The sequence below is a fragment of the Castanea sativa genome, chromosome 4 (genome assembly GCF_040712315.1).
Source record: "Castanea sativa cultivar Marrone di Chiusa Pesio chromosome 4, ASM4071231v1".
NCBI classification, from domain to species: Eukaryota; Viridiplantae; Streptophyta; class Magnoliopsida; order Fagales; family Fagaceae; genus Castanea; species Castanea sativa.
Window position 1 is genome coordinate 13,097,631 of NC_134016.1, and position 72,089 is coordinate 13,169,719.

The 72,089-nt window shown below is 34.1% G+C and overlaps 4 protein-coding genes and 1 pseudogene across 4 annotated transcripts in view; 1 reads left to right on the top strand and 4 right to left on the bottom strand.

Moving 5' to 3' along the window:
- Positions 1-103, bottom strand: part of LOC142632465 (putative lipid-transfer protein DIR1) — a 321-nt gene extending 218 nt beyond the window's left edge. The window contains exon 1 of the mRNA XM_075806861.1: positions 1-103. This exon is cut by the window's left edge and continues 218 nt beyond it. Within this exon, the coding sequence (XP_075662976.1) occupies positions 1-103 (103 nt within the window).
- Positions 104-26,973: 26,870 nt separating this feature from the next.
- On the bottom strand, positions 26,974-28,854 carry LOC142632467 (protein FAR1-RELATED SEQUENCE 5-like; annotated as a pseudogene).
- Positions 28,855-29,123: 269 nt separating this feature from the next.
- On the bottom strand, positions 29,124-32,641 carry LOC142633174 (UDP-glycosyltransferase 92A1-like). The gene is made up of 2 exons (XM_075807450.1): positions 30,905-32,641; positions 29,124-29,465 (listed from the first exon to the last, which is right to left on the bottom strand). The coding sequence occupies exon 1, from the start codon at positions 32,450-32,452 to the stop codon at positions 30,911-30,913; it is 1,542 nt and encodes a 513-aa protein (XP_075663565.1). The 5' UTR covers positions 32,453-32,641; the 3' UTR covers positions 29,124-29,465; positions 30,905-30,910.
- A 10,214-nt stretch (positions 32,642-42,855) lies between these two features.
- On the top strand, positions 42,856-43,407 carry LOC142632468 (uncharacterized). Its single transcript, XM_075806863.1, has one exon. The coding sequence runs from the start codon at positions 42,856-42,858 to the stop codon at positions 43,405-43,407; it is 552 nt and encodes a 183-aa protein (XP_075662978.1).
- A 22,529-nt stretch (positions 43,408-65,936) lies between these two features.
- On the bottom strand, positions 65,937-67,872 carry LOC142630468 (UDP-glycosyltransferase 92A1-like). The gene has a single exon (XM_075804468.1). The coding sequence runs from the start codon at positions 67,652-67,654 to the stop codon at positions 66,143-66,145; it is 1,512 nt and encodes a 503-aa protein (XP_075660583.1). The 5' UTR covers positions 67,655-67,872; the 3' UTR covers positions 65,937-66,142.
- Positions 67,873-72,089: the final 4,217 nt, after the last annotated feature.

Here is a 72,089-nt window from a genome sequence, read left to right on the forward strand (position 1 = left end):
TGCATATGGTTTGGGCATTGGAAATTTGAAGCACACCATTGCTGGAAATAGCAACAAGTAGCACAGCCACAACAACAAAGAGCTTGATCTTGAATGCCTCCATGAAAACCAAATAGCTAGCTTGCAAAAGGTGGTCTCTTTCTTTCTTTGGATTGGTGTTTTGGTATTGGGAGCTTTATGTTTGCTGCTTTTTAAAGGGAAGAATGATGGAAAAATGTAAGAGAAGCCCGTGAATATACATTGGCGTGTTCCCAGGCACATATACTGTGCTGTCACGGGCTTTTGCACTTGTGGCTCAGAGATGCCTTCAAATGTACTTCGATTATCGTGCCTAGATGTGTGGGCCTAGTACAAGTTGGTAATGATTGATTAGTTTTGCTGTTTATCTTGGTTTTTTTTTTATTTAATTTTTTAATTTTTATGTTTTGTTTTGTGCTTAATTGTTGTTTATACTTTATATTGGTTGGTTATCTCATGTCAAGCACCCAGCAATAAGTTCATGTACACGAATAATTTCACAAAAAATTCTGTTCTTGACAAGTTATTAATAGTAAATGAAAATATAATGCCAATAATGGGTCCAAAATGAGATATAATTTAAGTTTGTTAATTCATTTGTTATGAAAATTATTATGTTTGTAGCGTTACTTATAGCACCAAGTGATTTCCTCCGAACACTTGCCAAAGTTTTATGGGTAATGCCTAACAAACAAGTCTGGTCGTTCAGAGTCAAATGTAGTACCAATATATTCGGATCAGAACAGAAAAGATTTGGATAAAAAATGGCTTGTTCTAAAGGATTGCAAAACTTACACCCTTCCTCAAGGTTGTTTGATAATTTTGTTTTAATAACGTTATTTATAATTTTTGAAAATATGTGTATGTAAAAAAGTATGTAAAAATATGTGTAATGTTATTATTTAAATACTGAAAACTGTTATTTAAACAACAGTAACAAACGGACGCTGAATTTTTAAAAAATTGTAAAACTTACTATGAGCCAAAGTTTTTTTGCATGACAATTTTATTTTTATAATATATATATATATGTCTTCATTTCAATATAAACAAAATAAATAAATAAATAAATAAATAAAAATTCAAAAATAAAAATTAAATAGTCTATAAAATTTTAAGTTAACACAGTTTAAGGTTTACTAAATTGAAATGTTCGAACCTCAATCTTGTGAAGAAAGAATTGTTTGTGAGCACATATAGAAGAACCTAGAAAATAATATATAGAAAGGAAATGGTCACCATCTTCTAAGACACACGTAAGCCACCCAACTTGCCAAAAAGAATGATAGGAAATTAGTAATCAAGTATCACGGTTTCTTCAGCGATGTGACTGATTAGTAAAGAAAGAATTAGAGTAGGAAGATCGGTAAGAATAAGGAAAAAAAGGCCATTCACGTAACCTACCCAAGCAACTTCCATAGACTCGATCTCCACTAAATCTAAACCACCCAAGAGACAAACAGGGAAATGCATAAAATTAATAGGGACATTGCCATTCTAGTGACTGGTTTAAGATTATTGAATTATAAATGAACATGCTAGGAACCAAGGCGATGTTAAAAATGATAAAAGGAAGATATATTTTAAGAAATTGCTTAACTATAGAAGGGGGCAATTAAAATAGTAGAGTCAAAAGAAACCACCTCACTTTACTCCTTTCCAAGTGAACTATTGGTCATCTATTCCAATCAAGAGTCATGATTCTCCTTCGAAGAGTCCCACTGAATTAAAATGTACAAATCATCTCTTTCAAGGAAATAGAAGAACAAAGTGAGATTGGGAACTTGACCACAAGAATGATAGGGGTGACATGAAGTAAAGAAGCACTGCTACATCCTAAAATTGGAAGGAATAATAAATAAATTTGGTCCCCAGTAATACAGACATTTAGAGAATGCAAAATGTTTTAGGAATATGATCATGTAACATGTTGATCTAGCTCAAACACCCTTGTTAAAGAATAAAATAGTCAACATCTTCTAAAACATATTTAGGCCATCTTACTTCTCAAAAAACAAGTTATTGGAGTCATGTCTCATGATTTCGCCAATGTTGTGGTTACGAGAGAATAAGAAGTCATAATGAGAGGGAAAAAAAAAAAACATTGACTTCATCTTATCAAGGTTCAAATCTCCCTTTCCAATTGTAACTATTGAATTTACCCCAAAAAGAAAATCCACATTGTAAGTTTTCAAAAACCCAATCGAGCTATTCCAATAGGCCCCACTATGCGGGAACAACTCTACACCTCCCGGAAGAGAAAAATGAGAAACAGGGAAACCCACCGAACAGTTACAATGATTAGTTGATTACCCCTTGCAAAAATGGTATCCGAAAAATTTCATGGAACTAATGGTGGAACTCTAGGGACAAATTATTGGTCCATATTTGTCAAAGAAAAGAATATTTCATCATAATCGAACATGTTAGGAACTAATTAAGGCGATATTACAATTTTTTTTTTTTTTGGGTTGAAAAAAAGGCGATATTACAAATGTAAAAGGAAGATTTTTAGAAATGGGTAAGCTTTAGAACGATGCTATTAACAATAATAGAAAGAGAAGGAACCACATGATCCACATCACTCTATTCCTTTCGAAGTGAACTAATTTTCATATATTACAACCAAGAGTCGTGGGTCCCCCTTCAAGATTCAAATGGAATTACAATGTATAAGTCATGCCATCCTTTGCAATAACAGAAGAAGAAAGCAAACTTGGGGAACTTGACTTAATGCCAGGGATGTCTTGGAGTGAGAGTTATTCACCTCTAAATAAGTTGAATATATTGAAGGAAAGAAGCATTTCTAGGAACCTCAAAGCAATTGGTTACGGAACAATAAGCCATTGATTGAGCTCAAAATTATGCAAAGAAGTGAGCTTGACAAGTTCAGACAATTGAGAGAGTGTTTAATATATGCACTTAAAAAATGAAAACATGTATTTGAAAATATGTGTAGAAATATGTGTGGGTGAAAAAGTGTGTAGAAATACGTATAATATTATTTAAAAATTGAAAACATGTGTTTGATTAGATATACCAAACAAGACCTGAATATGTGATTAGTACTTTACTATCTTCAAAAATTCATAGGAATGTCATTAAGGATAAGAAATTATTTTTTCTATTTTAGCTAACTACTTTTCCTTTTCACTCATGTCATATTTCATATTCTAAATTCTATTTCATTTAAATATTATTTCATTATTCATTTTTTATTATTTCTTTAACTTTTCAAAACACTCATTTTTCTTTATCAGAGTTACCAAAATACAAAAAATAATAAACAAATAAAACACGGAATGAACAGTACTCTCTAAATATAGGGAGGAGCTATAACAAAACTTCAAAACAGAAAAGAGATAGGTAAGCTGATATGGGAAGTTTTTGAATTTCCTTCCCTATTTTGCTTCCTTAACCTATTCTAGGGAATGAACACTACTCTCTAAATATATGGAGGAGCTATAACAAAACTTCAAAATAGAAAAGAGATAGGTAAGCTGATTTGGGGAGTTTTTGAATTTCCTTCCCTATTTTGCTTCCTCACCCTATTCTAGGAAATTTGTTTCCAATGCTCTAAGGCCATTGAATCCTTATCCATGTTTTGTGATTATCTCAAGGAAAGAGAGGGGACAAATGGGATCTATTAAATTAATAGTGCTATAGGTCGATGATGAAGTTACACAAATGACAAGACAACTCCAATATTGTTTCAAATTGATCGTCCTTTAACTAACACAAAGTGACATGCGCAAGTGGTCTAATTTATCTCAAGTGTCATTATCACTAGAAGCGAAAATCAAATTGAACTACTTTCGTTTGAATGTATTCATGGGGTGCCTAACACCTTTCTGAAAAGTAATTGAACTCCTAAAGTCACGTTTCAGCTTAGAGACATGATTTAATGTAATTTAGCTTAAAGGACCCTAAGATGCTTAAAACATCATTATAGATTAAAACTGATCAATTGTTAGTGGCTAATCGCACCTTAAAAATCGAAACACTTATGGGTGACTTCATTCATTCTATTTCATTGCTTACAAATATGATCGCCAGCTTGCGAGGACAAATAGCACAATCAAAAGTGATTAAACACTTTCACACGCAATAGGGAGAGCACACACTGAGTGGTCAGTTGAGACCTAGTATCGAATAACTCTCCAATAGAATGTAACTTTATTTAGGTGAAGTTTTATCATGTAACATATTCCTTCCTTTAGTTGATTTGACTAGAAGTCATTGATTATACCAAGGGCTTATAGCTCAATTTATTGGCATCTCCTGATGTTTTCAACAGAAACATTCTAAGTTCAAATCTCTTTGCTCCCAATTATCAATGTATCAAAAAAATAATAATAATAAGGAAGTTAGTGATTGTAAGTGATCAAGCCAATTTATTTATTTGGTTTCAAATTAAATTTTTGTTGAGGGCCAAAATTTCACAAGAAAGTCCATCCATGAAAAGTAAGGAAAGACCATAGACTTTAACAAAAGAATGCCTAATTCATGAAGGTAAGAAGGACCATGAAGGCCCAAAATCCCAAAAAGAAGAAAAAATAAAGAAAAAATAATAATAATAAAAAGAAAAAAAAGAAGAGGATCTTGGACAAGGATCTCGACCAGAGGACATGCAGCAAAGATCTCGATCAGACCAGAGGACATGCAACAAGGAAAATCAACATCAAGGCCTTATGTATGTTCAGATTTCCAGCAATGAATAAGCCATTAAAAATCCAGCAAAAAACCAGGTATTATCTTTATAACCCATGGTCCAAGCCCGTGGGATCTCGAGTGGATAGTAAGGGAGGAATGGTTTGGTCGGTAGGAGAGTGATTTTTGGTGAAAGGAGGACCCCAAAGCTTTCCCTTGGTTCATATATTTGCTTGGAATGCATGAACCAATGGAAAACTCAGTTCCCCCATGTGCATGACACCTTCTCACAATTTCCTCTCAATTGTCATTTCAACAAAGCTATCACGATACACTGAGCAGCCCAGACATTCCATTTAAATTTCCAAGAAGAAATCTTGCATTTATAGCTAAAGTCAAACACCCATTTTGAGTTATAATTGCCTAAATAAGCTAAACCTCTACCAAGTGCACATTTTCAGGTCACAAATGACGTAATTTTACCCAGCAGACCTCTCTGGGTACCAGACTAGGTTTGCTATGTCATTTTCAACAAAGCTGTGGCAATACATTGAGCAGCCCACCCGTTCCTTTGACTTTTGCAGAGGGAATCTTGCATTTATAGCTAAAGCCAAATGCCCCTTTTGAGTTATAATTGCCTAAATAAGCTAAACCTCTGCCCAATGCACATTTTTAGGTCACAGAGGACATAGTTTTACCCAGAAAACTTGGCACGTCCTCTCCCGGGGTCCCAGACCAGATCTGTTATAAAAAGAACACAACGCATAGCAGAAAAGGGAATTCGGATGAGAGAAAAATGGGTATTCAGGGGAAAAGTTTAGAGGTTTAAAACACATATTCTTAGAGCTCTAAAAGCCCAGCAAGGAAGAGAAAGAAGAAAACAAAAGAGAGAGCCAAGGAGTAGAAATTTGTCCCATTTCCTTGAGATTATTCGAAATATCACTTAGCCTCCAAAGAAATATAAGCCAAAAATATGCACACATTAGATATCACTCTCTCTCACAAAAATCCTCCTCACCTAACTATCTTAGATGGCAATACCAAGCAAAGCCACTTGGACTTGAGTTCCAGATCCCACAAGTCTTGTGCAAAAGCACTAAGCCTGTGAGAATTGGGGCCAGGATCCTCGTGGCTGAATTATTCTCATAAAATTCATTTACATATATGTATATTTATTAAAATGCATTATCCTAATCTAAGAAACTTACAATTATTTGGAGATATGTGTATTGTGTAGTGTATTCTTATGCAGGACCTATGAAGGTAAAAGGAAAAGAAAAATACTCCATTGCATGACAAGAAGGAAATAAGACAGAATCATTAAGAAAAAGCTCTGTAAAATTCAAAGAAAACAGGGGAATATCTCCCGGTATCCCAGAAACAGCCATTATAGTACACACTTGGATTTAAAAGAATTCAAACTTTGCAAGTCTTAGAGACTTAAATAGTCATCTAAGTCTGTAATTTTTAAGCTTATTTAGACCTTCTATTATGTCTTAGCGAGCGCATTTGTAATCCATAACTAAGAAAAATTAATGGATTAGTTCTTATTGATTTGAGGATCCCGAACAATTACTCTGTGTTTTATTGTTATAATCTTGTCTTCCTTTGCTGTTTTCTTGTTGCTCAATACATATTCTCGCTTGTTAGTGTGTACATATTGCAGGAGTCTTGCCCTGTGCACCACTTGGTTTTGTAAACAACCCATTTAGCTGCGGTGAACCAAGCCCAGTCCCTTCAAGCTACAACAAGAGGGCCCGGCATCCTTGCTTAAACTTGGGCCTAGACACCTTCCAAAAATTGACCCTCACATTTTGGTGACTCCATTGGGGACTGGGAAAAGGAGAGGGAAGAAGCAATCCTTTCGCAAGCATGGCTCCAAAGCAGGGAAACACCAGGAGGAAGAAAAGTTCTTCTTAAAGTGTGGGTTTCTCCAAAGAACGTCCCACCAAGAGACTCTGTATGGAATTTTGGGGAACTTCCCAACACAAGATAAGTCATTATTTTTCTCCATTTTACAATTTGAACATAATGGATCGTTGCCCTACTCTCTTAAAAAAAAAAAAAGGGTCATGTTGTGATATTCAAAATCATAACATTGTCTCATCGCTGAAAAAAAAAATGGAGAAGTGAGCAAATAAAAAAAAAAAAAATATATATATATATATATATAGAGAGAGAGAGAGAGAGAGAGAGAGAGAGAGAGAGATTGATGAATGAAGATTGTATGAGTTGCATAATGAAGCAATGACCCCACATTTGGAGGGCTAATGTATTTTCTTTATAAAAAAAATTCATGATATTGTTTCATTTGTTTAAAAAAAAGAGAGAGAAGTAAGCGAATCAAAGAAGCTTGATGGAATGTAAATTACATAGCAAAGCAATTGCCTCATGTTGTGGGGCTAAAGAATTTTTGTAACAACTTGATAATAATATCATATGGTGCAGGTTAGCAAAATGGACAAGTTCCTTGGCTCCGCCCATGGATTTAGCAAAATGGAGTAGTTCCATAATCCCAGCAAAGTCTAGGAGATCCTTGACTCTAGGACGCATAGCCTAGGAGATCCTTGACTCCAGGAAGTAAATCCTAGGAGATCTTTGATCCCAGCGAAGCATAGGAGATCCTTAGTCCCAACAAAGCTAAGGAGGTCCTTTATTTCAACAAGGCTGGGTACATCCTTAATTCCAACAAAGCTGAGGAGATCCTTTATTCCAGCAAAGCTGAGGAGATCTTTTATTCTAACAAAGCTGAGTACACTCTTAATTCTAGCAAAGCTTGAGAGAGAAGATCCTTGATTCCAAAGGAGATCCTAGATTCTAGTGAAATAAAATTTTCCTAGTTCCAACCATGGTTACAGTAAAATGGAGTAGTTCCTTGGTTCCAAAAAAAAAAAAAAAATTCGAGTTATTCCTTGATGGAATAGTTTTTTGATTCTAGCAAAGTGGAATAGTTCTTTGGTTCCAACAAAGTTGAAGTACTTCCATGGATCCAGCAAAGTAAAAAAAAAAAAAGAGACATCCGGAAAATGGATAGAAGTTCCACAATAGCATCAAGAGAAGATAGATTAAGCATGATTCAATAACAGCCCATGTCCTGGGAGCTAAAGCCTATTGTGCGACGGACCTTGAATATAGTTTGAAGAAAATCAATAGAAATATTATATTGCAAGTCAGCAACAAAATCAACATTATTGAAAGCTCAACAACTGTACGGTGCATCCACCATTTATTGCAACCCAACAATTGGGCTCACCCACAGAAATAACAAGATTTGGAGAAGCTATAGAGTTCACAGAAGGACACATACAACTAGCTCTAAAGGCCGACCATGGCATCATAAATATCGCTTAATCCTCTCAATATACCATTGGTACATGAAATAGGGACCGAATAGGGAGCCCACAAAAATTGTTGCCAATCCTAGTCCCTTCATCTAGCACGAAGTAAACTTTGTGAAAAACATATTCTATGATGAGTCAGCTCCAGCTGAAGAACATCGCATTGTTAGGATCCTAGGGGGCTTCCATCTCTAGGATCCCGGGCGTTCCTATCCCAGAAGAAGAAGAAACTTGGAGGGAAGGTAGAACATTGCTTATGAAGGCATGCGAGACCTGAATGTAGCCTACAAGAGGATCTCGAACCACCATCTTACATGATAGCCCAGGAAGAGATCTTGGAGGAATCTAGGGATACAATGAGTCAAAATATCTCCTCTCTAAGATTCGGAGGGCTCCTATCCCAGAAGAAGAAGAAACCTGGAGGGAAGGCTAATATACTGCTTATAAAGACCTTGGAGAAACCTACGGATATGGAAAGGAAGACATAGATCCTATAAAAGGAGGAACTTGAAGAAATGAACCTAGGGGCTGACCCAAGGAACCCGGGGTCTATCCTAATCAGCAGTCAGTTATCAGTGCAAAAAAATAGAGAAATCGGTGGAACAATTGAAAAAAAAATGAAGATTTATTGGCATGTACTCCCTCAAATTAAAGAAGGCGCATCCAAAGGATAAATTTCCCTTGCCTACCATCGATCTTCTCATAGATCCCATTAAGGCAACAACAATATCAACCATGAAGAGGCATACCACGGTCAAGAAATTCAAGAGCTTCTTGGAAAGAATTTCTTACATTAGGAAGTTCACACCAAGGCCAGCCTTGGTCACTAGTGGACTATCCAAACTGTTGAAGAAAGAGAATGTTTTCATATGGGGAGCAGAGCAACCGAATGTCTTTCATAAAATTTCAACAGATCATGGGTCATCTACCTCCCATATGGGAACTAGTCCATTGCAAAATCATTATTGTTGTACCTGGGATCTTGATCCCAAGCATACAGAGCATTAAAGGATACCAGAATGAGATATCCCAACATAGAAAGGGCGTACTTGGCAGTCATGCATCTCAACAACTGAATCATTACTTTCATTCCACCAAATCCTATTAGTGATGAGCTCTCATCCAATAAAAGCCCTCCTCCATCAGCCCTTGTGATCTTAAAGAGTGGTCTAGGGGCTAATATTAATTTTCCAATACAATATGGGTCTAAAGGGTCCCAGAGCTGTCAAGAGCTAAGCTGTTGCAAACTTACTAGTCCAATTCCCCAAAGAAGATGAGTACCTATTGAGTGAGAAAATCTCTAAAAAAGTAGTAGCGGTAGAGATCCTTGTAAAGAAATAGACTATGAGGTTTGTGAAGACAACCTCTAACGAGCATGCCTAGAGAAGGCATTCCTTCTGAAGGATCCCCATAAGAGGATTCCCCACCTGGAAAAAAAAAATGGCAGAATCATCTTGGTAAAGCTCCTTTTAGCCATCAGTTCACTAGTGAAAGCAACCTTAGATGACTCATAAAAGAGTATTTCCGTGAAAGATTTGTTCACAGCCAAGAGAGGATATTTTAGAAAATCCTTGGAGAAGGAAACAAATCCTCAACCCTTGGAAGAAAAGAAAAGAAATCAGTTCAGTGACCCTACTTGAGAATAGGAGGCTATGAAGGAACTTTTCTTGGAAATTGAAAAATTCAATGGCCATAAGCAAATTTTCAAGTGGCATGGCCTAGGACTTGGGAAAGAGCAAATTTTCCATGTACCTAGCCCAGGATTTGATCAAAACATAAATTTTTCAAGTGACATAGCCTAGAACTTGGGAGAAGCAAACTTTCCATGTACCTAGCCTAGGACTTGGCTAAAACAAATTTTCCAAGTGACATAGCCCAGGACTTGGGAAAGATTAAATTTTCTATGTACCTAGTCCAGGACTTGATCAGAACAAAAATTTTCCAAGTGACATGGTGCAGGACTTGGAACAAGCAAGTTTTCCATGCACATAGCCTAGGACTTGGCTAGAACAAGTTTTCCAAGTGGCATGGCCTAGGACTTGGGAAAGAGTAAATTTTCCATGTACCTAGCCCAGAACTTGATCAAAACAAAATTTTTTCCAAGTGACATGGCGCAGGGCTTGGAATAGAGCAAGTCTCCTATATACTTGGCCCAGGACTTGGCCTAACAAATTTTCTAAATACATGGCTTAGAAATTGGCCAAGAGCAAAAGTTTCCAAGTACAACCAGGAAACTAGCCAAAAGCAAAAGTTTATGGATACAAGCCATAGCACGTCCCAATAATGGTTGCAGATTTTAAGCATATCCCAGTAATGGCTACCACATGTACCACATACCAGCAATGGCTACAATCTATAACATGTACCAGCAATGGCTACAATCTATAACATGTACCAGCAATGGGTACAAGCTATAGCACGTACCAGTAATAGGTACAAGCTGTAGCATGTCCTAGCAAATGGTGCAAATTGTAAGCAGGACCCAAGGAGGGGTACAAAGAGAAAGAGCCTCGAGTGGGTATGAAATCCCATAAGTGAGTGTATAAAGTGCACAAGATTGACCTCCTTGAAAGGAGTTGGTTCGAGGGAGCCTAAGGAAGCAAGGAAGGTGTAACTTAAAAAAAAAAAAATCCAAAAGTACATCACTCAAAGCCGCAAAAGCATGGATACCTTTGCAAATCTCTGTACAAAGAAGATTAGTCAATGACATTGCAAACCAGCTAGCAATATTTCCCTCCTCCTACAAGGTGCAAACTCACCAAAGGCTTGGAGGTACTTTGATTCAACAAAAGAAAGGTACCCTTTCGGTAAGCCCACTTATTAATACCATGTTTGAATATATCAAAACACTTTAAAAGTTGTGCAAGAGGTATCACCCATGCACTAATACTTTTAGATTAAAATGAAAATTCTAATATTTTGGTCTTCTTACTTGACCAATTATCAAAAATCAAAATTTGGAATTCTTGTATGGTTGAAATCCTCACATGGTTTCATATACATGAAATAATTTTTATTGCTATATCTTACTTGGCAATTGGCTTTTCCAGTGCATACACTGGGGGCTAAGATAAGATTGAAAATTTTCCGTAGATGTATCTTTCACTTGATAAAAATTAAGAAGTCCAGTGCAAACTTTATAGTACATAAGTTCAGCCACTGTTATTTTTTCTTTGGCTGATGAACTATATGGTACATAGCAATTCAACAACAATATAATTGGTGGCATGATATGTGAATAATTTGCTGCAATCTGTAAAATTATACAATCTTTCACAATTTGGAAAAAGAATGAGGCAAAGATCAAGAGCATCCACAAGAAGAGCAAGGTCTTTAGCTAAAGCAAGGCATGGAGATGTTCTTAAGCCTTCTAAGTCATGTCCCCAGGGAAGTTTCTATCTCTTAATACATTTTGAGAAGAATAGCTAGCCTCGATTAGACTCTAAATCAGCATGTTTATATGATTCAATGACTTATAATATCATGGTCCCATGTGGCAAACATCTTGGTGTTATTCACTTTAGCCATAGCAAGCATGTACTACAATGCATAGAATATCTTTGGCAAAGTTCATGGGGGCTTCCCTCACTCAACCTATTTTGTAAAACAAACAAAATCTTGTTGACAAAACAATGCTATCTTATATTGAGATTTAATATGCATCCAATGTGATTTTTGTATGATACTTAAAAAAAAAGAAAAAAAAAGCATATCCTAAAATTGCTAGCAAAAACACTAGTTCTAGAAATATACTCTTAGCATCAAATGCAATACCAATATAATTTGGTTATACATATAGATCTGCATATATCATTGTTAGTTTGACAGAGTTGATTTGTTGAACAACAATCTACAGCTTAATACTAACATGAAGGTGAATTCTAATCTTTGGCAACACGTTAGTTCATTCCATGAAGGAAGTGTAGCAATTCCTTTGAAGTTTTCCTCAAGAATTATTTGATCTACACATTGGTTCCACAAACCAAGAAAGTGTCCAAGAACAATTTATTTTCTCATGCGTGGGCTACAGGTAACCCACAAGCTCGAGAGGCTAATGTTGAGGGCCAAAATTTCACAAGATAGCCCATTCCATGAAAAGTAAGGAAAGACCATGGTCTTTAACAAAAGAAGGCCAAATTCATGAAGCTAAGAAGGACCATGAAGGCGCAAAATCTCAAAAAGAAGAAAAAAGAAAGAAATAATAAAAAAGAAAAAGAAAAAAAGAAGAGGATCTCAGACAAGGATCCCGGCCAGAGGACATGCAGCAAGGATTTCGGTCAGACCAGAGGACATGCAGCAAAGATCTCGGTCAAGCTAGAGGATATGCAACAAGAAAAATCAATATCAAGGCCCTATGTATGCTCAGATTTCTAGCAAAGAATAAGCCATTACAAATCCAGCAAAAAACCAAGTATTATCTTTATAACCCATAGTCCAAGCCTGAGGGATCCCGAGTGGATAGTAAGGAAGGAATGGTTTGGTCGGTAGGGGAGTAATTTCTAGTGAAAGGAGGATCCTGAAGCTTTCTCTTGGTTCATATATTTGCTTAGAATGCACGAACCAATGGAAAGCTCAGTTCCCCTATGTGCATGACACCTCCCACAATTTCCTCTCAATTGTCATTTTCAATAAAGCTGTCACAGTACACCGAGTAGCCCAGACATTTCATTTAACTTTTCAAGAAGGAATCTTGCATTTATAGCTAAAGCCAAATGCCCCTTTTGAGTTATAATTGCCTAAAAAAGCTAAACCTTTGCCCAATGCACCTTTTCAGGTCACAAAAGATGTAATTTTACCCAGCAGACCTCCCGGGGTACCAGACCAGGTCTGCTATGTCATTTTCAACAAAGCTGTGACAATACATTGAGCAGCCCACCCGTTCCTTTGACTTTTGCAGAGGAAATCTTGCATTTATAGCTAAAGCCAAATGCCCCATTTGAGTTATAATGGCCTAAATAAGCTAAACCTCTGCCCAATACACCTTTTCGGGTCACATAGGACGTAGTTTTACTCAGAAAACCTAGCACGTCCTCTCCCGGGGTCCCAGACCAGATCTGCTATAAAAAGAACACAACGCATAGCAGAAAAGGGGATTCGGATGGGAGAAAAATGGGTATTCAGGGGAAAAGTTTAGAGGTTTAAAACACATATTCTTAGAGCTTTAAAAGCCCAACAAGGAAGAGAAAGAAGAAAACAAAAGAGAGAGCCAAGGAGTAAGAATTTTTCCCATTTCCTTGAGATTATTCGAAATATTACTTAGTCTCCAAAGAAATATAAGCCAAAAACATGCACACATCAAATATCACTCTCTCTCACAAAAATCCTCCTCACCTAACTATCTTGGATGGCAATACCCAAGTAAAGCCACTTGGACTTGAGTTCCAAATTCCACAAGTCTTGTGCAAAAGCACTAAGTCTGTGAGAATTGGGGCCATGATCCTCGTGACTGAATTATTCTCATGAAATTCATTTACATATATGTATATTTATTAAAATGCATTATCCTAATATAAGAAACTAACAATTATTTGAAGATATGTGTATTATGTAGTGTATTCTTATGCAGGACCTACGAAGGTAAAGGGAAACAAAAAATACTCCATTGCATAACAAGAAGGAAATCAGACAAAATCATCAAGAAAATGCTCTGTAAAATACAAAGAAAACAGGGGAATATCTCATGGTATCCCAGAAACAGCCACTATAGTACATACTTGGATTCAAAAGGATTCAAACTTTGCAAGTCTTAGAGGCTTAAATAGTCATCTAAGTCTGTAATTTTTGAGCTTATTTGGACCTTGTATTACGTCTTAGTGAGCATATTTGTAATCTATAACTAAGAAAAATTAATGGATTAGTTCTTATTGATTTGAGGATCCCGAACAATTACTCTGTGTTTTATTGTTATAATCTTGTCTTCCTTTGCTGTTTTCTTGTTGCTCAATACATATTCTCGCTTGCTAGTGTGTATGTATTGCAGGAGTCTAGCTCTGTGCACCACTTATTTTTGTAAATAGCCCATTTAGCTGCGATGAACTAAGCCCAGTCCCTTCAAACTACAACAAGAGGGCCCAACGTCCTTGCTTAAACTTGGGCCTGGACACCGTCCAAAAATTGACCCTCACAATTTTTAATAATAATTTTTTAAATACTTTTTTGTTTTTAATAATTGTTCTTCTCCATAATGATAGGTCAAGAATGTATTGACCCATTGTGATGGATTAATTAATTAATTAGTCAATTTTATTAATTGATCAAATTAACATGTAATGTATGTGGCAACACAAATACATCACCAACTAAAATAAAATGTAGCTAAAAATAAAATTGACAAGGTGATTTGTTTTCGAATGGGAAAAACTTCCAAGGCAAAAACCCCACTGGGTAATTTTAAGATCACAACTCTCGAGAATTCACTATTATCATAACAATCGGTTACAAGTAAAAGAATCTCAATACCTTATACCAACTTACAATTGAACCCTTACCCCAATATCCAATTGGACTTGTTCAGTAGTGACAATCTCTCCCTTTAATGCATGGCTCCTAATACGTGACTAACCAATAGATGCGCGGATCCCAATATGCGACTTAATCACCAACTTGAGAAGGATGTTGGCAGCAAAGTTCTTCAGTTTATCACACGATGAAGATCACGAAATTGCTTGGTCACAAAACCCTACAGTGTACAAACAAAGCAACTTCTTCAAGAGAGAGAAGAACTAGGGCAAACTAGGTTTCCGGTCACAATTTGCATAAACAACTCTTTTCTTCACACTCGTGCAACTATGCTCATTGTGACGGCCTTTAAAATAATCCTTATATATGTTTAGGGGTTTAAGAAAAGAAAGCCTAAACACATACTCATGGATTGGATTGAAATCAGAACTAAAAATCTGATTTTCATAATTCTTGATAGATACCCTATCTGTCGAGCAGCTGTCGAGCTTCAGGCTTAGACAGCTTTTTAAACCTCAATAGATATTATCGAGTTTTAAAATTCAGCACTTCATCACTTGTTTCTTGAACAGACTTGCATGACTTTAACACTTGAACTTGAAACCTTATTCCTTAAAGCATTAAACGCATTCTAGATCTATCCAATTATAAGTAAAGTGTGTTTTGTCAAAAGATTGGCCAATACATAATGATATATGTTCCTAACATGAATAACATATGTCCTAACACATAAAAATAAGCTTTTGAGTAGTACTACCACATATACGTTTGATTATACACATTGTCATTTCATTAATGTATAGTAGGATGATTTAAACTCCATATAATCCAGTATCACTAATTTATTACCAGTATCTTCTTTCAAAACCTTTTAAAAATGGATGTTTTGATAAAACATATTGCTCTTATAGGTCCACGCATCCTCATATGTTATCTTGGAACTTATGTGACTCTTACGAGCAAACATGGATTTTGTTGAAATGTATATTCATGTAAGTATTATGAAATCTAGTGAGCTTAGCCAAAAGGCATTAATTAATAGTAGGATAGTTAAAATAATATTGCTCATGCTTCCAAAAGTCACTATATTTTTACTATTATCTTATTAATATCTATAAAAAAAAATCTCATTAATTGCCTAAGCTTACACCACACATTTTTCTATTTTTCATGTCTTTTGACATACCCACTGTTTTAGTAATTTTAAAAAAGCAATAATAATAATAATAATAATAATAATAATAATAATAATTACGGACTAATAGTAATTGATGATGCAAAAAAGATCAGTAGGCTGGATGCTTCGGACTTGAAATGACCACTTGCTCTCTCAATGGCCTGAAGAAAGAAAGAAAAGCGAATCAAAGGTGACCGGGGCTGCCGGCCAAAAACCCTCCGATGGCAAAGTTAGTTTTTCTCTCTATATTTTTGGAGTTCCAACTTTTTGGGAGCAAAATCACAACGTCCCTTTGCTTTGTCTGAATCAGTCTTTATATAGTGTTCTCATAGACGGTTATCGAAATTGGAACCTCCCCTGGATTTAAGGAGGCGCAAGGATTAAACGTAACTTCCATAACCGTTTAGGAGTTATGCTTCTATTTCACAACGGATACCTGGCAGTTATGCGTGGGATAAGAAATTATAACATTATATTCAGAGATTTTCCTAAGTATGATACCCTTGTCCTAGCATTCCTTCGTCGAGTGTACTTTGGCACATGCGCAGGGGCCGTCTTGTCTAACAGACGAGTTCCTTCAAGACGAGGTTGTCAGCACTCTGGACAAGCGCCTCATTTTCTGGTGGCGCTTACCTCGTCCAAGGCTCTTCTTCCTTGGACGAGGTAGTTACAGGTAGGTTTCCGAGGGTGTTTACAATTCCAGCCGGGTTACGGACGACCTGTATGGACGACTTGGAGATAAGCAAAATCAGTACCCTATCAGTAATAACTAACTACATAAGGCCCTGAAGAGAGATAGAGAGATACAAAAATGTTATAGAATGTTAAATAAAACACATTATTTCACTATATATTACCAAAATAAAAGACCTAAGACTGACAAAACATTTGAAAGAGAGAGAAAAAGGAATCTAAGGGGTCACCACCTCAGTTATACTAGTCTCCCACCACCATCAAGATGCTGAAACCCCTATGGGTAATTTTTTTTTCTTTTTTCTTTTAAAAATTAGGGGCTTAAGTATGATTTAAGTTCGGGTAATTTGGTTGAATAGATTTTGTTTTGGGTATATAAGTAGAGAGAATATTTGGTACACAATGAAAAGCCATATTTTACCATGGTTTAATTTTAAATTATCTATAAGATACATGAATACACATTTGCCCACATCATGTCTTAATGTCGGACTATCAATGAGTAGAAGATTGTGAGAGAGTTGGACATATTTTCATTTCATGGTATGAAATATGTGAACACAACACAAATTAGTTGATTTTCATAGTTCCATTATTTTTTGCATTTATCTTAGGTTTCATGATTTTAAAAAAATAATAATAATCTTACCTTAAGAAGGCTACAAATATACAATGAAGCTACTAAACGAATTTTTAATATCTTAAAATGCATATTTTTCTTTACTCTAATTTAGTTTACTTTTTCCTTATAATATATCTATAACATTATCCAAAACCGTTTTACATAAAATATCATAAAATTATTTATGCATCACACGGATAACTTACTAGTTTTCATTAAAGATCAAGTTACAGGTCATCCCCATACCACTTTACATCCTTCTTCAGTTCTAAACCCCCTTCCTCTTCTCACAAAATTTGATAATGTTCCTCATGAAGTTCCTGTTTGTTTTAAAAGCCAAAGTAGATTTTGCAAGAATGCAAAAGATCGGAAGGAATTTGGATTGGTTATTTTACATGTTTTTGAATACTACTTGAATAACCAGCGAAATCTAAATGACCCATATTAATTATTGTGCCGCTAATATTGCCTAATTTCTTGTAGGAAAGAAAACAAACATCCAATTCATTTGGGACTTTGTTCATTTCAATGTTACAAAAATCATCACTAAAGGAAATTTTAGATTTGGTAATTAGTCCCAATCCTCTCTCTCTCTCTCTCTCTCTCTCTCTCTCTCTCTCTCTCTCTCTCTCTCTCTCTCTCTCTCTCTCTCTCTCTCTCTCTCTCTCTCTCTCGACATGAATGCACATGTCCTTGAACAATATATCATATCTATGAGCAACTATAATACCTTTTTGTAGGTACATGTCACTTAGATCTATGTTTACGGGGAACATGCAAGACATCACTAATTCCATGTTTGACACTAGACGGAGGAGAAAATGGGCTTTTGCTCTTTCTTTTTAAAATATCCAGCAAAATGTCTTATGTCTGAAACTAATTAGAGAAATGTCCTTGTTTTGAAACTCGATTTTCTAAAAATCAAGTTTCGAATGTATAACTCGATTTTTAGAACATCAAGTTATAGCGAACGTGGACTTAGAAATTTTTTTTTGAACTCAAGTTCCATGTAAAGTACTTGAGTTCATGGAACTTGAGTTCTACTTGAATTTTTTCAAGGAACTCAAATTCCATGAACTCAAGTACTTCACATGGAATTGAATGGAACTCAAATTTCATGAATTCGAGTTCCAGAAATTTTTTTTTTTTCAATTCGCTATAACTCGATTGTTCAAAAATCAAGTTTTAAATTGAAACTCGATTTTTAGAAAATCAAGTTTCAAAATAGGGGCATTTCCCTAAATAGTTTTAGATATGGGGCATTTTGCTGGATATTTTTTAAAAAAAGGGCAAAAGCCCATTTTCTCCCTAGACGGTACATGCTTCTACGTACTCATGCATTAGCTTCTCACTCTTAGTCTCATAAGATCCTTTAGAACCCTATTTTATCTTTTGTTATTTTAGATCTTCTCTTTTTCTTTTATAGTGACCAAACTAATGTTGTGTTGAAATTTCTCTCTTTGTTATATAGTGGTTAATTAGTTTAACTCTTTTGCTTGAAAAATAATGATGAGTAAGGAGGAGAATAATTGTATGATAATATTTTTAACTTATATTTGGTGTGTTCACTGTTACTTTACTAGATCAAATCTATTATTTGGTTTAACAAATATATTGACAATTTTAAAATATAGTGGTTTCATAAAGGGTCACCTACCAGCTCTAATTTGATCACTCTCCCCCTACATAATGGTTTTGATGAACATGCTGCATGCCACACCGTTTTCACCCACATCCCATTCTTCCACCTTGCCTATTGTTTTCCCAATCTCCTCCATTTCTTCCTTTGTCATGCTTTTTATTGGAACTTTGGAAGATTATTTATTTGAATCCAAAAGACCAAGTGGCATCGATTAGTACTCTGTCTCGATCTGTTTCATCATAGAAAAAGAAAGGAAATCCATTGGCCCCCAACTCTTATGCACAGAATCCCTTATTTGGTTTCCAAAAAATTTGCATTTTCACGTTATGGCCTTAAGGTTAACCACCTTTTGCGTGAGAACTTTTTCTATTATTGAAGCTTTTGTGAGTTTGTTATGATCCTAGTATCCCACATGTATTAAGTGTAAGTTAAACCATGTGTTTATAAGCTTTTTGACACTCTCTCTTACAAGCTTCACCTATACTTCATCTTTGTCTGTATAGTTGAAAATTTTGATACGCGTTGACTGCGGCTATTCATTGTTGTTATTAGTCATACTACAAAATTACTAATGTATATTTTCTTTCCTTTTATGTTTTAAACATAATTTTAACCACCTAATTATTTTACGAAAGCATACCATTCCATGTTTCATTTATCCACTTTATTTACTTATTTATTTTTTGCATTTTTAGTGTGCTTGGGTTTCATATTGAATTACAGGAATGCTAACATTGGTGGAAGAGCAAGACATATTATTTAGAAAATTTCAAGTCTCTTATTTTAAATTGTGATTTGTAATAATTTGTGTAGAAAGTTGAAAACTTTGGTACGCATGATTACTCGGTGACTATGAATATTCATTTCTATAATTAATGATACTAGAAAATTACAAATTTGGTATTGGAGCATTTTAATATTATTTAATTGAAATGAATAAATAAGGCAATATAAATATAAATATTTGGAAGTGATGTTATTAAACTCAGCTTGGCCTGGTCAGTTGGACCAGTAACCCGGTGACCCGGCATATAGACTAGTTCGGGTCATCAATTAGATCAGATATGCATAAGACCTAGTCAAAATCGGTAAAAGCCAGCAGATTTTAAGCAAACTGTGTGACTTAGCTGGGTTTGTAAATTATGCAAAATTACATCAATAGGTCCATCCCATTGACTTTTTAATTATTTAATGTGATAATATGGTAATTTAAATAAGAAAAAACCTAAAGAAATATAAAAAATGCATTGTTCTCTCATTTCTCTGCCGATTCACACTACTCTACCGATCACTTTTCACCATAGCATCAATTTTTAGTTTTCAATTCCCCAAACTTGCAATTGTGCATCCATTTTCTGCTATGAACATATCACTTTTTAGTTTCACATAGCTAGTTAGCATATAGGTATGAGTATATGAATAAATGTTATATAGTTTATTTCTTAAACCTTATTTCTTCTTCTTTTGTTTACATTTTTCATTTTTTATTTGTTTAATGCTTTAAGTTTAAGTCTTTGACATTTTTTTTCTCTTCTTTTATTTATGCAGTTTGAGATTTGTCTTCCTTTTTTTTTTTTTTTTTTTAATATCTTGAATTTAAAGACATGTAATAAAATTTTATTTAGCAAAACTTTGTTGTAATCTTATGACATTTGTTTATTTTGCTTGTGAATTTTATAGAAATTTTAATGCTATTACTTGCAAAACCTTGATTTTGAATTGTAACATCAAGTTTAATTTTGGCATATGATCTTTTGTAGTAATTTACGTATTCATGTTATAATTTCACAAACTTTTATATATATATATATATATATAATTTTTAAAATCCTTTTATTTGACCTTGTGGTTTGATCGTTGACCCATTGGTTGAACTAGTGGTCCAGTGACCCGGCTCATAGATTGGGTCAAGCTCCAATCCAGGTTTAATAACTATGTTTGGAAGTTAATATGGAAAATAAATAGTTAGTGGAATGTTTAATCCCACATTGAAAATGAGAGACTCTTTTATTCTTTTTAATTGCGGTGATTGTGGGTTTAACAACTATGTTTGGAAGTTAATATGGAAGATAAGAGTTAGTTGAATGTTTAATCCCACATTGAAAATGAGAGAGACTCTTTTATTTTTTATAATTGTGGTGATTAATGGGTTGATATGTATTGCTTCAAATTGTGGGCTAGATACATTTAGAATAATTTCCATATTCATTGGTAAGTAAATGATATTTTTTATTATAAAAATGAAGAGTCATTCACCCACTTAATGAAGGTTTATGTCTAGCAATTAATCTTGTAACACCCACTACATCAGAATTATGGACCTAATTAATTAGATTAAGGGTAATAATTTTGTGAGGCCCATTGAGATTGAATGTCGCACCTCAGTCCAAATAATGTTATGTAATTTTTCTCTTCAAATTAAAAATATTATGGAGGATTATTTAGTTTCTCTTTGTGTTATTTCCATTATTATTGTATTTGCACCAACATTTGGTATTTTCTTACCTACCCTCTATCCTCTAAACATCATTTTAACCACCTAAATGTTTTATCAAAATATCATATTCTTTTACATTTTATTTACCTATTTACATTTCACATTTTTAGCGTATTTTGGTTGCTATTTAATTACAAGAATGCTAACGTCAATGGAAGAGCAAGACTTGCTATATGGACAATTCCAAATATCTCTTATTTTAAATTTTGATGTGTGATAATATATTCAAGGATTGTCTTACTTAATTCTATTCTATTTTATATTTAAGTTTTAAAACTATTTGATCAAGGCGTTGTGAGGCCAAATAGACGTCAACTTTGAAATTATCTAGTATGTTATCATGCTTTTATTTTATTTTATTTTTAAAAATAATGTACTATTGATTTTAATTTCCTTTTATAATAAGATTTTTGAACTTATATTTTGTTGGTCGATTTGAGAACATTTCCAATAATTGAGGCAAGATGTAGTTTTTGATGCAAGATAATTTGCTTGAGGTATATTTGTAAAGAGGTTAATGGGGGATTAAGAAAATTAATTTGTAAATTACAAAGATTCCTTTAACTTTAATGATTTACTTTCTTTTACTATTTTTAATTTGAGAATACATTCGGTCAGGCTGTGGTGTAAAACACTAGTGTTATGCCAGCCAATAGAATCCTGCCACATCATCTCTATCACTTAAATCCGTTTCCAAACAGAATGAAATAAGAAAACCACAGCCCTTAGACAAAAGCTTCCTCCATCTTCCATCTTTGCTTGCCCAAACCTCCACCACACCACACACCGAAGCTTATCGCCACATAGTTCGCCGGAGCTGTGCATGGAGCTTGGAAACATACCAGAGCCACCATGAGCCATGATCCAAAGGTTTGTTTTTCATGATTTTCCCTTTTCCCCAATTTAGATTTCGAATTATTGATGGGTTTTTTGGGTTTTGATTAGATTCCCTTTTCCCCAATTTGGATTTCGAATTATTTATGGTTTTTTTTTTTTTTTTTTTTTGTATTTTGGTTTCAAACTCATTTGAAAAGCAAGTTGTTTCAACATCTATAGATGTTCCAAAAGGCAACGTAGGATTCAGATTGAGTTACCAAGTTTCTCCTTTGGTGGAACTATGGAGCTTATGGCTATCCCCAAGAGGAAGGTACCTTCTCACTTCTCACTTCATTTTCATTTCAATGAGTAATATATCAATCTGGGTTTGTTGGTTTGAATTTAGGTTTTGTACAGTTGTGTTTGGGATTTTGGGTTTTGGAATTGAAGTTTAAGGGTTATGGGTATTGCTAGTTTTGTGCTAAATTGCTCATTACTAATAACTTGAGGCTTGTTCCTCAAAAAATAAAAAGCTTGAGGGTTTTTTTCTTTGAATTTATAAATTAGGATTACTTTCTATGTTCTGAATTATTAGTCTTTGAATTGTTATTGCTGGGTGTGATTTTGAGAAGCTTTTATGAACCAAAGTATAGTTTCATTTCCATAACATTGGTTAGGAGGTTCATTTTCCTGTTGGCTGTCCCATCCACTTCTTTGTGTTTTAAGAGCCACAATTTTGTTATGTAGTGCTGTTGTATGACTTCACAGTTCACTCTTCTTTGTGTCCTAACAGCAACAATTGTATTATGTAGTACTGCTATATGATTTCAGTATGTTAAAAAATGTTGGCTCACAATAGGTAATCATGTCTAATAATTGTTTAGGCAAGTATTGGTGTTTGAAAACTTAAGTTCCGACCCTCCCCCCATGGCGAGTTTTTAGGCAAGTGTTGGTTTTTAAAAAACTTAAGTTCCTGTTTTTAGACTATTTAATGTTTGCTAAATAAAAGCTCTTGGCAATTTTTTTGGGCGACAATTTGATTTCATTGCTACAATATATTGGTAAAAAAAATACAAAATTTTTGGATTAGACATCAAACTGACTGATAATGCTTGAGCAACACTTTTCTCACTAGTCTACTGTTATTGGCAGAGGGTATAAATAAAATGTAATTCAAATGTTACCTTTAGCCCTTTAGTCTTGGTAAAATAGGTATGCATGAGCTATGATTCTTTCTTCTAGTTTCAAATATTGTGCACATCCATGAACATACCTTTCGCTTTCAATGCTACATAAGCCCCGGGTTTTCCTACCTTTCATATTCAATGCAAAGATTTGCATACCTCATAAATAAATAAATAAATAAATAAATAAAAACACCACTTTTGCCTAAATATTATATGTTTCTCTTCATGATCAATTTCATATATATATATATACTTCTTGTGATTGCAAATAATGCCTTACATTGGGAAAACACAAGACGTAACTCATTTAAAGAAACCTCTTTCATCATGGGGCAATGATGGGTTAGTATTCTTAGGAGAATGCTTGTGAGCATATTGCCAAGAGATCATTTTTCATTACATGAGTGAAAATCTAATCCTAATTATAATATTTGTATCAATCAGATATATCTGCTTTAATAACCAATGTTTTATATCGTTAAATGGTTTCAATTTCAACTAATCTATATCTTTTGCCTTAATTTTTTTTTTTTCTCATGTTCATCACGTTTCTTTCTAGTAGCTTGGCCTGTATTAGTATCTGTAACGTCAGCATCAAATCCTTCAAGCTGCTTCAAGGAAGTTGAGTGCCACATATGGACAACTGTCATTTAAGTTGGCACAAAACTTATAAAGTAGAAGGCAAAAAGGCCATCCGTGACCGTCAAAAGGCAAATAGCGCAATTGCTAAATACATGACAAGGCTGATAAAAAGTGTTGTTGCATTACATATAATATTGACATATTACTACAATGAATTTCACTTTAGAATTCGTGATGAAGAAGATGTTTAAGTAATTGAAGTGTTACATTCTTTATATCCACTTCATAGACCTGTTGTGGTGCACTGCTTGACGGACAACCTATCCTAAAGTATCATACGAAGTAGCTTGGAGATGGGAATGGTTGTGGTGTGCATTAGAGTAATTGGAGAAGGAGAGCATGCATTCAACCTATATACCGTTGGGCGTTACATGCATTCAACTGCACCTGGATACATGCATGGATTCGCTTTAGGGTAGAAGTTAGGACCATTTTTTTAAGCTTTAAGCTTTCCATTGGTTGTACCTGGATTTATACATGGATTTGTTTTTGTTGGGCTGTACTTGAAGAGATAATAGTACTGGGCAGTAAACTTTCAATTGTTGGTGAGTGTGAATTGTACTTAGTTTCTAATAAATTGGTCTTCATATAGATACAATTAATTGCAAATGAAATGCATACATGTGGATTTGTAGAATTGCAGATATGAAGTTTTCTGCAAAAATGAAACTTGATCCCTTGTAGCTTTTGAAAATCCTGCAGCAAGCTTATCTATATTGAAGTCCTTTGCATCATCATCCCAAATTTATGTATTTTTTAAGCTTTAACGTGTTTTATGGTCCTGGATGGCATTTGCATTGGGTTGAAATCCTTGGTTTTTTATTTGTTAAATATGTATCACTAATTGTGCACTTACTGTAACCAAAATTTGTTAAAATAAGCTAAATAAAAGACATTTTAACAATTCTTTTATAGAATCAAAATTACATGGATACTTGTTTAAATTCATAGACAGGTCATGAATTTCCAAATAATACAAGCCAACTAATACTTCTGTACCATACAAACTAAAATTTGACATCATAACAACTCAATTTAGAATAAAAATTAAAATAGAACATGTCACAATTTAATTTAGAATACAAAAAGAGGATTATAAATTACAAAGACATATGAAATAAAACCTGTCACAATTATTTTTTTTTTAAGAAAAGTTTCTAATTGAGAATACATTCACCTGAAATAAAACCTGTCACAATTTTTTATTATAAAAGTTTCTAATTTAGAATACATTTACCTGAAATAAAACCTATCACAATTTTTTTTAAAGAGTTTCTAATTGGGAATACATTCACCTGAAATAAAACCTGTCATAATTCAATTCATAAAAGGTCATATAATTGACCATACATCTTGAAATAAAATTTTTCACGATTCTTTTGGGAAATTTCTAATTGAGAATACATTTGTGAGGACAAAAGGTTCAGGGCTTGTTCTTGGGCCTTGGGCCTGACCTGAGGGTATTAACTTGTCCGAGGAGGGTTTAGTAGTAGTAACGATACCAAACTTAAAAGCCCACAAGTAAACTGTTGCGAAAAAGGCTGATGGAAATAGTATGAAGAGGGGTATCTCCTCGGCTAAATGAAGTGAAGATTATATGATAAGCCATGATGTTTAGAAAGAGATTCTAGAAGGTCTGGTGGATGAAGATGTGTTTCACAAGGGCACAGAGAGGAAGAACGAATGAGAAATATCTTAGAAAAAACTACTACCACCGCATTAAAGACTTTGCGCCGACCTCTCTGGCCGCATTAATGAGAAAATGACATCTGAACAATGGTGATCAACCTTACAGCTATTGTTTGAAGACTTCAAGAGAGTGGTGGATGGGACAAGTATCTTGATCGGTGATCTAATCCATATATGGAGGATGGAGGGAAGAAAGAGGATGATATAAAAGGAAAAGAAAGGCATTCAAGTAAGGGGGATGGAAGAAGAAATAGGAAAAACACTATACACATCACTACCCTTAATTGTAATCTATTTTTAGACAAGGGAAAGATAATACAAATCATCATCAGCTTGTGTTCAATGAGAGATTCTATTACATAAACGGTGCATTGCATGTGAATTAGCGATCGAGCCCAGCATCTTCGTTATCCAACATCCATAGAACCTAAATTTCAAGCCCACTCTCTACAAATTTTATTGTATTGGGCTTTTTGGGTCTGTCCCTTTCATACTGTTAGGTTTAGGCGCAAATTGTAACCTTACAACATTCATCTAGAATAAAACCTGTCATAGTTCAATATACAAAAAAGAAGACCCTACATTGGGAATACAAAAAAGAAGATGGTTCTATGTCTATCCACCACAATTTAAACATTATATAACCAAAAAAATATTTGCTTCCCAATCCATTCTCTTGGACACAAAACTTGTTTGTACATTAAGTTTCTTGGAATTGTTGTAATGTATCCTACATAAAAGAATGTACAACAAAATACAAAAAATAAAATTAGAATGAACACAGTTAAAAAAATTCAGTATATTCTAATTAATCGCTAAGTAGTCATACCGTAAATGATGACTGGTTGGGATATATATGCATAGTAGATGATGTTGTAGAAGGAAATGTCACAGTTGGCAAAGAGTCCTAAAGATGATTGACAAATAAAAAAATGAATGAATAACAAAAACATCTATTACAGAACAATATATACTAAGTAAAAAAATCAAATACATCTTATACCTGTACAAAACTTATGGAGCACAATGTATTTGCTATGACTAACAGGTTTAACCTTGCCATCGAAGACTCCTAATTTAAAAAAGTAAAGGTTTATTTTTGAAAATATCTGCAAATGTATGTATTATCTTGAAACTGAATATATTGTAATTAAATATCCTCAGTTTGACTTTGTTGATGCACTGACTCTCAATGTGGTGTCAAGCTTGTATTTGCGACATCCCTACAAGAAGTAATTTTATAAACAAAAAATTTAAATACTAAATTAATACTACAACTCAATAAGGGCATGTAATTACCTGGAATGTTTATGTGTTGGACAATTGGTTTTCACATAGCTTGTTTCTTTACAAATGCTACATTTTCTCTTCTTCATCAATTGTTTTTCTTTTGGATACTTTTGTCTCAAAGCTTTAGGCCTTCCCTTTGATGGAACATGTGGAGGGTCTCGCAAAGTAATTGGAAGATTTGATAATACTTGAATGTTTAATATAGTATTATCAGGACTTCCTAAATCATCAACATCATAAACATCTTGCATGGCTAGAAACTCCTCATGATGACATCATTAGATATGTCATGTACAATATGCTTCTTGGCAATAATTGTCCATCTTTTTAAAATATAATGTGATGAAAGAAAGTGCACAAGAGATTTCTTCACAAAAACAGCTAGGATATGCCTACAAATAATACCAACAAACTCAAACATATGGCGTAGACAAATAGTTTTTGTCTCAACAATATCAAGAGACACTTCATAAAATGGATTTTCTTTCCCATGAGCTACCACCTTGTATATCTTCTTCACGATATTTGGATGCCTTGTATTTTTTACTACAAAATAACTCTTCTTGAAATTTCATAAACATCTTTCTTGAATAAACTTCTGCTGCCTCTGCTTCCAGTTTATAACATGTTTTCAAAATTAGCACTGAATTTTTTGTCTTTACTTCTTGTTCTTTTTCTTTAAGATAACGTGCATTTAAAGCTAGCTCATATTGATATACAAAATCACTTATCATTGTGCTCGAACGAACATAATTTAAAAAAAATATACTCATGCTTTCACTTCTTTGAGTTGTAGACATCCTGACATAAAATGAGTTTTGTAAGTAAGCTAGAACCCATCTTTCACACCGTATATAAAGATTTCCCAACCAATCATTATCCCCCAATCCATATTTCTCCATAATCTTACTCCATTATAACTTAAACTCTTCAATAGTGACTGTATCATGGATGCAATAGTAAAATTCTTCCTGAAAATGTGGATATTTATTATATACATGGGACAACTATTCTAGAACTTTCTGTAAAAGATGCCACATACACAATCTATGAGTTGCATTTGGCAATACATTTGCAATTGCCTTAGCCATAGCCTTGTCATTGTCTGTTATAATTGTAGAAGGAGGATTTCTAGACATTGCATTAATCCAAGTCTTCAACAACCATGTATAAGATTCTGCTGTTTCATTAACAAGTAGAACACATCTGAACATCACAGATTGATGATGGTGGTTAATCCCTATGAAAGGGGAAAAAAAAAAGGAATCTTATAATGATTTGTTTGGTATGTAGCGTCAAAGGTAACGACATCTCCAAAATATTGGTATGTCATTCTTGACCTAGCATCCGCCCAAAAGCAATTACCCATGCACCCATATTCATCAACTTCAATTGCATAAACAAAACCTAGATTTTTACATTGACTCTCAATAAAATATTTGTACATTCCTTGGGCATCTCCATCTTGAAGCAACTTTCTTCTTTTACTACCCAAATAATTTTGAATATCAACTGGAATAGATCCAACATTATAATCACCACCAGATTTTTTACTTAACATAGACAATATCTTGCTTAGGGCTATACCTAACTCATTGAGTGTATCTAAAAGATTCTTTTTGGCACTTGTTATCACTCTATGCCCACTAAGCAAACTTGTACCCTTAGGGGTAAGAAGCTCATGATTATGACCCTCCACAAACTTACATACAATCCATGTATCATCAACTTTCTTTAAACCTATCATTGCTTTGCATCCCACTCTTGTTTCTACACGCTCTGGACTTGTTCTTTCATTGTTTTCATTACATTGACGACAGAATCCTTCCTTCAAACAAACATATTCAATTCCAACCCTTATTTTATCTTTATTCTTTCGAGTATGATTTACTCATATACTAAAACCCTATTGCCTTGCATATGCATTATAATATGCACGAGCAGCCTCTAAGTTTTCAAATACCATATCAAGACATGGTTCTGAATGCCTATTGCATGCAAAATGTTGATTTGAATCATCCAATGACAAGTCTACATTATTTTGATCTTCGTTTATTTCTGCCTCATCATGTACTAAGTCATCTACCATATCACAAAGTGATATTGTTTCAGGTTCTTTGTTGTTTGCACTCATATTTTCAATTCAAGTAATTTTATATTTCAATATGACCTATAAAAAACAAAAGAGAAGAAAAATTCATAAGCAACAATTAAGAATAAATTTAAAATTTGTGCTATTGCAATACTATACTTGCCCAACTTGGCAAACTTGTTCTATTACAAAATTAAAATTTAATTGGAAAATTTTATGCTAATATTACAATTATCATTAAATAATGATCATTGAAAAATGGTAACGTTTCAACTCAATTTAAAATACAAGTAAAGAGTCAATTTAACCACTTAATACAAAACCAAACAACCAATTTGATTGTTTGAAATTCAAACTAATTCCACAAAAGCACAACAAAGGCAAGGTACATTTAAACATCCTGCTCAACAACTCAATAAACTTTATTACATAAAACAACTCCAAGTACATCCTTATTTGCACTTTGATACATATAGAGAGCAAATTGACATTACAAGTAGGAGAAAATTGACATTACAAGTAGGAGTAAATTATATTTGAAACTAAAAATACTTTAATAGCTATCAAATAAATGATACCAACTGTGTCCTAGAGGCTAAAGTTGACAACGGAGAATTCAATAATGACAGTAAGTAAACTTGTCGAAAAGGCACCTGTAAGAAAAAAACAAAATTCTCATTCAATTAAATTCATTTCGTGGTTGAACTAATATAGAGACTAAAATAGAACTTTTCAGTGTTGGATTCCTAATTGAACAAGATCTCAAGAAAAGCAAATCCAAAACTTTAAGTCAAGGTAAAAAAAAAAAAAAAGTAAAAAAGAAACACAAATTGAAAAATCGAAAGAAATATATATAGGAAACAATTCAGCAATCCTATCATAAAATAAGTAACATTCTTTTGAATCTTCTAAAACTAGGTAAGGTAACTACCAACCCAAAAAAAAAAATCAAATTCAATTTAGTCAAGCAAAATTGTGCATAATTTATTTTAAATGATAGTCATCTATGCCATGGACTTGAGCATTAAGCTGTCATAGCAGAGCCATACACAACAAATAGGACTGCATAAAGATATAATGATTTGCATAAAAAAATAATCAAACAGGATAGCATAAAGATATTTGAGCAAACATACACGTGGTATTCATTAGCAGATAATAGAAACTATGGTCAAAAATTTCCTTGCAAAATTTTCATTGGCAGATAATACTCTCCTAGGTATCAAATCAGCTAATTACATTTCATTTTTATCAATGTTTTGTATCAGCAGAACAATTTTTTTTTTTTTTTTCATTTTCTACAATTGATTCCCAATCTACAATGCAACTGTAACATAAAACAACCAGTTGGTAAAATAAAGATTCCACATAGCAATTTATTTTTTGCAATCAAACGTGACAAACAACTCACAATATGATATGACCAAAGCTAAAGCTCCATTATCTTTAATTAGGAACAACCTCCATCATCGGATTTAGGTATGTAGGTGCATGGATTAGGCGCAAATGGTGGAATTGGTGCTTTGTGAAACTGACACATTGAGTGACTCAGGCTTTGACTTCATGTCATACAAGGGCCTCACGGCTTCAAGAGGCTTGCTGTTAAGTATCATCAGCAAGGACAAAGTCACTGCCACCTTTACAATGTTGGAGATAGATTTCCCCCATAACATTTTTTGCTTCATCAAGAAGGAGATGTGTATTTCGAATGTATATTTTGTTAATGAGTATTTTATAGGTAAGAAAAATTTGACCGGAATCCTTACAATAACTTGAAGTTTCTTTTGATAACTTTGCTTGCTTTCGATAAAACTGAACTATTTTATAATGACCTTCTTTGTATGTATTGTAATATATTAAGAGGTCGCATTACCCAAAAATAAAGTATCAAATACAAACTAATATAAAATATAATAATCTTCCAACCAAATTTATTTTTTTCAGAGAAAAAATGGTTGGTTCAATCTATCTCTATTCTATTAACTGAAAAAAAAAAATCCCAAATAAATATTTTTCCAAAAACTAAATCAACCATCATATGAATATAAGGTCCACAATTAGCAAGGAGATGCTGACTTTATCAAAAACCAACCTAATTTCACATGAATTTTTGAACCCCAATTGACTCTGCTTGCTCTTGATTCCTGGAAAGAATGCTTCTCACAAAGTCATCTATTGCTTTCACTGAAGAACCCATATCATCTGTCTCATCTCTTACTGCTTCCCTCAACTGCTTTTCAACCTCAACAGCCTTATTCCTCATATCCTTTCCTTTACCCTCTTTGTCCAAAACCAATACAATGACCCTCTTCACCTCTTTCCCCACAATAATACCTTGACTCCCTCTAGTTAACTCTACACTCACACCCATCTCCTCCATCAGCATCTTTGAGTTGTAAGCTTGCTCAGTCGCCATAGGCCATCCTAGAATAGGCACACCTTGGCTTAAGCTCTCCAACACAGAGTTCCATCCACAATGGCTTAGAAATGCTCCTGTGGATTTGTGTGACAGAATGTCCAACTGGGGTGCCCAGTTACGCACTAACAACCCTCGTTTGCTTTGTTTCATTCTTTCTTCAAAGCCTTCTGGTAACCATTCAGCTTTGAACTCACTTTTCAAGTCAAAACCAATCGGTGGCCTTATGACCCATATGAAAGATACTCCACTATCTTCCAAACCAATAGCTAATTCCATCATTTGGGCCAAACCAATACTGTTTTGTGAGCCAAAAGAAATGTAAACAACCGAATCAGGACCATGCAAATCAAGCCACTCAATGCATTTTTCAGGAGTGAGTCCTGGTTTTTTCCCAGTAAGTTGTTTGAAAAATGAAAAACCTGAAGTTGAAGATGATGTATTCTTAAGTGCAGCTAGAGGAATAAGAGGACCTATAGACCAAACAGGAACTCCGAGATACTTTCTCAGAAGATCGAATCCCAAAGGTTCAATTTCCTCAACTGAGTTACACAACCACCCAAAAGACTCAATAGACTGTGAAAGCTGTGTCTGCAAATATCTGGACCATATGTCCGTACCATCCGCGTCTCTTACATATGGATTCAGTTGAGAGCGGTGAAAACGATAGCTTTCAGGGAACCCTGGGACTTTGAACTCTTCAGAATCTGTAGAATAACGATGTGGGAGGTTGAGCCATATAGAGACATAAGCCAAGGTGCCATAAGCACCAGTAGTGGTGAATGCAATATTCACAGTGCCTACACTCTTTGCTAGCTCAGTAGCCCACCCAAAGAGCTCGTCAGAGATTACACATAGAGGAGGTTTCCCTTCTTGGTGGACAATATCATTGAGAAGTTGCAAGAGAGGGTCTTTGAGACTGAGAGATGCATGAAGGAAGTTTCCAATGCTGGAAGGGGACAAGTACTCAGTGTTCTCAGTGTTGGGTGGTAAGTCGTGGTCAGTGGTGTTGAAGGGGAGCTCAGCAAAGCGAATGTTGGAGAGGGGTTGTGAATTTGAGTCAGTTGAAATGGAGGAACAGAGGTATTGGATGTTGAGTTTCGTGGTGGCGATTGTGATGATGAAGCCTGTTCTTTGTTGGATCTGTCTTGCTAGTGCTAGGAATGGTATGAGATGACCATGGGCCATGAATGGTAGCATTACAATGTGTTCACGAGAGTCCATCTGTAAATTCCTGAACTTCTTTGGATTTTGTGTTGAAGATTGTGATGAAACTGAGATTCAAACTTTTAGGTATGAGAAGGATGTGAAGGGAAGGATGACTTTTTGGTGAGGTACAATCTTTTGACTCTTTTATGCCTACCAACCATCCTGCCTTTGGGTATCACTCTTGGTTTTGCTTTGCGTTTTTTATCCTGCTTCACTTTTGAAAAAGAAAAAGAAAAAGAAAGATATTGGGAGCCTTTTAAATTCGCAATTAATATTATGGGTAAAACTTTTATAAATACTAGCCTCATCACACGCGCTCCGCGCGTGAGATGAGGCTTTTTTTTTTTTTTTAAGTGGTAGTAGCAAAAAAAATTCTATGTTTTTTATTATACATATAATTTTTATTTTAAGAATTAATTTATAAGTGGATAAATAAATTTGAAAATCAATAAGAAAGTAACCTTATTTTTTAGACAATATTTTAGTGGAAGCTAAGATTGTATTTTTACTGTATTGTTCTTTAGTTTTGTCTCTACTCAAACATAGGAATGTAAGGGTATTTTAGGGAAAAAAAAATCTAGATTGTCATTTTTTATATATATTTAGATTTTTTTTTTGGATAAATGTGGGGGCGTTTAACTTATTTTTCTATTTAAAAAAAATAAAAGTATAGTTGCTTTGAAAAAGTGGGTTAGTGGAAGAGTGTTCTTATTTTGTAGGCAATATTTTAGTGCAAGTTAGACATATATTTTTACCAAACTATTCTTTAGTTTTGTCTCTACTTAAACCTAGGGGTGTAGGGGTATTTTGGAACAAAAAAATCTGGTACAAATAGGGAAAGCTTCTTAAATAGTAGTATAGATAAATAGATAAAACCAATTCCAATTAGAACACATCTACTTTTGAGAATATATAAAATCAATTCCAATTAAAACGTCTACTTCTAAGAATTTCAGATAAAACCAAAGCCTCTTAGCATTACTTAAATAAATATTGTAATATATATAACCAATTCCAATTAGAACACATCTACTTTTGAGAATTTTAGTCCATAACAAACTCTACTATTAGAAGCCTCCTAATTTTACACATCATCTAATTATTTGTATTTATTATGCATAGTTTTTTTCTTTTTATTTATTTATTAATTTATGCTTATTTTTAGCCGATGGTACCCGATTCTTTTTCTTCCTCTCCTCTTTTTAGTCTCTCAAATCTAATTATCTCTCTTCATGCTGAAAGGTTCCACCTCTGTCACTCTCTTTCTCTAAGCAGTTATACGGCATCATCTCATATAAAACCACAAAAAGTTATATACTTATCATTTGTTCTGCAATTAAATCAAAACCCGAGTGGAGTATAGTATGTATAGATCAAAAAATTACAAATTTCTAAATTTAACTGACAGTTTTTTGACTTGCTATGGATGTTTATGTCCATCTTTTTTTTTTTTTTTAATCAGTTATGTCTATCTATCAAACCTATGAGTAAGTCTACTACTCTAAACCTACTGAACTTAAAATGTAGGGTCCTTTTGGATAGAACTTATTGTTGAAACTGAAAAAACTTATTGCTGAAACTGAAAACTGAAAACACTGTAGCAAAATAATTTTAAAATGTGTGAATAGTACCGCGGGACCCATTTTTAATGAAAAAATTGCTGAAATATGAAATTTGTGGGTCCGTGAACAGTGCACGAATGTACTGTTCAAAGAAGATTGGGTCAACAACTGCGGCTGGAGAAAAAAAAAAAAAAAAAAAAAAAAAAAAATGAAAACGCAGACGCAGCTTCAGTGGAATCCAAACGCCCTCGTAATGTAAAATACCAGTCTCACACCCAAACAGTGGTCTAAAGCCACTAATAGATTCACACTTTTTTTTAATAATATTTTATATTATTATTTTGAATATTGTTTTGTCAAATATTAAACTACTCAATATTCAACTATTTGGGATAATTTACATAAATAATGTGTTTAGTGATTGATATATATATCATAACGTAGACTATATAATAAAAGTTGGGCATTAACCATAATTGCGCTAAGTGGCTGTACTAAATTGCAGAAATTTTTTTACAATTTTTAAAAAATAAATATATTTTTTTGTACTTATCTTCTTCTCCTATAATTTCTAAATTGATAATAATTTAATTTGATTATAATCCAAACTCTTCATCTAATCCTTTTATTATTATAATTTTTAAGTTAAAAAAAAATTTAATTTGATTACAATTCAAATTCTTCATCTAATCATTTTTTTTATTTAAATTATATTACTTCGTGAAAAAAAAAAAAAAAAAAAAAACAACAACAACATAGTACACGTAAAAAACAAAAAGAAAGCAACAATCTCCATCTATTCCTTTTTTAAAAAAATTTAAATTATATTACTTCATGTAAGAAAAAAAAAACATAATACCCGTAAAAAAAAACAACAATGTATTCAACAACAAAATCTTCCTTTTCACACATGAATTTTTTTTTTTAGATAATTATTGTTCATACCAATTTACCAAAAATGTTTTTCCCTAAAGTTTGTGGTTGTGCCAAGTGGTTGCACTAAATAGAAAAAAAAATAGAATTTTAAAAAAAATTTATACTTTTCTTCTTCTCCTATAATTTCTAAATTGATAAAAATCTTAATTTGATTACAATCCAAACTCTTCATCTAATCCTTTTATTATTATAATCTATAAGTTGATAAAAAAAATTTAATTTGATTACAGTGGGTACCCAAGGAGGCTTTAAGTGGGAAGAGCCAATATTTGAGCTCACAACTTATTTGTGTAGTGGGTTTAAGAGTTTCTTACTACGGGTGATCCTTTGCCGGGCAACCCGATAGCACTTCCTAGCTCAAATGAACTTTTTCCCTCTCCCAGTCACTCTGTTCTCTCCTGACTATTACCTTTTTCTCTCTATCCTCTCTCCCTACTTGCCAACCCTCTCCTCTCCTTCTATTCTCGTATTCATAGTCTCTGATGAGTGGAGCTGGTTATGATTGCTTCCTAACCTCAATCGTGTGAGTGGGGTTTGGTGTCATTGTTTTTTGATAAGAAGATGCGTTGATGGGAACAGTGGTAGTGGCATTGAAACTGGTTCCAGCCTCCAAAAGACTACCCGATAGCAATATTCCCCAACACAATACCACGCGTGCCGAGAACACAAGATGTTCTCGGCACATGCATTTCCCTGTCAATGCACAACTGATCGACACAATCTTCTATTGATGTTCAAGAAGAGAAGGGTCTTTTTTTTGTAGTTGGGCTCATGTTGGGCCTGAAAGAGTGTTCAAATTAAGACCTAAGGCCTAACGGGTACATGATCGTGTATTGTGCCTTAAGGTCAAGGCCTAGAGCTCAATGGGCCTAGGCTCACAGCACTTACAATTACAATTCAAACTCTTTATCTAATTTGTTTTTTTTATTTAAATTATATTACTACATGAAAAAAAAACAATAACATAGTACACGTAAAAAAAAAAAAAAAAGCAGCAACAATCTCCATCTATACCTTTTTTTAAAATTTAAATTATATTGCTTCGTGTTAAAAAAAAAAAAAAAAACATAATACCCGTAGTAAAAATGTTAATACCGATTTACCAAAAATGTTTTTGCATAAAGTAAAAAAAATTGTAAATAAGGTAATAAGTATTTGAGTTTAAAGTAAACACCTTCTCTTTCTTCTAAAAACAAAGTATCTATACATAATAAATGTTTGCTCTTCTTAAAAAAAGTTTTTTTTCTTTTTTTTTGGGTTATAAAAGAAAAGTTTCTTTTTTTCATAAAAAAATGTTTTCTTCTTTCTTTCTATTCATATGAGCTTTTTTTTTAATCCACCTTTTATGGGATTTATGAGATAGCAAAAAACAAATTGATTAGAAATCTTAATTCCAATAGGATTTAAATTCTATATCAAATGAAACTCTACCTATATATTTATATATATATATATATATATATATATATATATATATATATACATATATTATTTCTTCATTATTATTTTTTCATTTTGTTTAAGCTATTTTTCTTTTAACTTCATAAAAATTAATAAAAACTTCTCACATATATTTTAACCCAATTTATAATATTAAACTTTTGTACTCATTTATTCTCTTCTACAATAATTGGTTTAGATTTTAGTTACATACTCACACTTTCATTTCTCAAACTAATAGAGAAAACAAACAGGTTTATTCTTTGTTCTTTTTCTAAATTTACATCTTAATTTATAATTTGTGTTAATTTCTTGATCTTAAATTATGAATAAGTTTGATTATGTTCTTTGTATTGAATGTAAATTGTTGTTTATAGGCTTTTGGTTGTGTTATATTAGTCTAGCAACAAAGTTAAATAGATAAGCCTAAGAAACTTTTACTAATAATAGTTTTATCAATAAATTTTTATTAATATGATTTAAAAAATAAATTGAATAGAGAGATAATTTATTAAAAAGTGATTTAAACTCCACTAAAACTTTTTTAAGGGATTGGTTTAAAAAAATTTCAAAATAATTTTCTAATTATTAACTACTATGCGCTAATTCTAACTACCGAAATCCACAATTGAAATACTAATCTATATGAGATACCACTTCCAAAGATTAATATTTTAGCTATTATTTATTATATGTTGTCTTTTTTTTCAAAAGAATGGCTTCTCTCTCTCCCTGCAAAACAAATGGTTATAACAAGAATTAACTAGACAGGGGTAAGACTACACAATCTCTTTTCTACAATAAATATTAAATTCAAATAATTTTTCATGCATATACACACATATGTAGTGTGCAACACACATTACTTAAACATTAAGTTTAAACTTAAACTTGGTAGGGTGAAACTCACTCAAGTGTCTCATTCCATGCTTTCAATGACAAAAATTAAATTCTCATGTGAGTCTCTCTCTACTTCAAATTTTTAATAATTTAGATTGTTCTTAATTATTGAATTGAGGTTTCACTTAAACATGATTTCAATTATTTTTTTGGATAGTTTTTAACTATTAAATTCAAGGGTTTTCCATTTAAATATATATGATTAATTGAGCCTTAAAGTTCAATGTATCATTGAAAGTCATTCTATATATATTATTTAGATACCTCTACCATCTTCCATTTAATTATATATATATATATATATATATATATGCATTTTATGATACCTTAGTCTCACACAACATGCATCCATTATGTAACTTAAAAATAAAATATTCATTTATTTTAAGTTACATATAAATTTTGAATAAGCCGTGCATCGCACAGGCATAATGCTAGTCTATATAATAACTAATAGTTGAAACATTTGACTTTTTGTTGACCATTCATTATTGTGCCACATGACTCCACAAATTAATGCCATATATACATTAAAAAAATAAAATAAAAAAACTGAAAAGTTGTGTCTTTTCTTTTTTTGACATCGAACAATTGTATCTTTTGGCTTTGCCTATTAAGTTTGCTTTAAAAAATAACACACTTCTTCAAAACCACATTTACAAACACAATGTTCTAGCTCTTTGGTAGTTAATTTGAACGTTTTATTTCCTTCTAACCAAAATAAAAATGAAAAAAAAAACTATTATATAAAAGAACTATTTATAACCCAAAAATTTCATCTAAAAAAAAGCAATTGCGAAAATCAAATACTCAAAACCGAAGTTTTTGACTTTTTGTTTACCTCTTCAGAGCTTGCCACATCATTATCATTTTATAATTTTTTATTCTTATCTTGTAAAGAAGAAGAACTTCTAGAAACTTCAAAGAGACTTGGCAAAGAAAGAAAAAGAGAGAAACTTTGATTGAAGGATTCTAATTGGATTGATTATGAAAAAGATACAGATTGCATAAATATCTACTTGCTTTATATACACAAAACAAAGCAAGCAAAGATGCGGGAAATTGGAATTTTCATAACTAACTCCTAACTGATTACACTGTACAACAGCCCAAACTTTAGCCAATGATTGAACGACAACTAGCTCTTCATGTAACTGAATTCACTCTGCCTTGCCTTCTCACGTGTGAGTTTTGTTGCCTAAGTGTGTTCATTAATCCATACACTGTTGTTTTCTTATGTCTAACTACAAAACCTTTAGATGTCGTTTTGCTTTTATTTTGTTCAGCCTCCTTATCTTTTAAGCTTTGATTGTCTTGCTACTGTGATACTTCAACATTTTTCTCCTATAATTTTTAAGTTGATAAAAATATTAATTTTATTACAATCCAAACTCTTCTACTACAATTTATTTGTTCATATCCTATTAAAAAAAAATTTGGATAAATAATAAAACAAAAGCAGCCACCGCCCACCATTACAGTCTTTTTTTATTTATTTAAAATATGCATTCTACTTAGTTGATACCTATACAATATCGATGGGAAACTATTTTAAATTATAAAATAATTTTTCTATTAACTTTTAATTAATAATTTTTTTCATATAGGACTCTCTGTTTGTTTTTTTAAGATATATGTGATTTTAAATTTAACTATCTCATGCATCACCTAGGTTAGCTACTAGTTACACTAGTTGTGTTAGCAATGGAGGTGTAAAAACCCTCATTTCTATTTTACCAAGCAACACGTAAAAAATTAAGTTTATACAAGTATGTTTGCTATATTTTTTAGCAGCCGGAAATAGTGAGTTCTCAAATATACAACCTACTATTCATGGGGCTGTAAACATAATATATATATATAATATTGGAGAGAGACAGAAAGGAAGAAAGGAAAGGAAGATGGAAGAGAAGAGAGAAAAAAAATCTTTTTTATATTATTTGATTGTTTAATTTATATTATTTTATTAGATTGTATGTAAAAATAAAAATTGGAATGTTGGATGTATTGTTAAATGAATTAGTAGAGTAGATAAGTAATATTTGAGAATGTAAAATAGATTTTTTTCCCCCCTCAAATGGGAACCATCGAATAGTTTGAGAGCTTGTGGAAATCGTGCAAGCTGAAGGTCCCAAAATTGTGTTTATCTCTGAAACCTGGTCAGGTAGGAAGCACATGGAGAAAGTGAAGAGGGAGTTAGAGTTTGATGGTCTGTTCATCATTCCAAGTGATGGAAGGGGCGGTGGGTTGGCGTTATTGTGGAAAGCGGAGATAGCTATGTGGGTTGATAGTTTCTCGAGGTTTCACATTGATGCGATTGTACATGGTGGATCGGATGAGGCGTGGAGGTTAACCGGGTTCTATGGGGAGCCAGATAGAGATAGAAGGGTGGAAGGATGGAATATGATGAGGATGCTGAATTTGAGGTCGGGTTTGCCGTGGTGCTGTTTTGGAGATTTTAACGAGCTGCTGAAAGCTGAAGATAAACGGGGCGGTGCACCACGGCCACAAAACCAAATGCAGCAATTTAGAGATGTACTTGATCACTGAGGGTTTGTGGATCTTGGCTTCTCGGGTCCTACTTTCACGTGGAGAGGGAGGTGACGAGGTGAATGGGTGTGGGAACAGTTGGACCGAGGAGTTGCGAACTACGATTGGTTAGCGAAATTTCCAACAGGTAGAGTCTGAAACTTAAACTGCTACACTTCAGATCATTGCCCAATCTTGCTAGCATTGGATTCGGATGGGGAGAGGCAGAGGTGGAAGAGAAAGCCTTTTAGATTTGAGGCAATGTGGCTCACGGATTCAGGGTGCCATCACACGGTTTCAAGAGCATGGGGATCCAATCCGGTTGGTACACCTATGCACAGAGCCACGAAAAAGTTGAAGAAATGTAAGATGTTGCTGAAAAAATGGAGTAAGTCACAGTTTGGGAGTGTTCAAACTTGAATCAGGGAAACAAAAGAGGCTTTATGGAAGGTAGAGAAAGCAATGCAGGGGATTAATTTTCAAGAAGTGGTTAGGCTGAAATCTGAATTAAACTTGCTATTGGACAAAGGGGAGCAAATGTGGCACCAGTGAGCACATGTGAAGTGGGTGCAATGTGGTGACAAAAACACCAGGTATTTTCATGGTTCAGCAACCCAACGGAAAAGGAGAAATTTTATTAAAGGCTTAAAGGATGACCAAGGGGTGTGGCAAAAGGGAGGAAGATGCTGTCTCGGGCTTACTTATTGATTACTATGGAAGCCTTTTTACCTCATCAAACCCACATGATCTAGAGTTAGCCTTGGAGGGGGTTCAAGCAGTGGTTACTGATGATATGAATGCGAAGCTTGTTGAAAGATACACAGCAGAGGAGGTGGTAGTAGCAATCAAAGAGATGGCCCCATTGAAGGCCACAGGACCTGATAGGATGCCTCCATTATTTTTTCAGACATATTGGCCAGATATAGGTATGGACATAACTGAAGCAGTACTTTCTAGTTTGAATTCTGGTTCTTTGTTGAAGTCTATAAATCATACATTTATTACCTTAATCCCAAAGGTTAAAAATCTTGAAAGAGTTACTGAATTCAAGACTATTAGTCTTTGTAACGTGATTTATAAGATTATTAGCAAAGTTATAGCAAACAGACTTAAACCACTTCTTAATTCTATTATATCAGAAACACAAAGTGTTTTTACAACTGGCAGGTTGATCACAAATAATGTGTTGGTAGCATTCAAACTGCTTCATCATATGAAAACTAGCTACTTCGAAAGGATTCATGGCACTCAAGCTAGATATGAGCAAAGCGTACGACCGGGTGGAATGGGTCTTTTTGAAGAATATACCATTGAAATTGGATTTCCAGCAGTCATAGGTTGATCTGAGTATGGAGTGTGTGACAACGGTTTCTTATTCCATTTTGGTGAACGAGGAACCAAAAGGGATGATTTATCCGACTAGAGGGATAAGGCAAGGGGATCCTCTCTCCCCTTAACTTTTTCTTTTTTGTGCCAAATGATTGAATGCCATATTACGGAGAGCTTCCATTGCTGGGGAAATTGAAGGTTTTTCTTTATGCAGACAGGGGCCAAAGATTACCCATCTTTTTTTTCACTGATGATTGCTTACTGTTTTGCCGATCTACCTTAGCTGAATGTGAGAAAATCCAAGAGTTGCTTGCTGTGTATGAAGTAGCTTCTAGTCAGATGGTCAACAAAGATAAGACTACTTTATTTTTTAGCAAAAATACTGATGAAGAGTCACAGGAAGTTATAAAACAATCTTTGGGTGTTCCGATGATTCAACACTATGAAAAGTACTTGGGGCTACCCTCCTTTGTGGGAAGAAACAAGAAAGCTTGCTTTAATCTAATCAAGGAACGAATTTGGGCACGAATGAAGGGGTGGAAGGAGAAGCTACTCTCCCAAGCTGGTAAGGAGATCATGATCAAGGCTGTTATACAATCGATACCTGCTTAGTCCATGAGTGTGTTTAAATTGCCTACAAGCTTGTGCAAGGATATTGAGGCAATGATAAGGAAGTTTTGGTGGGGGCAAGAAGAGAAGAAGAAAATCCATTGGGTGAAATGGAGTTCCTTGTGGTCTTCCAAATCTGTGGGTGGCATGGGGTTTAGGGATTTTCAGCATTTCAACAACGCCCTATTGGCTAAGCAAGTGTGGCGGCTCCTCCATCAAAAGGATTCCCTTCTCTATAGGGTATTTAAAGCAAAGTTCTTCCCAAATGGGAGCATTCTTGATGCTGCTGTACCTGCAAAATGCTCCTATGCTTGGGGAAGCATTTTGCAAGCTAGGGTGGTTGTACAACAGGGTGCTATTTGGCGAGTTGGAGATGGAAAATCAATAAAAATTTGGGAACATCGATGGCTACCTGACCCTGCAAACAGCAAAATTGTGTCACCAAATTTGACTCAAAATATCTCACGGGTAAGTGATCTTCTCATGCCTAATGCCCAATGTTGGAATGTGGAGTTGATTGATCGGACTTTCATGAGATGGGAGGCTGAAGAGATTAAACGAATCCATGTTAGTGGCATTGGTGAGGAAGATGTCTATGTTTGGCCATTCACTTTAGATGGGGAATACTCTATTCGCAGTGCATATCACCTGCTTGCCTCTGGTTCATTAATGGCTGATCAAGCTTCAACTTCATTAATGGATCAAAAGGTTTGGAAAAGTATTTGGTGTATCCGAGCAACGAATAAAATTCGTCATTTTATATGGAGAGCGGCCAAGGATTCTTTGCCAACTAAGGAGAATTTACATAAGAGACATATTCCATTAGATGTAACTTGCTCTCTCTGTGATGAACAACAAGAAACTCTTATGCATGCTCTCTGGTTGTGTGATCAAGCCAAGGCAGTTTGGAAATCTGAAGTTAGCTTTGCTGTGATGTACAAGACCAAATTTCACACTTTCATGGATTTATTTGAAGTGGTACTGGGCAGAGGATCAGTCTTCCATGTGGCCTGGTTCTCTACAATTGCTTAGAGCTTGTGGCAGAGGCATAATAGGATCCGAGAGAAACAACCTTATTGGCCCTTGCATGAAGTCAGGAAGCGAGCCAAGGACATGGTTGCAGAATTCTTTGAGGTCCATAAGCAGACACCAAAACTCCAGAGAAGATCAGCTCCAATCCGTTGGCTGCCTCCACCAGCTGGAGTGTATAAAGTCAACTTTGATGCAGCTTTTTTTGGCTACTCAGGAATGGCAGGTGGAGTCATGGTGCGTGATAGTGGAGGAGAAATAATTGTTGTCCTTAGTCAGAAGATCCGTGAGCCTCATATGGTAGATGCTGCTGAAGCCTTAGCATGTAACCGAGCTGTTACCTTTGCAAAGGAGTTATGTCTTTTTTCTGTGATTGTTGAAGGTGATAGCAAGCGGATTGTTCAAGCAGTTAACAATAAGGGAGAGAACCTGACAATGTTTGGTTATGTCATTAAGGAGATTCAGGACTCATGTTCTAGTTTTTCAAGGATCAGTTTTCAACAGGTTAGGAGGGAAGGGAATAAGTTAGCTCATTCCCTTGCACGTAGAGCAGTTGTATCTGCTGACACTGATGTTTGGGTGGAAGAACTACCCACTGATTTGGAGGATGTATTCCAAATGGATTTGATAGATTAATAAAACTTCACTTACCAGATTCTCAAAAAAAAAAAAAAAAAAGAGTCGTGAGTCTGTCCACACAAGATTGAAATTACATTTCATGATGCTTTTTCCTTTCTTGTTCAAATTTCACAGGAAATGACCAAATCAGTGCTGAGAAGATGGAACGTCAAGTCGCGGTACCTTATAATTACTATTTTGAGTTAAAAGTTCCTCTTAACTGAACCATTTTTATTTGAGTCTGGATTTTTATTAACTTTGGTTGTGCCAACACCGTGAGTTGTTTCAATTTTCATTGCAACTTCTCTTTGTTTTTCAGAATCATTTTTTCATTACAATTGGGATTGGGAACTTTTTTTAAAAAAAATTAATTAATTTTTAGAAGCAATTGGGATTGGGAACTTTAAAAACAAATTTAATTAATTAATTAATTTTTAGAAGCAATTGGGATTGGGAACTTAGGTGAAAATATTATTAAATAAATTTGAGAATCTTCTATCAAAAAATTAAAAAAATTGAGAGTCATAGAGAACAATGGGCGTCATTTGTTCAATACTAGTAAATAAATTTGAGAATCTTCCATAAAAAAATAAAAATAAAGACACAAAAGTCGTGGAGAACAAATAAAGTATCATTAGCTCACTACTAGTAGAGGTTTTGTTTACTTGAAAACTTTAAATAAATTAGTGGCATCAACATGAATTTAAGATAAGAAACTACCAAGTCACTATATTTCAAGAGTACCAAATAATTATTTTTATTTGCAAAAAAGATGATAACATAGCCAAATTGAGTGTATTTATAGAATACTTCAAGTGTATTATAAATGCATATTTTTTCTTCTCAAATCTTCAATGAGAGAATTTGAAGATGAGAAGGTATGAATTACTGCTTTAGTGATCTTTTGTTGATTATCAAGAATCTTTGAAAGGGCCTAGTTTTGTGCAACAGCATTTTCTGCCCAAAATCCTTTCAAACCAAGTGGAATTTTTCCCAGCATAACAAACCCAACACCACCACTCCAACTAGAATCTCAACCCAGACCAGAACCTTAAACCAAACCACAAAATGACCCTCCTCCCATCAAAAAAGATAAAGAACCATTATACCAACTACCAGATCCAACTAAAGGACGAACAAGAACAAACTAAAAGAAAGGAAGAACAAACTAAAGGACGAACAAGGAAGCTACACGGACAAGACAAACTTAAGCTTGGCAATGGGAGTGTAAGAAGATCATGGAAGCTTATTAATGGCATATATTATTAAGATACTATAGAAAATAACATGAAAGTATGGAATAGAACATAAAACAATACAACAAACTGAGGGATATTATTATATTGAACAAACTTTTTACAGGACTGGAAGACATAAACTAGAAAATAATACACAAGGTTTTCTAACTCTCTTTTTCTCTCTAATTTTCCAACTTTGGAATTTTTTCAAGTCTGCCGAACTAAGGAAATAAGAGGCCTATTTATAGGCAATAATTTACAAAAACACGAAAATATTTTACAGTCAGATGATAAGCCTTAAGATGTAAGTGCCGACTTGTTCTTGACATTTGTCCAAAATGTGTGAGAGTTCTGGATCCGAAGTAACAGTTGTCTTCTGGATGTAAAGATGTCAGTGCAGAAAATATTCGCTTCCGGATTCATTGTTGACAATAGATATAATGAAATTGGGGAAAAGGACGAAGGTCATCATGCAATAGGACATCACATGCAATAGTTACAAGCTTAAAGGAATAGCTACGGCAATTGAGAAAGGAAAAAACCAAAAGAGGAGCTTTGTTGAAAAGTCAACAAAGGTGGCTCCTGGCAACTTTTTTTTTTTTTTTAACATATATATATTTATATATATATATATATATATATCTTTAATCATCCCACGCGTCTCTTCCTTGAAACCATTCTTCATCAATATCTGCATCTAGGTCATGGTTATGGTAATAAGGATCATCAAAGCCAAATAAAGGATTAGGCATTTCCCAATGGTCTTCATGTGGCTATTGCTGTTTGCAAATATCTAGCTCAACTGGTACTATGTCTGGGAAGATTCCCTGGTTAAGAGATTTTACCATTATGAGAGAATAGTGACAAGATATCCAAGACACGTCCATGTGCGTGTGAAGAGTACCATCAGCATTAGTTACCCAATGCATATCTAGAGGGTGAAAAATTCCTTCTGCATGAACATTATTTTTGGAGTTTAGCTTAGCTACTATACATGCAGAAGTAATTTTGCGACCAAAACGGGAGTGATCTATTCTGGGATACTTGAACCATTGGCCATCATGAGCATCATTTTTCAAAATTGCACGCCAGAATTTGTGAAAATACTTATTCTCTCAAGGAAAAATGTGTGAGTAGAATTCTAGTTCAAAAGGGAGGCACAAGTAGTACTCATTGAGTAAGTACCACATGTAAAGATAATGTATAACAATCCAGTTTGATAGCCAAAATGCAAATGAAGTTTTCCATGGCTGCTCAATTTCTGGGAAAAGGGCAAGGAAATGACGTTGGTGTTGTTTGAGGTAATCATGGAGGACTCGAATGATTCTTTTGGATCTGGCTTGAAGGGTCAGGGTCTTTATTTGGTCTTTTATTTCTGGGGGAAGTGTTTCTATCATATTCATGATATCATTAGAGGCTGAAATAGAAGGGCCGGAGGATGAGGACGGATCTGTTATTGGGTATACACATAAGGGTGGAGGAATTATTGTGGTATGAAGGACTGAAGGTTTTCTAGAAAGGTAATTAGTGATAAGGTTATCTGTGTCTTTGATGTGTTTGACTTGGAAAGACCATTGTGAAAACCAATTTGACCATCTGAGTAACTGAGGATGGGGAAGCATTTTTCTTTTGAACTGGAGCATTTTTGGAAAAGAAGACATGTCCAAAAATTTCTTTGAAAGTAGAATGGTAATGGAGTTCTGAAGGCTTGAATGCCCCACTTTTATATCCACAAATGTTTCTTTTACCATCAATTTTTTCAAAGAGAGCTGCTGCCCAATACTCATCACTTGCATCTATCTGTAGAACTCTTTTGCCTGTTCCCAGAATCTGCAAAGGGGGAAGTTTTTCTGCTAATTTTTTCAATTGTTGGACTGCTTCTGTATGAACTGGATTCCATTCTGGGGAGATTTTTTCAACAATTTAGACAAATAATCCCTGTGTTTGGAGATTTTTGGGATGAAATCTGACATGTAGTTAACAATTTCAAGAAATTACTGGATTTGTTTAGTTCTGGTGAGCTTATCTGGAAATTCACTAAGAGAGATTGCTATGCGAGGCTGCAAAGTGTACTTTTCATCTGAAATATTTACTCCCAAGAAGTCAATAGAAGATACTCCTATGACCATTTTCTTTTCTGAAAGCATTATCCCTTAAGCTTTTACTAAATTGTAGAATTCAGTAACAATTGTTCATGGGATGCTGCATCTTTTAAAAATAAAAGAATATCATCTACATAGATCAATGCATTTAACAAAAGCGGTTAGAACAACGTTACCATTGCTTTTTGGAATTGAGATGGAGCATTTTTTAGGACAAAAGGCATTACAGTCCATTGATAATGGTGGTCAGGGATGCAAAATGCTGTCTTGTATCTTTCTTCTGGATGGATTCCTAATTGCCAGAATTCTGCTTTGAGATCAAACTTTGAAAAAACTTTGGCATGGGAAAGATGTTGGAAAAAGGCACTTTTATTTGGCAAAGGGAACTTGTCATCAGCAAGGAAATGGTTAAGATCTTGGTAATTAATTACCAATCTAAGCTTTCCTCGGACTTGTTCTGCATGCTTGTTAACATAGAAAGCTTCACACGCCCATGGAGAAGTTGTGGGTACAATGAGGTTTTCTGAAAGAAGAGTGGATAACTCCTGCTTAGCTAAGGACAAGTGTTCTGAATTCATTCCTTTATGACTAGCTTTTGTAGGGTTAACATCTTCATTCTTTTTGAAGGGAAGGGTTATGAAAAAAGTTCGATTTTTCCACAAAGGATTTGGATTTTTAAGGAGGAATTCAGAGTGAGTGTTTGCACAACATTCATTGATGATCTGCTATTTCAATGAATCAAAGGGGTTTAGTGAGAACAAATGAGGTACCTGGGTCTAGGTGAGAAGGTGTTGTTTATGGAAAAGGCCTTTTGAGGACCATCTAAGATTGGGTATCTGATGAAGGAGGTCGAATCCTATGAGAAGGTCTCTGCCTGTGAGTGGGGATCCAAGGACTTAGTGTTTAATAGTAAGGGTTGGAAAAATTCGAATGTGAATGGGCTTACTTTTCTGGGTAATCAGAAATGTTTCTCCATTGGCTGCTCTGAACATCTGATGATGGGGTAGCCAAAAGGCTTCAGGTAATATCTTAGGATGAAGGATTGTTGCTACTGCTCCTGTATCAAACAAGGCTATTACCAGGATGGGTCTGGAATAAGTATCAAGGAGGATGTAAACTTGAGCTATTGGTGTGGGGCCAGTTATTGGGGCTATAAGAGACTGAGATGTGTATATGCTTCGGATTTCTGGCTCTGAATCATTAGTAGTGTCTGAATCTGACTCATCTTCTGAGGTTGAATAAGCCATGACTGTGAAGGCTTAAGGAGAGTAATCATCATCCAGTGAGAAAAGTGATTCAACATCTGAAAATGCGGTGTCATCTGCATGAATTTGGACTTGCTCCAAAAGATTTGCTGTTTTTTCTCTTTTTGGACAATTTTTTGCAAAATGACCGGGCTTTCTACATACGAAACAAACTTTTGAAATTTTTCCTTTGAACTTCTTTCTTCTAAGGAACTTCCATTTCTTTTTTCTGAAAAACTTCTTCTTTGGATGAGAATGTTTCTTCTTCCAAGAATACTTTTTGTAATGATCTCTTCTCTTGGTTGGACAAGCACAATTTTTGTCATAACACTTGATTTGCAAATCTTTCCTTTTGCAATTGTCTTTAAGCTTGCTATGGATCTTATCAATTTCTAAAAGAAATTTTCTTTGATTGCAGAGTTTTTCCAAAGCAATGAGCACATGCCGATAAATTTCTCCTAAGGAGGCTTGCTGCAGGGTGATTTTTTGAAGATTCATCATGCGGAGAGTTTCATCACCTAATGGTTCTGGGAATGAACTAAGAAAAGTGTGCTTGGAATTGACATCACCCATTCCATTAAGGAGTAATACCTGCTTGACATTCTGTCAAGAATTCATCTCTTGCTACTTCAGTGTAATGAGCTAATGAACCAAGGAATTCATTGTGAAGGATTGTGAAAAAATCTTCTAGAGTGTTACACTAGGCTGCTTGTCTCAATCTTCCTGTAAGTCTTGCGACAAATTTGGCAATAATCTGTGCCACAGTATTATTTGGGGCTTGGAGTTCTGCTGTACACCATGAATACATGTTGAAAATCTTGCCATGCCATTTTGAAGGAGGACTGTTATCAATGGTAAACAAGTGCTTTGAATCTATGGTTGATGAGTAGGTTAATCTTGTGTGGTGATCAGGGATAAAAGGTGGTGTAAGGAATATTGGTGGTGGTGGTGGAGGTTGTTTAGGATGAAGGACATCTTCTTCCTCTTCTACCTTTGGTTCTATCATAAATACTTCATCTAAGTCAAGGCCAGAAAGTCGAGATCTGTGTTATCAATGATTGGGAGAACAAAAGGTTCTATTGGTTCTTGAAGAGTTAGAGTTCTCAGAAATGATGAAATCGGGTTTGGGGGATCAGAGTTTAAGGCCAACATGTTCATATCTGAGGGTCTGGAAGAAGCACCAATAGTGGGATCGGGTAGTTGGTATAATGGTTCTTTATCTTTTTTAATGGGAGGAGGGTCATTTTGTGGTTTGGTTTGAGGTTCTGGTCTGGGTTGAGATTCTAGTTGGAGTGGTGGTGTTGGGTTTGTTATGCTGGGAAAAATTCCACTTGGTTTGAAAGGATTTTGAGCAAAATGTGTCATGTTTAGTGGTTGGAGGTTTTGGTAGGAGAAACTAGGGAGAATAGTGAGGGTAAAGGGATGGACAAATCTTTATACAATGATTGATGAGATTGATAAGGTTTTTAGACTTGCATTGGAAGAGCTTGGGTAGCTGCCTTTTGTGAATTTTTCATAGACTGGAGTTGCATCAACAACTGTTTTCTTTCTTCTTCTTTTTGCCCAATGAGGGGAAAGGAGACAGACAAATCTTTTACTATGGAGGCAATCGTTTCCAATTCTTGTTTAACTGACTGTATTTTTTTCTTCAAATCTTCAATGAGAGAATTTGAAGATGAGAAGGTATGAATTACTACTTCAGTCATCTTTTGTTGATTATCAAGAATCTTTGAAAGGGCCTGGTTTTGTGCAACATCATTTTCTCCCTACCAATTGAGAGCTGCTTCAGCTGAGGAGACTTGTTTTTTGGTTCCATCTGGATTGGTTCCAACAGGGTTTTTGATTTTCCAAACATGTTTAACATTGGCTTGGGGATAGTCAAAACTTTCAAGAGAAGGAAAATTTTGTGAATAGGAAGGTGATGCATGGTCAAACATATAACAAGGTAAGATCTTTTGTGTATAGGTTTGAATGGGAGGCTTGGCTTAACATTTTTGTATTTGGGGAAGGACTTTCTGGTAATATGGAATTAGTGGTGGTTTCTGGTACATTTATGATACTCCCGAAGTATTAAATAATTTTTTTCAAATTGATACAAATGCAAGTATACACCCAAGTTGTGCTTACCATAATTATAAAAAGGGTCATACTAACGAGTGCCCTTAGGGCATTGGTTAACAATCCATTTTAGGAAAGTTTTGATATCACTTATATGGGAAATGAAAAAAGCTGTCAAAATATTAATTTTTTTTCTTTCTTTTTCCATAAAAACTTTCTTTAAATAGATTATTAAACAATGCCTTAAACGTATTCATTAGCATTTCCCTTATAAAAATACAACTATTTACACAGAAGCGACGGTCATTTCTTAATTTTTCCTTTCTTAATGTATGCAGGAGGGGGAAGAATAAAATCTTTTTCAACATATCTCTATCTCCTCCAATAAATTAAAATGGTAAGACGGTAAATTCAAGACATACAATTATCAATCCAACAATGCTTAATGCAATGCGGCAATGCTATATCATTTTTGTTGCCACCTTTACCCAATATTTACTTTTAGGGTAAATTACGTATATGGTCTTTAATGTTTAAGTTATATGTTAATTTGGTCCTTAGCCATCGTTTGGGAGGATGGAATGGAATAGAAAGGAAAAGAATGAAAAGAATAATTTTAGAATATTCTTCCTTTCCTTTGTATGGGAGTTTAAGTGAAAGGAAATGAAATGGGTAAGAGTGAACGCTCATTCCTCTTTAATCCCTTAAAATCTCAAATTTTTATTCTCCCCAAAATTGGAAAGAATGGGAGGGAATAGAATTAGATTTAATGAATTTTTTACTAAAACTTCCAAAATTCCCTTATATATCCAACCATTTATTTTAAAATATGAGTCTAATAGTAATATTGTCATAAAATGATTCCATTGCATTCCCTCTATGTTACTCCCAAACAAGATTACTTGCATTTCATTCACTTTCATTCCTTTCCATTCCTTTATTTTAAAACATCCAATTAAAGTCACTTAATTTCATTCCGTTGCATTCGATTTCATTCATTTCCCTTACTTAAATACATTCTATTCTATTTCATTTCTTTTCATTGCCATCATTCCATTTTATTCTCTTATGAACTCCCAAACGAACCTTAATGTTTCAAATTTGTTAGTTTAGTCATAATATTTAATTTGGGAGTATCAGTCCGAATGTGGCGTAAATGGGCTAATTTACGCCACCAATTAAACACTACCACATCAGTCCTATATTGAAAGAATAATGCACACTAGCACACACGATTCAAACTTGAGGAACAACTCAAAATCCTCAAACGTCTGAAGAACAACTCAATTAAACTCAAAATCCTCTCAACACAATTTAGACCTAAAGAACAACTCCTCCAACCCCTAAACCTAGAGACGACATCTTCCTCTCTTTTGAGCACCGGAACCCCGCTGCTGACGCCGCCACACCGAACCTAAGATGTGTTCTTTTATGATTTTCTATTTCCCCAAACTTTAGATTTCGTGATTTGATGGGTTTGGGATAATTTTTTGGATATCAATCTGTTTATATTGGTATGGGTTTTGTTGATTTGGCATGGATTTTGATTCTTTTGGTATTTTCATGGGTTTTGTTTAGATTCTTAAGTGGTAGGTTCAAACCCTAAAATCAATTTGATTGTGGTTTTCTTTTCTTTTTTCTTTTCTTTTTTTTTTTCAGCTAGCTTGGATTTTTTTCATATATGCAAAATAAATTGCTTCTTACACACCAGAAATTGAATGTTTGCATCAAAATTTTTATCAAGTGAACCTAGGGAGCCATTGAATTTGGTGAGGCAGGTGGTGTAGCCTTGAAAATTATATGGACCTTTTACTTTGTTTCTCTCAATTGTGGCAATTTCAAGGTGTGGCGGTGCCAGCTCCAGAGACGAGATGTGCGGCGGCGCCAGTGGCGGGGCTCTAGTGCTCAAAGGAGAGGAAAAAGTCATATCTGGGTTTAGGCGCCGGAGGAGTTATTCTTCAGGTCTAAATCATAGGGAGAGGATTTTGAGTTTAATTGAGTTGTTATTCACGCGTTTGAGGCTTTTGAGTTGTTCTTCAGGCCTGAATCGTGTGTGCTAGTATGTATTACTCTTTCAATACAGGACTGACATGGCAGTGTTTAATTGGTGGTGTAAATTAGCCCATTTACACCACATCCGGACTAAAGGTTTACTCTTAATTTCGTATTATGTCAAAATAATCCATGTTGTTAAGTGATGCTAATGTGACTAATGGCTAGACTTCCATTTGTACTGCCACATAAAATAAAATAAATAAATAAAAGAGAGAGAGAGAGAGAGAGAGAGAGATAATGCTTGGGTATTTTTCTTCCTGTGGGAGGCATTTGCTGGATTCCGTTTCACAACGATAGTCCTAATTTGAGGCTGCACAAGTTTGGAATGGCTGTTTGTAGCTATCAAAATAAGGAAGTAGTACTGCACTCGTTTTTTGCTCTTTGGAAAGAATTATTCCCTCTCTATGTACTGAACTCAATGAAGCTTTTAATTATAACGTTTTCCTCAGAAATACAATCTATCATCAGAAATACAATCTTCCATTCATTATCATTCTTGTTTCCCAACAAGGAGAACTCCAAAGCGATTCAATACTTCTATCATCAGAGTTGTGCCCCTTGTGGGCACTAGAAAGTGGTTGGATTGTGGGCAATATGTAAAAATTGAGATCGTGCGTTTGATTAGGGATTCTAGTTACGAAAGAAATTTTACCTATAGACATATTTGAAATTTTATCTGTTAGCCACATTAGCTTTTTTCATCCATCATTAAGAGAAGTGCTACATCTACAACATTTTTTCAATATTCTTAAATTCTGGGTACCATCGTGAAGGGAAGCTCACAACATTGCTTTGAGACAATTAGATCATAGGTCTTGACCTACTACAAAGAAGTTATGCATCACCTTTAAGATGAGGTTATATTATTGTAACACTTCACATGCAACGGCATTTTTTATGAGAGGATATCATATGTCGCATGCAACATATATATTATACAAAATAATATATCCATTGAGAGAAGCCTCTCCAGCTAATCTGGATAGCCTTATGAGTTACAACCACTATCACTGGCCCCCTGAACGTTCTTCCATCACGGTGCCCACAACTTGTTTTACTTATGTGCTCCAGGATTCCAGAGCTGGTTCAGCTGAAGAAAAGCAGGATAAGTGAAGGAAAAACCTTACCCGTAACTTTTTTTTTATATTAAATATAAAATTACTGGTAAAAGTTGGACATGTCAAATTACAGAGAAATGTTTGGAACACATAAATGTGCATAATTTTATGCCACAATTCGTCACGTGGCAAGTTGTGAGTGGTGGAGGTGTCCCCACATGGGCCACCATAACTTGCCATGTGGCAAGTTGTAGCACAAAATTGTGCACTTTTATGTGTACCAAGCATTACTCCAAATTACCTAGTGCTAAAAATAGTACCACCTAAATATTCTATTAACTATTATACACCTAATAAAAGTTAATATATTCTATTTGTGCTGAGCCTTTTTTTGTGTCTTAGGTTGAATCGCTCTTGTCGTACTACGGCCCTATGATTATGGGTAGGAGAGTTAGAACTGGTCTAACTGAAATACACCTTAGACCAGCTTGTGCGCAAGTTAGAGCTTTGGTAGGAATCTTGAGCGTGTCGTGTGCCAATGGCAGGAAATACTATTACAAAACATTATAATAAGAAAAACAGGCCAAAATGGGGTTCACCCCTTTCAAAAAAACTTTCCAGCATTTTGCCCCCTTTCTCAAAATAAATAGGAAAATGCCCCTATTTTGAAACTCGACATTATGATAATTGAGTTCTGTGTAAAACTCAACGATATCATAATCGAGTTTGTACGAGTTTTTTGCCACGCTGGCTAGCCAGCGTGGCATTTTCATTTTTTTGAATCTGTATATATCTCGATTACTATAAAATCGAGTTATATACCCAACTATAAAATGATCAAGTTATAAAGCAAAATCGATATCTCTAAAATCGAGTTATGCTCATGTTATAACATTACATCTCCTCCCATTTAGACTGTCTTGCTTTCAATCTAAACTAAATTCCACTATTGCTCCATAGATCCACAGCTGCCTCCGAACTAAACTAAAATTTCTATTACCTCAGGTAAAAAACCCATACCAAAATTTTATGGCAATGGTATTTTCATTTGATATTGTAGTGATTTTTTTTTGGTTGAATGAGTGTTATGTGAGTACATTGATGTTATTTTGGTTGTTTGTTGTAGTAAATTTTAATCACAAGAGAATGAGAATCTTTAGCATAGCAAGAAGTAATCAACTATATACCTTATTTTTCTTAGATTGTTATAAGATGGTTAGTGAAATGATAAGGATAACACGTAATTAGAAGAATATGATAAGTAGCATTTATGGTCATGTTGAGAACTCTAGAAGGCTTTTATTAACAAATCAACAATGCAAAAGCAATAAAAGTGGCTACTATGGACGAAATTGTATGTTGGTCTCCCTATTTATTATTTGTTAATATACGTCCATAGGTGGTGGGACTCACATATCATGCATTAATGCATTTCATACTTTAGTTGAACGTACATAATCATCATTGTCAGAAATCGACAACAACACTACGTCTTACACAGAATGTCCAAACATTAACAACGTCTAATCTTCGTAGGTAGGAATTTTTGGAAATCATCATTGCTTGAATCTAAGTAGTCTGAAATATCTTTATCATCGTCTAAAGCAGTAATTTCTTTAATAGACTTGATGGCTCGTTTTTTCGCCTTCCCTGATAGATGTTTCCTTGCCTTTTGGACTGCATGTAAACGATCTAGTCGCATTTGCATTTGATTGTTCTCCCGTTCAAGATGAGCAAGTATGTTGGTAGGTTCGTCTCTAGGTAACTCGGCTGACCGTGTCTTAAGAACTCATAACTCATGCCATCGACAGTACACCTCCAACTCACACGTCTTCTCGTATAGCTCTGATCATGGTTGTTCTGCTACGGTGAACTTTGTTGTGGTGGTATTTGTACTCAGTTGTGCAGGTCTGCCGACCATGATGTGTCCGACGCTTTCTAAACTCTTGTACGTGTATATTGAAATATTAACGAAATCTCTTTTCTTTCCAACTCATTTCCCTCCATAGTGGTTTGTGTATGTCTGTAGTTGTTGCTTTGTTGGAACTTGTGGTGATGCATTTGTTGAAGTAGATCCAAACTTGTTTTGCACCGTACGTTTTGAGCTTGAGGCGTTGCGACTCTTAGCTTAGTCAGTCAAAGAAGTTAGTGAGATAGAAATAATCTATTCAGTATTGTGGTGCATTTATTCGCTCATCTTATGGTCCAAATATCATTAAAAAAATTTATATATGAGTATTAGGGCTTGTCATGTCAGTACAAGCTGGAAAAACAGTACATGAACGGGAGTACCCATGCTCCCATTGTTACAGTGTATTTCCACACATGTATAGTAGTATAAGTCAATTATATTTGCATAGTTGCAGTGTACTTGACCAGATCCTCATCTTCAATTCACACAGTGCCATGCATTATGCATCATTGTACGATTATTCTTTATTTATGTTACGGGCCACATGATAGATCTAGCATGTTAAACTACATCATTTTAGAAATGTGTTAGTCATATACCATGTTATGCAGCTATACATTATTTATTAATAGTTGATGCACATTGTTAACTCAATCTTTTGATGTTATTGTAGTCAGCGTCAATGGGTTACCCTTATCGCTACAGGCCATGCGATGTGTTCACTGTGATGGGTCATTGCTGGATACTAGAAGATGAATTCAGCTGTCCAATCAATCCCAACCTGCAAAATAGTGCACATGTACACAATACCATGAGGGCGGAGTGGGACTAGTTACTCCGTGAACATAAGACATTTTATGATGAGATGGTCAGTTATAAGCTACCAGTGCCTCGGTGACTCACATCATAGATACCAAGAGACACTATTGACGAACTTCATAGAGCATTATGCCGCATAAGAGAAGAAAATAATCGAATGAAGATACGTCTTAATCGATTTCGAACTCAGTTGGAGATTCAAGAATCAGTGGAGTGTAAGTTGTATGAGCATGCACAATACATGCAATCACTTCTTGCAGCACCCATTTATCAATCGAATGCGGAGATGTCAGATGAAGAGCAATCGCGTTGTGGTCCACCCGCACTTTGATGTATAACTATTGTCCTTAATTATGTTTTAGATGTATGTATGTCACTGTTGTTATATTCGTATTGTATAGGGAACAATGTTTATGTTAAGGGGACAATGTAAACCTTATCATCATTTGCACAAATATGCACGTTTGATGCATAATCTTGAATGACTACTTATAGCAAAGAGGTAGGTAATTTAATAGATGCATAACACATAATACCTAAATTTTCCTACACAGGATGTCATCAATATGCATGACATGCATATAAACCAACCGACATTACTAATATTGATAACATAATTCTAGAGATAGTACGCACCCCACATAGAACCTAGCTAGGTGATGTTGTACATAGATATTCATTCTAACAGGTAGTCCTCGTAGCTAAGGACACTATTACGTATCACCAGGGTGAGTTACCTGTTGGTTGCAGCAGCCTGCTCTTCTACAAGCTGTAGCAGGTGATACCTGCACCTATGAAGGAACATCAATTTGTTCTCCTTTCGAATTTTGGCCACGGCCCACCTACATTGCTCCATGTTTCCCTTTGGCATTGTCAACAAGACTCAGTCCACCAAAGGTACCCCGAGTAGAAGGAGATCATTATGTAAAGAGTTGGACTCGTTTATGCGGTACTCCCATTCTCGCCGTAGTCCTGCATAATACTCCCTTTCATCGTTGTCTCTCTCCCTCCTGTAGTTATCAGGAAAATGAGGAAAGAGCCAATTGCACATCGGTATTGCAAAAGGTCAATTTGACTGAGGTGTATCTAGATGCGATGCTTACACGACTATATATAGAAGGATTGAATGGGCAATTGTGTGATGTGGTAGTGTCGGCCATATGCAAGTTGTTCAGTTAATAGTAATTGGTACATGAGTCAACATGGTTGATTGATATGACTTGACTGGGTGCAGTAGTTCATAATTGGTACAAGAGTAAGTTGAACCGCATAATAATAATTGGTACATGTAGGCTGTTCACTTGATATGACTAGACTTGGTGCAACAATTTTGAGTTGATGCAGTGAAGTGTAGCAGGTAACAGTAGTATACACGTGAGACCGATAGTAGGGCTTGTGCTTGATCTGGCTAGACAGGGACGAAACAGTGATCGGATGTCGAACAATATACACATAATTGAGAAAATGACTCGACTCAACCATAAAGTTTGTTAACATGTGTGGTGTGTCCAAAGTGGTTGGCATGTCTGATCTTGGTGCAACAACGATAGATCCATGTAGTGTAGTGCAAAAGCATGTGTAATGAATCACGTGAATGTGATTCTATCTTAGTGAGCATGGTGAAACTATGAGAAGCTGTTGCATAGCAGTGGAAAAGTTGGCCGCATTAGTCATTTGAACTGTATTCACGTGATTCAGTTTAATATGACTGGAATCGGGGCAATAGTAACGAGTTGATGAGGGTGCTGTGAGAAAGTTTGCGTACATATTCACAACATGTAGAGATTATTCACGTGAAGCAGTTTGATAGGACTAGACTTGGTGAAAAAGTAGCAGGCAAATCAAGTTACACTTTTTTTTTGGGACTGATATTGTTTCTACTCTTTGAGGTTCAGTGGGAATTTAAAGTTATCATGTGAGTTACCCTGCTGTAGTTATTATTACTGTTGTAGTTATTATGACTATTACTAGTCGCTAACCAGTGCGATGCATGGACCAATTGAACAACACGATGAAGAAATGATAGTGAATAACATTATAAAACTTCTATAAGATTAACATTCGTATACTCCATTCCAGTAGTGCAAAAGCAAAAGAATTAATATTTCATTAAAAAAAAAAAAAAACCCTTAGACCTAATGCATGAGTGCATGAGGTTGTACCAAGTGTAGCATATAGTAGGAATGATGATATGATATTCTAATGGTTTCCAAAGGTATGATTTGATTTTAAAAATCATGGGTTTTGGATTTTGTCCGGTCATTTCACATGCTTTTGGAACAAATATTTGGTTGATATATACAAGGCTTGTGACTAAAGTTTGTAATATTAACTAGCATATAATGTAAGTTGTAAGATTATGAAAGGTAAAAATTAAAATTTTTGATGGGTTTGTTAAGATTTGAGACCTGTTTTTGAAGTTGGAAAGAGAATTTGATTTCTTTATTTGAATTTTTTTCTCTGGCGTACGAATATATTTTGTATATGGTGGAGTTATGAAAGTTAATAGAGGTCATTTGGTTATGATAAAAGGATAGAAAACTTTTAGGAATTAATTTGTATAAGTCAATCAATTATACAATTAAAGGTAGATCATATCATAATGTTTATGATGGACCACAAGGCAAAGAGAAGTATTTTAGTTATAACACCACAAATGGAAGATAGTAATAGATGAAAGAGATAAAGATTTTTGAAAAAAATGTAAGTGATATGATTGAAAAGCCAAATCCAACAAAGAAGTTCATGATTACTTTGTACTCATTAATTGTTCCACTTGTTGAGGACATTGTAAAGCACTTATACAGTTGAAATTTGTTGAGCCCAATTCATGAAAGGATAAGTGTTAATATGCATAGCCTTGGTTTTGAAAATCCCACATTGATTAGAAAGAAATAGTGCAAAGGTATAATGATTTTTATTGAAAATAGTAATCCCATACTGAGAAGAAAAAGAACCAAAGGTTTAGAAGGATAGTGCAACTTTGATTTGCTTTGGTACGTAAAGATTTTAAAGACAAAACTTTATTAGTGCTTAGTATCCTGGATTTGAGGGTTTACCTTAAAAATTTCTTTTCCAGTATCATTGATATTGGATGTATTGTGAACATAAGCATTTGATCAAACAAATTTATATTTTATGTCTTGTGGCACTTATAATTTTATTGTGTATATATATTATCACTTACAAAAACTAGTAATTTTTGTGTTGGACCTTTCTCTCTTTTTTTTCTTGTTAAGATATGAAGGCGTTTAGAGCTCTTTGAGTACTAAACTAATCTCTTGAAGTAGTCTCTTGGTCTCACAAATACCAACTTATTATAGGAAGAAATTCCTTGGAAGTGGCTCTAATATGCTAGCTAAAACCTCATGGTTTTCATGAGATCTTAAAAACTATTAAACATACCCTTAACAAGTTAATTTTTACACACTATACATAATATTTAAACAAAACAATCACATTACATTTATAATGTCATTTTAGATCAATTTTCATTACAACTGGATATGCATCTATTTGTGGGTTTTGGCATTTTAATCAATCCATTGATTTGATACACAATGTCCACATAACCCAATAAAATGTCTTCTTGATTATTAAATTTACTAATTTTAACTAAGATTCAACAAAATCATCAAAATCTCTCACAAAACACAACCCCATATTAACGAAAATTAGATAAGACACATTTTACACAAACCCACAAATATCACCACAACACCACCAATCGATTTGCCAAACCCCCCCTTCCCCCATCAAAACCTCAATTCCAACAATATCACAAGCACATTTAAACTCATTAATGAGAAAATAACACAAACATAACCATATAGCAAGAAATACTTTAGATCATCATCATTGCAGCATATAAAAACAACAAAATTGTCATATTGATTATTAAATTTACTTTTAAGTAAGTTTCAACAATATAATCAAAATCTCACATAAAACACAACCTAATATCATCCAAAATCAGAAAAGATAACAGAGGAGAGCAATGTACCTGTAATCAATGGCGCGCGGGTATGCTAAGGGTTTGACAGAAGCACTAGGGTTCCAGCAACGACGACTGATCGAAGTGTAGGATAAATACATGTTTGTATCGCATACAAAATATATGTAGCGGAAAATAATGGATCTACTTCATTCATAAATGTTAACATATACTATGTAAGTTTCAGAGTTTAAGAACAAGAAAGTCTACCTTAGTGCGGTGAATTTCAAAACCAAAGATCAGAAGCACTTGGAAATACTTTTAATCTTCACTACATTTCCACCAACTCCCAAGAAGTGTGGTCTCTCAATTAGTTTTTTAAAGGAGAATGTCTAACACTTCTTACACACCATTTTACAAAAGTGTTGTTACTTTTTTACACAAAAAATTATGTATGTTTCTCCCTTTGTATCTAACTGATTATTTAATTAGGCTAACCTTTTGAGCCTTTCCAATTGGGTTTAAGTGTGTGGCTTGGAATGGGACCAAAAGGGACCAATAAGATACTAACTCCAATGGGCCTTGGGCTTTTCTGTCAACTCTTAACAAGTCCGAAATTACCATTAACTATATTTAATACCATTATATAAATATAGTTGCACTCTAGACCTTATTTATATATTATATCCCAAGACTTTATTGTACATGCAACCCCTTCATAAAATATTCGTAGTAATACAAAGTTATAAATATAGACTGCCACTTTGAAGATTACTACATCTTAATTCCTTGAGTACCCGGTTCAATCCTCTAAGTTATTCATTATATATTTATGAAATTCAATTCCATAAATATATACTTTAATAACTCCTTACTAAAGTGGTTAGACCTAACTCTCTGAATAACTAAACCCATTAAACTTATCTCAAAGGAATATTTTATATCTCCATTAAGAGACTATGAATTCCATCTTGAGAATATATGTTTCATCAACACTAAATGTGATTGCCCAACATATTGAGGTTTTGATTGTTTCTTTAGACCCCACTCCTGATATATCAAAGCAATCTACACTTCATAATCAGGTCCATTATCCTCTTAGGATTAAGAGTTCATGTAAATGGAAGTCGTGAGTTTATTATTCATTTGACAGTCGTTAGGAGAATAATAAATCTCACAGCGGTCTAGTTCAATATGTTTTAACTCTTAAAACATATCAACTAGAAATCTTCATTTCCATGATCAAGACAAATCATCTTAGTTGATATGTTATAGTCTTCACAAATGAAATGCCCAATTTCATCATCGACTACAAACTAAAATTCTGAATTTACAAAAAACTTGTGATTTATATCTTCTGTGACTAAATTACATAAAGCACATACTATGCATCTCATGAACTATATGATAATGTCTCAATATTCATGTTACCATTATTTTTAGATAATAATAAAACAACTTTATTCATCACAATATTAAGTCATACATAATGTCATACATAGCATCATACAATAGGATTTAAGGGCACACATCCTTACAATCTCCCATTTGCCCTAAAGACTATTGTGCACTAATTTAAATCCCTTTTCCTCCAAATATGACTCAAAAGTCCTTTGGGGCAAGGTTTTGGTAAAGGGGTCTGCTAAATTCTTTGCACTATCAATCTTTATGACTACTACATCTCCACAAACAACAATATCTTGAATAATGTGGTACTTTCTTTCTATGCACTTTCCTTTCTTGTCATTTCTTGGATCTTTGGATTGTGCAACCACTCCACTATTGTCACAGAACAATGTAATAGGAACTTACTCAATTCTCACAACACCAAGATCAGAAAGGAATTTCTTAAGCCAAACAGCCTCCTTTGCCGCTTCGAAAGCAGTAACAAATTCAACTTCCTTGTTGGAGTCAGCAATAAAAGATTGCTTAATACTCCTCCAACTTATGGCTCCACCTCCCAAGGTCAATACACAACCTGAAGTGCACTTTCTGAAATCAAGATCTGACTGAAAATTTGAATCTGTATAGCCAATGAGAATCAAATCCTCACACCGATAAACAAACATATAATCTCTCGTTCTCCTTAGATACTTGAGAATATGCTTTACAACTTGCCAATGTTTTGGTCCTGGATTTGATTGATATCGGCTGACCATGTCAACTGAATAACAAATATCTGGTCTAGTACAATGCATGGCATACATGAGACTTCTTACCGCAGAAGCATAGGAAACTTGTCTCATTATATTTTCTTCCTCTTAAGTCTTAGGCCTTTGGTTGTCAGACAGATAAACTCCATGTCTGAAAGGAAGTAATCCTTTTTTGGAGTTTTGCATGCTAAACCATTCTAGAACCTTATCTATATATCCAGCTTGTGACAAACCTAACATCCTATTCTTTCGATCTCACCAAAGCTTGACCCCTAGAATATAGTTAGTTTCGCCCAAGTCCTTCATATCAAATTGGCTTGACAACCAAACTTTAACCGATGACATTATCCATACGTCATTTCCAATGAGTAGAATATCATCAACATAAAGCACTAGGAACATTACTACTTTGTCTCGATGTCTTTTGTACACACATGGTTCATCAAGATTTTGTTCAAAACCAAATGACTTGATTGCTTGATCAAATTTGATATTCCATGACTTAAATGCTTGCTTAAGTCCATAAATGGACATTTCCAACTTGCATACCATATGCTCTTGGTTCTTTGCTATGAAACCTTCTAGTTGCATCATATAGATTTCCTCTTCAAGATTGCCATTGAGAAATGCAATCTTGACATCCATTTGCCAAATCTCATAATCATAATGAGCAGTAATAGATAAGAGAATTCTAATAGATTTAAGCATTGTTACTGGCGAAAAAGTTTCATCATAGTCAATTCCTTTTTTTTTAGTATACCCTTTCGTCACTAGCCTTGCTTTAAAGGTTTCAACACTTCCATCTATCCCTCTTTTCCTCTTGTAAACCCATTTGTAACCAACAAGTTTAATACCGTTAGGTGCCTTTACAAAATCCTGAACTTGATTGGAATACATGGAATCTAATTCAAATTTCATAGCTTTGACCCAATGATGTGTATCAATATCATTCATTACCTTCTCATAAGTGTAGGGATCTAATTCAGCCTCTTCTGAAATAGCTTCATAAGCTTCTCCCAAACCTATAAATTTTATAGGAGGCTGAACAATTCTCCCACTACGATGAGGCACTTGTGTACTAGACATCTCATAGTAGTATCTTGTGGTGTATCTAATACAACCACATCATCTCTAGTTTCATCCATTGGTTGTTCAACTACAATTTCATCTATTTTAGCCAAAACAACTTTACTCCTAGGATTAAAGTTGTTCACATAATCATCTTCCAAAATTTTGGCATGGGTACTAACAAACACTTTGTTATCCTTATGATTATAGAATAAATAACCCTTAGTTTCCTTTGAATACCCTAAAAACATGCATACTTCTGTCTTTGCTTCCAACTTATCAGACTTTCCTTTCAACACATGTGTTGGACATTCTCAAATGTGAAGATATTTCATACTAGGCTTGCGCCCACTCTACAATTCCTCGGGTGTGTTACGAACAGATTTTGATGGAACCAAATTCAAAATATGCATTGCAATTTTAAGTGCAAATCCCCAAAAGGAAACTGGTAAAATTGAATAACTCATCATGGACCTAACCATTTCTAAAAGAGTCATATTCCTTCTTTCCGCTACACCATTTTGTTGAGGAGTTCTAGGTGCAGTCAATTGGGATACAATCCCATTTTGAATTAGATAATCCTTGAAAACCCCAATAAGGTATTCGTCACCTCGATTAGATCGAATGACCTTTATGCGTCTACCCAATTGATTCTCAACTTTAGCCCTAAACTCTTTGAACTTGTCAAAGGCTTCAAACTTTCGTCTCATTAGGTACACATAACTATATCTTGAGTAATTATCCGTAAAAGTGATGAAGTACTCATAACCTCCTTTTGCTTGGGTTAACATAGGACCACATACATCCATATGAACTAATTCAAGCAACTCTTGAGCTCTTCTACCTTTTGCATTAAAAGGCCATTTGGTCATTTTACCCTCCAAACAAAATTCACAAATTGGAAATTCATCAAAGTCCATGGGCTCTAAGAGTCCATCTTTGATCAGTCTTTGAATTCTATTTGAATTAATATGACCCAAATGCAACTACCAAAGATATGCATCACTAGAAGGAAAATTTCTCTTTAATGATTTTACATGAGAGTTATTATCTAATTCAGAATTGTATAATTCATGCTTATCAGGAGTTAAAATATAAAGACCATCCACAATATTGCCAGAACAGATAAGCATTTTAGTCTTCTTTATTACAACATTGTCTTTCAGGATAACACAACACCCATGTTTACCTAAATAAGTTGCAGAAATTAAACTCCCACGAACATTAAGTACATACAGACAGTCTTCCAATATTAAAACTCTAGAACTAAAACATAAATTAAACACTTCAACAGCTACAACTGGAATCCTGCTCGCATCAGCAAAGGTAAGAAACAAATCCCCTTCATTCAACTTTCTGGTCTCTTGGAACCCCTACAAAGAATTGCAAATATGATTAGTATAACCTGAATCCACACACCAAGAATCAGTGGGATTTTGTACTAAAGGTATTTCAAGAAGGAATATACTTATCATACCTTTATTCTTGGCAGCCATGAATTTTGGACAATTCGTCTTCCAATGCCCTTTCTCACCACAATGGAAACACTTTCTTTTAGTGGACTCCATTTTCTTTCCCTTAATGGCAACTCCTAAGGCAGTTTGTTTACCATCTTGCTTGGTGAAGTCCTTCTTCTTCTTCTTACCTTTATCTTTCGACTTAGGTTGAGAAGTAGAAGTTTCACCAATATTGGCTTCAACACTAGAAGTACCAAGAATGCCTTCCGCCACCACTAACTCATTCATTAATTCAGACAAAGAATAAATCTTTTTGTTCCTGATATAATTTAGTCTGAATTCCTTGAATGATTCTGGTAGTGACTGGAGTATTATATTCACTTAGGATTCTCCATCAATGTCGGCACCTAAAACTTCCAATATATTCAGATTAGCAATCATCCTAATACAATGCTCCCTCACTGAACTTCCTTCAACCATTTTAGTATTATGAATTTGTCTCATTGTTTCTTGTCTTGCAGAACGACCTTGCTCACCAGGCATCTCCTTCAGACTTAGCATAATGTCCAAAGTTAGTTCTACATCCTGCATTAGATGCTGTAGAAAATTTGAGATAGATGCTAGGATATAACACTTGGCCATCTCATTAGATTTCTGCCAACGATCATATCGCTGTTCTTTCTCAAGAATAGCATCTAATGAAGGAAATCTAGGACATGGTTGAGTAAACACAAATTTGTGCTCTTCAGCAATTAAAACAATGTTCAAATTTCTTTTCCAGTCAACATAGTTGGATTTAGTCAATTTGTTTTAATTAAGAATAGCAACAAGTGGGCTAAATGATGCCATAATAAAATCTGAAACAATAAACATGAATATAATACGTGAATTGGACATTATCAATTTAATATATAAACATATAGTATGGAACCTTAATAAAACCATAATATGATATATGCAACTACAACCCAATCCTATTGGAGTGCCATACTAAAGCCACGAATATTATAGCAAATCTTCAAGTAGTCCAAAAGTAACTAATAAATTAGTTTGATTGTCAACGTCTCGGCTTTTGGCAACAAATCATTTTGAAAATAAAGCTTTTATATATATATATATATATATATATATATATATATATATATATATATATATATATACCACTATAATTTTTTTTTTTTTTAAACCTTCCCCTTCTCTCCCTATCTGTTAAAAATACTTAGTATTCTAAAATAATGAAGATAAAACTTGTGGAAGGTATTACAACAAGAAGATGGGAGGTTAGATATAAGTCAGGTTACATGCAACGAAAATCTTGTAGTCTTAATTATTTTGCAGACTATTCTTAGTGAATTTGATGAGACTATGCAATTACAATTGAACTATCGCTCGAGTCTATTATTCAACAATAGCAAACATTGTATTAAAGTATAAAATTCAGACTCAAATAAAATATTATAATCTTCCACCTTAATTTTATTGTCTCGTTGTGCAATTTATCACCAGTCTTACAGCTGAGGCAATAAAAAATCTTAAATCAATATTACTCCAAAAACTAAATCAACCATATACCATCTGAATGAGATTCTCAATTCGCAATGACAAAAAAGTTGGTACCAACCAAATTAATTTCCCATTTATTTTTGAACCTCAATTCACGCTGCTTGCTCTTGACTCTTGGAAAGAATGGTTCTCACAAAGTCATCCATTGCTTTAACAGAAGAACCCTTATTCTCTGTCTCATCACTTACCGCTGCCCTCAACTGCTTTTTAACCTCAACAGCCTTATTCCTCATATCCTTGCCTTTACCCTCTTTTTCCAAAACCAATTCAATGACCCTCTTCACCTCTTTCCCCACAATAATTCCTTGACTCCCTCTAGTCAACTCTACACTCACACCCATCTCCTCCATCAGCATCTTTGAGTTGTAAGCTTGCTCAGCCGCCATAGGCCATCCTAGAATAGGCACGCCTTGGCTTAAGCTCTCCAACACAGAGTTCCATCCACAATGGCTTAGAAATGCTCCTATGGATTTGTGTGACAGAATGTCCAACTGGGGTGCCCAGTTACGCACTAACAATCCTCGTTTGCTTTGCTTCATTCTTTCTTCAAACCCTTCTGGTAACCATTCATCTCTGAACTCACTTTTCATGTCGAAACCAATGGGTGGCCTTATGACCCAAATGAAAGATACTCCACTATCCTCCAACCCAATAGCTAATTCCATCATTTGGGACAAACCAATAGTGTTTTGTGAGCCAAAAGAAATGTAAAGAACCGAATCTGCAGGACCATGCAAATCAAGCCACTCAATGCATTTTTCAGTAGCGAGTCCTGGTCTTTTTCCAGCATGTTGTTTAGAAAAAGAAAAACCTGAAGATGATTTATTCTCAAGTAACGCTGGAGGAATAAGAGGCCCAATAGACCAAACAGGAAGTCTGAGATACTTTCTCAGAAGATCGAACCCCAATGGTTCAATTTCCTCAACTGAGTTACACAACCAACCAATAGACCCGCAAGATTGTGAAATCTGTGTCTGCATAAATCTAGACCACAAGTCCTTACCATCTGCATCTCTTATATATTGATGAAGTTGAGAGCGATGAAAACGGTAGCTTTCAGGGAACCCCGGGACTTTAAACTCATCAGAATCTGATGAGCGATGTGGTAGGTTGAGCCAAACAGAAACGTAAGCCAAGGTTCCATAGGCACCACCAGTGGTGAATGTAATATTCACAGTGTTTACACTCTTTGCAAGCTCTGTGGCCCACCCAAAGAACACGTCTGATATTATACAGAGTGGAGGTTTCCCTTCTTGGTGGATGATATCATTGACAAGGTGCAAGACAGGGTCTTTGAGACTGATTGATGCATGAAAGAGCTTTCCTACGTTGCCGAGAGACAAGTTCTCAGTGTTCTCAGAGTTGGGGGGTAAGTCATGGTCAGCGCTGTTGAATGGGAGCTCAGCAAATCTGATGTTGAAGATGGATTGTGAATTTGAGTCAGTTGAAATGGTGGAACGGAGGTATTGAATGTTGAGCTTGGTGCTGGCAATGGTGATGGTGAATCCAGTTCTTTGTTGGATCTGTCTTGCTAGTGCTAGGAATGGTATGAGATGGCCATGTGCCATGAATGGCAGCATCACAATATGATCACGAGAAGCCATTTGTAATTGCAAGTTCTTTTCTTGTTTTTTTACTCTGGATTTTTGTGTTGAAGGTTGTGAAGAAATTGTGATTGAACTTGTAGGAATGTGAGGCAATTGAAGGGAAGGGAATGATGAGCTTTTGGCACAGATAAATTCTATCTAGCATTCTTCTCTTCTTCTTTTTTTCTTTTCTTTTTTTGGAGAAAACTATCATTTTTCTTATCCTCGCTTTTTGTGTCACTTTTAATGAATACCTTCTGTGCTCCAAAAGTTAGTTTAGAACATATTATAAAATTAAGAGAATTGTTGGATAAGGTTGTGGTCTTACCTTACCTAATAAAAAATAAGATAAGTAAAAAAAATATAAAAATATTTGTAAAGTTAAAAAAATAATATAAAGCAATCAGAAAACAAAAAAATTATCAAATAAAATTTTAAAAATTGTTGTTAATAAACATCTTACTTATCCCTTATTAAAACTCTGAAAAAATTAATTATGTCAAAATTTCCTTACAATTTTCAATAATAAATGTTTAAATAACTGAATCTCTTTTTTTTCTTTTTTTTTTAAGAAAATGCGGTGGTGACAGGTGAGAGTCGTGAGACTATCAAATTTGCAGTTGAGTTACGACATTTTGGTATTCGTGGGAATCGTGTCAACCTTTTCCATGACTATTGGCTAGCACCATGCGAGTTGTTTCAAATTTCACTGCAATATATTGCAGTTGGGAACTTTTAACTTATGTGACTATAAATAATCAAAATATTAATACATAAGTTTTTTATGAATGAAAATATTAAGTTTTTTGAGAGTCGTGGAGGACGTTGCATCACCAGTTCAGTGAGTTCCTACTGGTACGGGCTTTAGAGCATTTGTCGGCACATGCGCCATGTGATGCCATTTAACATTTATGAGTTTTTCTTTTCTTCCATAAAATTTTATCCGACGAAAATAACATCTATGTGACGTCGATCTCACTCTATGTGACGTCGATCTCACTCTCTCTCATCAAATTAATGATAAGATAATATATTCAAAATATATGAATCATCATTAAGCATATAACTTACCTTTAAGAAGAAATGTTAGGATACTTTTCCTTTTTCTTTTAATCAATTAAATAAATATTTAATTTTACATTTAGTTCATGTTTTCAAATACTTCCTTTTTTATCTTTTTTTCTTTTTTGAGGAACATTTTCAAATAATTCCTAATCTTTCAAATATTTCAATTTAGCCTTAAATTTTTCAAGCAGGTGTAAAAAAAATGGTCATGCCATCAACTGATGGATGATAAAGTATGATGTGACAAACAAAATCACTAAAATTAAATATTGATACTAACATGAAGCTCTGGTAATAGTCTATAAATAAATAAATAAATATATATATATATATATATATAACTGAGACCTAGAATTTAGTGTTGTTATATTTCAGTTGAACCACCTCATCAGTTATGTCATTCTTTTTATAGAAAACAAAATTTTTATATGATTTTTCTATTTTATTTTATATAAAATAATTAAATATAGTTCATAAACGAACCTGTTAAGAAACTCCATCACTATTCAACATGTTACTATTCATTTATTTTAAATTCAAACATTTGACTATTTAGCTACCCAAATTGATTTCAACTTTTCATTTTCTTCTTTTTAATTTTAAGTGATTGTTAAAATTGAATAATTTATTATCTTTTTAGTGGATATATGCACATGTTTAACTATTCATTACAAATAATACTATTCATTAAATGCAAATTTTTTACTATATTAAGCTACCCAAATTAATTTCAACTTTTTTTTTTCTTCTTTCTAATTTCAAGTAGTTGTTAAAATTGAATATTTAAGCTTTTCATCTTCCTATTCTAATTTTTTTTTTTTTTTAACTTTTCTTCTCTTCCTCCAACCTTTCTCGTCCCTCTTTGCCTCTTTATCTCTTTACTTCTCTTTACTTTAACGTTAAACTTCCTTCATCATTTCTTCTTTCTTATATTTTGACTCTTCTTCTCCCCATCTTATTTTGTATAAATTTGATATCTTTTATTCTATTTAATCAATATTTTTTCCACATAAAAACTGTAACTCTCTCTCTCTCTCTCTCTCTCTCTCTCTCTCTCTCTCTCTCTCTCTCTTGATTTTTTTTCTTTCTTCTAACTCTAATTTAGGTTGATGGTTTTTTATTTAATTTTTGTGTTGTATTTTTTAAATTTCCTATCACAAATCACTTTTATAGTTTTGGTTGAATTTTGATTTGGATTAATATGTAGTTTTTTTTTTTTCAATAGAAATTTGAGTTTATATCAAAACTATATATATATATATGGCTACAAATTTGAATGTGTCTACCAATGGACTTCCACTAAACAGATATGTATTTACGATATTTTTAGCTCCATATACTTCTTTGGTAATGTGAATTTGAGAAAGAGAAAATGGTAGACAAATGATGTATGATCTTTCATAATCCCCTATGTCTTGAAGAAAATGGTAGGCATATACTTCTTTGCTATAAGTTCATTGACTTTTTGTTATTTTATAATGAAAGGGGATTGAAAGTTTTCTCTACCTAACCAAACATCTAAAGATGGACATACAAATACTTTTGGAGAAGGCTGATATGGCTCTTAAAAAGTACAAGATGCATATGGTAGTGGCAAATAAGCTTTTAACTTGCAAAGACAAGGTTGTAATTGTTTCAAGCAATGGCAAGATATCAATTTGCCGTTACAAGACTCAGGTTGGTGATGTTGTGGAGAATCACCTTATTAGACTTATTGTGGAGAGACATTCGGCTTATGTTTAGAAGCCAGATCTATAATATCTAAGCCTAAAATATCATCAAATGTTTGATATAACCAACATTTTCCAAAAATTGCTCTATGGTAGCAAATCCCTATGATAATCATTTGGATATTTGGTAGGCTGACTTGCCTTTGGGCAAAAAATAAAAAAAGAAATAAAAAGCATATTTTGATTCCAATCAAAGTGCTTATAAAATAACCTCTAAGGGAGGGGAGATTATAATAAACATTGTAATCGCTCTATAGTTTATACTGTGACAAAAAGTGAATAAAGTTTTTTTATTTGTAGAGTATCAAAAGAGTCAAAAAAATATTCAATGTAGTAATTTTGTATTATTGCATCCAATGTGTTTGGTAAAATTTATTTTAGAAATTTTATGTGTTTTTCTCAAATCTATTTGTTATTTTTATTTTGTTTATTTTATTACGAATAATTAGCATCTTCACCATCAAATTTTTAGTTAATTTGAACTTTCTTGGTAAGCTTTTACTTTGCTTAGTTGATCATCTTTACTGAAAAATACCAAAAAGAGAATAAAATATTAAATAATTTACTCTAGAGCATCATTATGCTATTAATGTTTTTATATATGGATACTTAAGGAACTTTTTCCTTTTGCATTTTATTTTATTTTATATTTCCACTTTATGTTTACCAAAAAATATTTCCACTTTATGATATATGATTTATTGATATTGATCTATTGCATAGTTATCTTTATTTACTTTTTCACTTAGTTTCAATTGTGAGGAAAAAAGAGATCAATGTGGATTTATGTTTGAAGAAAAATATACTTATAAGAGTTTAATCGCATACATCTGTATCATAATAAACAAAGTCTACATAGTTACAACTTGGTCTAATAGTTCTCACACTATCAGTTAAATATATATTGCATTGTGTTTTTATACATATCTCACTATATATAATACCTAACTACAAAATATATTTTATTATACTACAAAAAAACTTCTAATTTAAAACATAATTTCAAATGACGCATACTGAATTTAAAAAAAATATATACAATCTAATATATTAATTCAATAATTATCCAATAAAAAATAATCATATCAAATTTCCATGCGCATCATGCGGGTCTACGACTAGTATAAATTAAAAATAAAAGGCATCAACTACTTTAAAAAGATCATGTGCTACACACATAATGAACCAATTTGGAGGATCACCTGCCAAGCAAGTGTGGAACTAAGAATTTATATTTGGGGGCCAACTTATGTTATTGTTATATTACTCTAGACCAATCCACACAAACAGACATAAAATAACTTATTATTTTAAGGGTCATGCTAATGGATGCCCTTAGGGTAATGGTTAACAATTCATTTTAAAAAAGTTTTGACACTACTTTTATGGGAAATGGAAAAAACTGTCAAAACATTAATTTTTTTTCTTTCCCCATAAAAAATTTATTTAAATAGATTATTAATTAATTATTACCCTAAAGGCATCCGTTAGCATTTCTCTTATTTTAAACTCTAATCAGTATACAAATTTGCTAGTTTGATATTGGACATTTACACAACTTATATGTACAAAACTTAAAGTACGGTACCTTATATGAACAAACGGTATTTTAAATAAAAATCATGGCTTTGCCACGAGGTTTGCCTTAATTTTAGAGA

What these genes read in the sequence shown, in the direction of transcription:
- LOC142630468 (XM_075804468.1), bottom strand. Translation starts at nt 67,654, where the DNA reads ATGGCTTCTCGTGATCATATTGTGATGCTGCCATTCATGGCACATGGC.
- LOC142633174 (XM_075807450.1), bottom strand. Translation starts at nt 32,452, where the DNA reads ATGGACTCTCGTGAACACATTGTAATGCTACCATTCATGGCCCATGGT.
- LOC142632468 (XM_075806863.1), top strand. Translation starts at nt 42,856, where the DNA reads ATGGTTGCAGAATTCTTTGAGGTCCATAAGCAGACACCAAAACTCCAG.